This window comes from Strongylocentrotus purpuratus, unplaced genomic scaffold, assembly GCF_000002235.5.
Source record: "Strongylocentrotus purpuratus isolate Spur 01 unplaced genomic scaffold, Spur_5.0 spur5_scaffold_20, whole genome shotgun sequence".
NCBI lineage: Eukaryota > Metazoa > Echinodermata > Echinoidea > Camarodonta > Strongylocentrotidae > Strongylocentrotus > Strongylocentrotus purpuratus.
This window is the reverse complement of record NW_022145606.1, coordinates 49805737-49876332: the sequence shown is the minus strand read 5'-3', so window position 1 is coordinate 49876332 and position 70596 is coordinate 49805737. Positions and strand designations below refer to the sequence as shown.

Below are 70596 nucleotides of genomic sequence, written 5' to 3'. Positions count from 1 at the left end.
AAGTAAGCAGATGACACTAATATAACTGAATTCCTTCAAGGAGATACCTGCCCATATTCTAGAGAAGTTGATCAATTCGTAAACTGGTGCGATCAGCACCATCTGGTCCTTAAAGAGAAGGTTCTTTGATTTTAAAAACTAACTTTATTGTCATTATTGCAAAGTTGAAACTTTGAGTGGACAAGATAATCAAAATTCAATGCTTGGAAACATTCGAAGTAATTATTATTATCAATTACAAAACGCCTAAATACATTCTTTGCATAGCACCTGAAAAGCTCTCCGATCGCTGCTGAGATGTGTGACGTCACATGTTGAACATGATTTGCACAAGCAGACGATGTCCCATGACATCTTACACATTTTCAGTGCCTGTTTTATGATCTTCCCTTCAGTTATTTCTCTTACTTCACCACCCTCAGGACTAATGTTTAATCTATGGTCTCACTCTAAACCCCGCGCATGGTATTATTTTAATGAAAAATGCAAGGATAAAAAAAAAAGGAATCCGTCGCTTGTAAACAAAATAAGACGGGATTGTATCAAAGAGATACCACAAGCTGGTATATCTTTGATTGTATTGTCAGCTGCATATACACCGCCGTATGTTCAGCGTTTCAAGAGGGAACAAATGCCGTCCATGCTATCATTCCGGGGGTTTTCAATTTGAAAATTTGGTTTCTTTGATTGTTCATTAACCTCTATCCTGGCTATTTAAAATTCCATCACATTTATATACACTAAACTCATTATATTTTGAAAAATAAAAGCATTGCAGTTATGTTTATTCTTTATGGGATGTCGTCTGCTTGGGCAGGATTGGTTCATATCGCGACGGCATTGAAACATCGTTAATTTTCTGGCGAATCTCTAGCATATCCTGGATGCTATGGAAGTAGTTTTATTTGTATTTTTATAAATTACCCGATATGTACTTAACCTAAAGCTTGTATGATGGCCATCTGTTAGCTTACCAGTTTCCAGTGATACGTTATTTGCCATATTTGTGATTTTCTTTGAACAGGCACTTTAACGTTAACAAGATTAAGGAAATGGTATTAGATTTTCGTCGTTCCTCTCAGCCTCGTGACCCGTTGGTTATCCATGATCAAAACATTGAGCGATTTTCCGAATATAAGTACTTGGGAACAAATGTTGATAATAAACACCCAAATTATAGCAGGCAAAGTGAGTCGACGGTTACACTTTTGAAGGAAACGTAAGGAGTTTCATGTCGATAATATGATCCTGGTTCTCTTCTACCAATCTCTTATACAGAGTATCCTGACATTCAATTTCTTGTGCACCTTTGGTAATCTCACAAAACAAAATCAGAGAAAGTTAGATAGACCCAGGCAAATTGCTCAGCGGTTGATTTATTCAGAACTCCCCCCTATCAGTACGCTGTATACAATAATGAATGACTAATCACATTCATTACATCATTTCTCTGGATATCACCGCTCAAGTATTCGCCTACGCGTACCCAAAAGCAACCGCTGCCGTTACAGACAATCATATGTTTAATGCTAATGGTAGACGATAAATATGACCCTATTGTTGACGAATCGATCCTTTGACAGTCTCTTGCCAGCCGGCTAGTAACTCCATGGTAAATCTAACACTTGCCAATTAACCTCCTGTTGAATCTTTCCTTGCCTCGGCTCTGTTACGTATAATCAGGATCATAAAGCCGGTTTTTTAAATGTGCCACATATTAATGTGTTCGGGTAGGGTGCGTGGGTCTTGTCGGGGTGCCTGGATGCGGGTGGCTCCATTCACCTGTTCAATTCAATTCAATTTTATTTCGCAATATAAAAATCAAAATATACAAAGTAACAGTAAATTTGAACTATGTTTACAAAGGTTATATGCGGGGCTTTCCATGAAGGTTGCGAAAACCTGTGAAGTTGGTTCGCCCATTAAATAATGAAAAACAATACAAAAAGAAATATCAAATATTATAAGCACACAACAATAAATTGAGTAAAATAAGCAAAGTACAAACACTTCAACTATGTATGAGACAAGAGAAAGTAAAATAGAAAGAAAAACAAAATATATAAAGGGGGAAAAGAAAGAAAAAGAAAACAAAATAACAATGAAAGAGGGTTCAGCTATACAAAATCAAAACAAAATCAACAACTGTGCTGATTAATAATTATTTAGTAGTAAGATTTTATATTGTTTTCTAAAGGAAGATATGAATTGTGATTTCGTTATTACTTGGGGAATCATATTCCACTGTTTAGGACCTAGATAACTCATTGATTTAGCTTCATAATTAGACTTATCAGACCATAAATGAAATTTGTTGGAAAATCGTGTATTATAATTATGAATTTGACTATTATATTGAAAGAGGTCTCAAAAGGGGTAGGTAACAACTTGCTTTTATATTTGTACATGAGCGTTGCGATTTCTTGCTTATTTATATCATATATATTTAATAACGATAGTTTCTTAAACAAAGGTGCGGATGGTGCTAGATAATGAGAATTGGTAGCTATTCTTAAACATTTCTTTTGAACTTTAAATAGTGAGTTTAATTCAGTTTGTGTTGCATTGGTAGCCCATACAATATTACAATATTTCAAATAAGGTAAAATAATGGAATAATATAAAGTTATCACATTTTCGGGTAACAAACTATATTTTAGCTTATTTATCAAGCCAGCATTTCTGGCGATCTTATGTAAAAAAAAATGGTAATATGGTCCTTAAATCCCAATCAATTATCTAATACGACACCCTAGAAGTTAACGGAATTACTTAGTTGAATAAGTTTATTATTAATATAAATGGGAATATTATCGTTATCATTTAAAGGACCGTTATTGCTAGCTATATCGGAAATTTTAGATCCTATATTATATTTAGTTTTTCGAAAATAAACACATTTAGTTTTGTCAACATTCAGGGACAATTTATTTGCTTCTAAAGGTAAAGAACAGTATTGGAAACGCTCCAATTTCAAAAAATGAAATGGAAGCTCTTATTACCAATCATGTGAAAGAATATGTTTTGACTATATACATGATGATAACAAATTTGCCGGGAAACCGCCTATTAATTGATATATTTGGTAAATTTGTTTATCTATTGGACTGTGAGAGATAAACGCACGTGTGCGTAGTTCCATATACATCTTTCTGTGTACAGTGCTCGTACCTTTACGAAGACTGGGCCAAATTTCTTATCATGTTGATGATTCCAGAGCCTTGCACTACACACCAATACTTATTATGCTAGATGGTGAACCTTTTCTGATCGATTCCACAACGTTTCTTTCACAATGCAATCGCATGACCATAACAGGTCTTTATCTTTAATCAGTCAGATATATTATTGAGCTCATTATTTAGAGCGCGGACAGTATTATTCAAATCTTTAGATGAAAAAACATACTAGTGTCATCAGCAAATTGATAGAAGGTTAATAAATTAGATGATTTACAAAGATCATTTATGTATAAAAGAAATAGCAGGGGGCCCAGTATTGATCCCTGAGGTATCCCAATATAGACATTTAACGAAGAAGACAAAACACCGTGGACTAAAGTATGTTGAACTCTGTTTGAAAGATAGTCCCTAAACCAGTTTAATGCAATCCCTCGTATTCCACATTGTTGTAGTTTAAATAAAAGTATCGAGTGATCCATATAATCAAATGCCTTAGATAAGTCTAAGAAAATCCCTTATATATGCTCGTTAGCTTGAAATGAATCTAATATTTTTTTGTTGGACTTTTAAAAGAACATGTTCACAGGAATAGCTGGGTCTAAATCCATATTGAGATTCACTAAAAATATTGTTGATATTTAAACATTCATAAAACCGATTATAGATTAGTCGTTCAAGAAATTTAGAAAAACATGGTAAGAGGGATATGGGTCTATAGTTTACAAATTGTCCGGGATCGTCTTTCTTTCCAGGCGCTATCTATCAATACATTGTAAAGGATCATTCTCAAGATACTGATTCAGCATACCGCTTTGTGTTTGTGTATTATGGTTTGAAGATTCATTTGCATTTAAATCTTATTGTTTAATCCGAATGGTGTTTGAACATAATCTCATGATTGAAGGTTAAAACATTTATATCAGTCCAAGTGAGATAATAGCGAGGTGGATACAGGGAAATTCTAAATAAATATGCTCTCAGTTGCTTTAAATTAGGAGGGCATTATGTGACGGAGGCTATCATCAATAAGTTGTTGTAGGGAGAGGAAGATAAAAACAACATTTCGTCTCTTTTCATCGCGATTGACATATCAATACGAACACTATCAATACGGAAGAAAGGGCCACTTGTCAGAATTAAAAGGGGACCTTCGTATGAAGCAGCATTTATAAGGTAATGCATCACGAAAATAAAACCATCATTACAACAACTTACTGAGCACATCCAGGATAAAGGACTTGCTGAGCCTATGCAATCGGCATACAAAGAACACCATAGCACTGAAACAGCACTACTTAAGATTCAGACGGATTTACTTCAAGCCATTGACAGTCAGAAAGGAGTAATGATGGTGCTGCTTGACTTGTCTGCTGCGTTTGACACAGTGGACCATACGATTCTGCTGAATCGTCTTGAAGACCATTTTGGTATTACAGGTCTCGCTCTCAAGCTTATCCATTCATACCTTGAAGACCGGAACAGCCATGTTCTGATCTCTGGTCAGCTTTCGAAAGCTTGTAGATTGCCACATGGAATTCCACAAGGTTCTGTCATCGGACTCTTGTTTTTCACCCTTTACATTCGTCCCATTGGTGATATTCCTCGGGCTCATGGAGTATTCGTTCACATGTATGCAGACGACATTCAGATGTTATGTGATGTTTGACCCAACTGATCCAGTTGCAATTGATGCTGCGCTTGGCAGACTCAGTAGTTGTATCACTGAAATTCAGCGTTGGATGAATGCGAACAAGCTCAAACTCAACGATGGCAAGACTGAATTCTTTGTCTCTGCTTCACCGCATCATCGGTCATCCTATCTAATGAACGATGTCAAACTGATGATTGGTGAGAAATCCTTCCCACCATGTAAGTCCATCCGGAATCTGGGATTAACACTTGAACCATCTGTAAACTTAAGTCTTCATGTCAACCTTCTCAGCAGAAGCATCAAGTACCACCTACGTAACCTGTGGAGGGTGAGGCGGTTTATTGATCAGTCAACATGCCACGCTGCGGCGAGGGCTCTTGTCCTGTCCAGACTAGACTACTGCAACAGTCTCTTCGTTGTTCTCAGCCAGAGGGACCTTGATCGCCTTCAGAGACTCCAAAACTCAGCGGAAAGGCTTGTCTTTTCTGCTCCTCTTCGGACTCACATAACACCTTTTCGACTTGAACTCCGTTGGCTGCCTGTACGACAGAGAATAGCTTTTAAGATCCTACTACTGGTCTATAAGTCTCTCAACCACCGATGTCCCCCGTACATAGCTGACTGCTTGGTTCGTCGTCCTCGAGTCCGAAATACCCGCTCATCATCATCCATCTGGCTCACTTAGTGTCTCTCTAAGAAACGTGCTGGTGAATTGTCTTTTCCATCGGTTGCTGCAAAACTGTGAAACCAACTACCTACTGCTGTGCAGACGGCCTCATCTGTTGACCAGTTCAAGAAACTACTCAAGTCACATCTATTCTGCTAGAAATTATTTTATTACCAGCCTACATATACTTTACTGATCTCTGAGAAGTGTCTAACTTTTGTTTTTAAGTGGCCCAAACATTGTCGAGCATGTGTGCAGCGCTTTGTAACTGCAAGAAAAAGGCGCTATATCAAATATCTTTTGGATTGGATTGGATTACGTGAAAGACAGCAACTAGGTTTATAGGCCATTACCGGGACCGTTTTCGAATTCATGAAATGTCTTTTTTGCTTTGTTTATTTAAATTCTTTTTTATTAAAATTTGTATTCCCCCCCCCCCTCTAAATTACCTAGGTTTCGATTGTCAAGATCATACTTCTCTGCTTAAACACGACAAAAACACTCCAACTATTTCGCAGCCCCAGTCCCCGCACCCGCTGAAAAATCCGAGGATTACCATGATGACCTGCTGAATTAACTGATGAATGTTTATAATAAGTTTCTTACTCTTATTTTAATTGTGTGTATTATCCCTATAGTTATGGCGGCACATGGAGGTATTGCCGATGTTCTTCTCTTCAAGCTGGCTGAAGACATCGAGACGGGTGAGCAGATGGAGGCCTTGGGACAAACACTTGGATTCAAGGTCGCAGAAATCAATAGATACACAGAGACCAACAGGATAGAAGGACGGGTGACTTGTAAGGGGACACGTGAGATGCTGTTTGACTGGAGACAGACCGTGAAGCCTTGCGACCAGCATCATAGACTGAAACAAGCTCTCATTGACGCTAAACTGATCATGCTTGCTGATACACATCTGAAAGGGACACAAATTATTCCAGGTGGGTCTATCGGTGGTAGAGTGCCTAAAATCACATTTAAATCTTATACCTATAAATTGTTTTGAGAACATGAAATTTGAACATTTCCTTTACCTAATTAATGATAAAGAGCAACTGTTTCTGTCCAATGATACCCTATTCATAATATTTCTGCCACGGATGATTGAGCACCAGGGTCTTTAAAAAGTGTTGTCAAAATCACCTTGTACCAATGTTTGGGCTGATAGATCGAATGTAGGTCCTGCCATATTGCGGTTCTAGGACACCTACCGCCTGGATTTTCACCCCCGGATAACATCCCTAGTCAACTACCCCCTAGGACTAGGGCAACCACCCTCTAGGACGACTACCCCCCCCAGACAACTGCCCCTTAAACAACTACCCCCGTACAACTACCCCTAGGACACCTACCCCCCCCCCCCCCAGACAACTACCCCCTACGACAACTACGGTACCTCCGGACAACTACCCCCGAACAACTACGCCCCAGACAACTACCCCCTACGACAACCATCTTCTAGGACAACTATCCTAGGGGGTTGTTGTCCGGGGGTAGTTATCCGGGGGTCCATGTCCGGGGATAGTTGTCGGGGGTAGTTGTCATAGGGAGTAGTTGTCTGGGGGGAAGGTAGTTGTCCGAGGGAAGTTGTCACGGGGATAGTCTTCCAAGAGGGTGGTTACCCTAGAGAGTAGTTGACCTAGGGGGTAGTTGATTCGGGGTGGTTATCCGGGGGTAGATGTCCAGGGGGTAGGTGTCCGGATACGCATATTGCATGCGCTTCTTCAGTCTACTATCTTCATGTCTCATGATATCTTAGTTATAACTGGCCATTTGTTCGCTACGTCATTTCACACATGTAAAGAACAAAAGCTGTTTATCTCGAATAGCAAATTAATGAAAGGTTACTACACCGCGGCGGAGCGACTTTCAAAGTAGGGGGGGGGGCACCAACAACAAGGGCACTTTCTGGAAAAAAGGGGCACCTACAAAGGGAAATCTCAAAGCGAAAATATACAATTTTTTTGACATCGGTGTATACCCCTATAATTTGATTACATTATCAGAGATGATTTCAATATTTGTTTCCCTTTATACATCGTATACAATATTGCTTAAGCATCATACCTTGCAGTTGGGTGTGTTGGTCGAAACATGATAGTAACATATTATACCATCTATAAATGTAAGCGAGCTTTGGGAGATATTGCTCTAAGTCGCTTGAAATTAGGGGCACGTTTAGTGATGAGAGGAAAAGGGAACACTTATCGAAGGGATAAGACACTTATTACAAAATAAAAGGAGCACGTGTGAAAGTACAAAGGCTAAATTATCAGAGGTGAAAATGGGGTACTCACAAGGGATGAAAAAGGCACTAATGAGAATGGAAAATGGGCATTTGTCCACGGAAAAAAGGCAACCATCACATTTTGATAGGGGCATTTATAAGAAAGGGATAGGTTCCTTATAAGAAAGGGAATGGGGCACGTATCATTGTTAAACAGGATAATTTATTAGGAAGGAAAAGGGGCACGTGTCAAAATAAAAGGGGCTGTTATTAGAGATGAAAAGAGCACTTATCAGGAGGAAATCGAGTATCTTTCAGAAATGAATAGAGTCATTTACCAGACATAATAGTATGAGAATGAAAAAGGACTATTTTGATAGGAGAAAAGGGGCATTTATGAGAAGGGGAAGGGCTCTTTATTAAATTGGGACACTTATCATAAGGAAAAGGGGAACTTATTAGAAAGGAAAGGGGCACATGTGAAGATATAAGGTGGGCTTATCCGAGTTAAAAAGGGGTAGCTATTACAAAGGAAAAGGAACAATTGTCAAATTAAAAGGGGCAACTCTAGGATTTGAATAGGGCAATTACCAGAGGTGCAGGGGGAGCTTAACACAGATAAAAAGGGGCGCTTCTCGTACCCGAAAAGGGGCACTTACTAGAGATTAAAAAGAGCACTTATGGGAATGGAAAATGGACACTTATTGCAAAGTAAACTGGGAACTTGTCAGGGAAAAGAGGTACCTGTCAAAATAAAAGGGGCACATATCAGAGGTGAAAAGGGGAGGGGCACTCTTAATAATTGATAGGGGCACTTATCAAAGTAATAGGGGCACTTTTATAGTAAAAAGGGGCGCTTCTTACAAAGTTAGAGGGGCACTTTTCCTATGTAAAAATGGGCACTTTTGGGGTACTTGAAAAAGTGTGATTTTCTCTTTGAAATTCAGATAGCGTCCGCCAAATGACTTTTATTTTCCTCTCTTCAAATTCATTTTAATCATCATATGAGTTGCATCAAATGAAAGAGGAGGATCTAAGCTTTCCAAATATGTGTAATTTATTAATATAAATGTGACTAAGTTATGATAAAACATCGATACTTTTCGGTTTGATTTGCGAAGCTCATATTGGCAATTTGGTCAGTTGATTGTGACGTAGTTACGGACAACTCTCCCGTTTTTTGTGTACAAAAATATCATTATTCTGTTTTTCTTTTCATAAGCACCTTCTCCCTTTGAGGCACTACTCAAAATATATTATGGATAGCATAAATATTATATGTCCTTTTAAAATGGAAGGTCCTCCTGAGAGTAACACATTTCGACAAATTGACATTTGAGTAATTCCGTGTGTTGGACAAATTGGGAGAGATGTCTGCCACTATCATGGGTGTCGATCCCGGGGGGGGGGGGGATGGGGGGATATATCCCCCCAATATTTCAGGTGGGGGGGGGGGGGGAGGGGTGGCCTGTACAATCACCGTTCCCCCCCCCCCCCCAAAAAAAAAATAAAAAATAATAATAATAATAATAATAATAATAATTACCATCACAACAAAAATGAAGAGAAAAATTAATGATGAGAGCCCGATGAGAGTAGTTAATGGTTATTACTCTCAAGATGACCATCAATATACACATTTTGCTATCTCATTTTCATAATACATACATAATATAGAAAACGAAGTAAATGAGACAACCGTATATGAGACAAGAATAAATTGAATTATTGCTCATACGGCTTCATCAGGAATTTATGAATTTATTAAATTTATTCAATCAACAGCATTGTAGAAATGCAGTGCGCCAAATGCAAAGCCGCAGCGTTAAAAAGCAACAAGCTAAATGTTAAGCGCGAAGCGCAAAAGTGCAAAAAAGAAGTAGAGAGTGGGAGAGAGAGATAATGAGAGACAGAGAGGATAATAACCCAGGTAGCAAGCCCATGTGGGACCCATATGGGTCCCATATTCTCTGAAACATGGGCCCCATATGGAAAACCATCTGGTGCCCTAAGGCATCTGCACCCAAGAAGCATATAGGACCCATATGGATAAACCCATATAAGACAGATGGGACCCAGATGGGACCCATACCAAACTGGGCCCAAATGGGTATACCCAGCTTAATCCCATCTGGTACCCATATTGGTTAACCCAGATATATCCCATGTGGGTTAACCCAGATTTTCCCCATGTGTTACCCATATGGACATATTCATATTCTACCCATATATGTACGCCCAGCTCATTCCCATCTGGGACCCATAAGGGCTGGCTGAGATAGATCCCATATGGGTTACTAAATATTGGCCCCATGTGGGATACATATATGGGTTCCATTTAGCCCAGATGGCACAAGTGACCCAGATCATCCCCATATGGGCCCCATATGGGCTTGCTACATGGGGAAAAGGGAAAAGGGGAAGAAACGGGCAGAAGAAAAAAAGGAAGAGGAAAGAGAAAAGGAAGACAGACAAGAGAAAGACGGTTTTTGTCAAAATGGCAGCATGTAGGAGACGAAACTTTCAGTTTGTTCCCTGATTCATACTCAGTATCTTTTTTGTTTTACTGATTTCATCCATTTCTTTGTTTATTCATATCTCTACATGTAAAACATTTGAAGAGCTATTTTCCGAAAGGAGCAACATCTTTTTTTAGCAGTTGGAGATAATGATATACATTTCCCTCTATTTACCTTGAACAAAATTATTAACCTAAATTACGAGAGAAATAAAGAACACATGCACCTTTTAATAACAATTTTCCATAGACACCTGAACAAAATCGGGTAAACAAAGAGTTCTTTCTTAATTTACACACATGGATCTAGTGCCTCTTGAAAATAAGCTCTTTGTATGTACATAAATAAGCAATACAACAGAATACTCCAGTTCGATATTTTGGAGAAAGATTATTATCTCACAACTTATTTTTGTTGTATTGAAAAGCTGATGTAGGCCTATGTATTGTATTCAAACGTAACAGGCATAATATAGTTAATCGGGGATCCACAGCAAATATGTGGTCACCTGTGGCTTTCTTGGTATTGCGTCTTGTCTCGCTAACAGAGACATATGTGTTTTTGTTTTGTAGTTTCGTTTGTGCTAGACATCACTGTAATAATAATAATAATTATTATATTTGCTTATATAGCGCCTAACACTTACTTTATCAGAAGTCTCTAAGCGCTCTACAATAATATGCATCATAATTACCCTGGCTTTAGCAGTGCAGCTGTTAAGCGCGGCGTTTCAAGGAATAATTCCTACCAGGTACCCATTTGTTATAGGTAATTGTCATAGGTGTTGCAGTATAAGTTGTTTCTGTGGACTAGCGCATAGTGTAGTCAGTGTTATTTGTTTGATGTTACAAAATACAAACTCCACAGGATTTGATTTTCATAGTACCGCGGTAAAGTTGATATTCAATGGCTAGTTTCAATATCATTTCTTTGAACTGTCGAGGTTTGGGAAATCGCGAAAAAAGAAATGGTGTTTTAGAATTTGTTAAGTTAAAAAAGTTCCAAATATGTTGCTTGCAAGATACACATTTTGTAGCTGAAGAAGAAGCTTCTATAAAACGATTTTGGGGAGATAATTGTTCTTTCAGCCATAAAGCGTCAAATGCCAGAGGTGTTGCTATTTTGTTTGGGGAAGGGGTGCAATTGAATGTAAATAAGATTGAGGATCAAAAGAAGGGAATTTTGTTGCGTTAGACCTGCAGATATATAGCTATGACATAACATTAATGTCCTTGTATGGTCCTAATCACGATAGTGTTAGTTTTTATGCAGATATTGAAAGACTTGCTTTGGATTTTGATAATCCATTAACAATTTTATGCGGAGATTGGAACTTGGTTCAAGATTTTGATAAAGATACATATAATTATGCCAAGAAAAAAGTTGATCAAATGAAGAATGATTTAGATTTGATAGACCCGTGGAGAGAATTACATGTCCTGGGAAAAGAAATTACATGGCGCCAACCTCCTCCCTTTAAGGCGGCTAGATTGGATTACTTTTTGGTCTCCACTGAACTACTGTCACTCGTTAATAAAATAGAGATTTTACCTGGTTACAGATCCGATCATTCCCTGGTCAAGCTATCTTTGAATTTAAATCATTGTAGCGTAGGTCGAGGTTACTGGACATTCAATGATTCGTTGTTAAGGAATGATAGTTATGTAGAAAACGATTGAGACCTATTCAGTCCCATATAATAACAATTCAAGTAGATTTCAGGTAGAAGGACAAGATACACTATATGAATTTACTGTAAATGATCAGTTATTTTTTGATACGTTGTTGACCATAATTAGAGGTGAAACAATTTTATACGCAGCCAGAGAGAAAAAAAGATTGGTAAATTTAGAATATGATTTAGAGAAATAAATTATAGATTTAGAGAAGGCATTGATATAAAAAACGGACAAAAATAGAGCTTTAGTTATATTAAATGAAAAGAAAGTTCAGTTAGAATCATTAAGAAAAGACAAAAATGGAAGGAATAGAGTTGAGGTCTAAAATTAAATTGATGGAATATGGCGATAAACCATCCAAATATTTTTTGAATTTAGAAAAAAGAAATGCTGTGAATAAACGTATTTGCAAATTGGTCACTACTGAAAACAAGGAGATAACATCGCAAGATGATATTATATCAGAAATTGTATTATTCTACTCTAAATTGTATAAAAATAATCCTGTTGTTGATCTAGACTTAAAAACAATATTAAATAATCCAGATATAAGTAAATTAACCGCTTCAATGTCACAGAAGCTCGAAGGAGAACTCTCTATTGATGAAATTCATCAAGCACTTATAAATATGAAAAATAATAAATCACCTGGTCTAGATGGATACACCGTCGAATTTTTCAAACATTTTTGGAAAGAATTACACATATTTTTAGTGAGATATTTGAAATCTGCATATTCATCCGGAATGTCCTATACACAGAAATTTGGAGTCATCTCTTTAATTCCCAAAGGAAAAAAAGATAGACATTATTTGAAACATTGGAGACCCATATCTTTATTGAACGAGGTGTATACATTAGGTTCCGCTTGTATAGCAAACAGATTAAAGAACGTACTTCCTTTTCTTATACATGAAAATCAGAAAGGCTTTATGTCAGGGCGCTTCATTGGAGAGAATATCCGTTTGTTATATGATTTATTATTGTATACTGATATCAATGACATTCCTGGTTTATTGCTGCTTATAGATTTTGATAAAAGCATTTGATTCTATTTCTCATGATTTTATTACAAAAGTATTGCACATTTTTAGGTTTGGTCCCTCTATTGTAAAATGGGTTAATGTATTCTATTTAAATGCTCAATCCTGTGTATTAATCAATGGACACCTGTCTCCAAGATTTTCAATAGAGCGAGGTTGTCGTCAAGGAGATCCCATGTCAGTTCTTATCTTTCTATTATGTGCCAAAATACTAGGTCTTTTGTTTAGAAATTCCGATTCCATTGTTGGTTTGAGCTTACCTGATAGACAACTTAAAATAATTCAATATGCAGGTGATACTCTTCTAACATTGAACGGGTCAGTAATGGAATTAAACGGTGCATTAAACATTTTAGATAAATATAATGCAATGTCTGGTTAAAAAGTTAATATACAGAAGACACATGCGATTTGGATTGGAGGATTTAAAAACAAGAAAGATGGTGTTCTTTTGAATAGAAATCTAAATTGGGTGTTTGATGATTATTTCAGATATTTAGGTATAGACTTTTGTACGGATTTGCCCAAATTGATATTTCACAATCATAATGAAAAATGTAAAGAAATCAAAAGTCAAATGACATCGTGGTTAAGACGATACTTAACTGTTCTTGGAATAATCACTGTCGTCAAGTCATTGTTAGTATCCAAATTAAACTCCCCTTTTTTGTCCCTCCCCAATCCTGGTGAGAATCTTTTGAAAGATATAAATGCTATTTTTTATAGATTCATATGGGGGGGGGGAGAAACCTGATAAAATAAGTAGAAATCAAATGTCACAAAGTTACGCAGACGGAGGGGTTAAAATGATAGATATATACACACATTGTCAATCATTAAAAATGTCCTGGATTAAGAGATTAGTAATTGGCTCAATAGATAGCAATATCCTCTGTCGTTTGCAATCTTTCTTGCCTGAACTGCAAGATTTAAAATTATATATGGGAAACAATTATTTTCGGGAACTGGCAGGTAAAACAAAGAACCTTTTTTTGGAAAGAAATGTTCATGGCTTATAGTACGCTCTTGTCCATGCATTATGATAAGATTTCTTGCCAACCCTTATGGAATAATGATTACATTGAATTAGGCAATAGCTCAATATATAATAAAAAAATTGTGTCAAAAGGGAGTTTGTTTTGTCAATGATATTTTAGACACAAATGGTGATTTGTTCTCTCTGGAACACTTCCAAGAAAAGTATAATATTCAAATACATTTTCTTTTTTATCGTGGATTCTGCGATGCAATTAGACAAGGGTTTAACAATTGTACTATTTTTAACAAGGTGCCACAACCTCTTTTTCCAGATACAATGGCATTTGTTATGAAACGTATTAAAGGAAGTTCACATATCTAGGCAATTTTATTAAAGAGAAGAAAAGGACTATGTAAAAAGTTTTCTTAAATGGATATGCATTTTCGACCTAAATGGTAAGAGTTGGGAAACATATTGTTCTATTGGATTTAATTGTACTATTGATGTGGGCTTACGATGGTTTCAGTTAAAAATTTTGCAACGCATATTATATACGAACGATCTACTGTTTAAAATGAATTTAGTTCCAAGAAAAGAATGTACATTTTGTAATGAACAGATTCAAACTGTTATACATCTGCTATGTGATCGTACGCATGTTAAAAATATTTGGGGTAGGTTAGAGCACTGGATTAATAATGGAACCGGAAATAAATTAACATTTTCATTACAAGATACATTATTTGGTTTAAAAGGTTCAAATAATTATGCATTGAATTGTATAGTGATTGTGGTGCGACAGATGGTGTATACTTACAAAATAAAGAAACAATTGCCCGACTTTGATAATATTAGAGTTTCGATTATAAATTACTTCAAAAACGAAAAGTATATTGCAAATTCGAATTGTAGAAATGATAAATTCACAAGAAAATGGTTTCAATTCAGGAATTTGTTTACTTAAAATGATATTTTTTCTGTATTTGTTTTTCTTTCCATGAGTGTCAGAAATGAATTATTGATTTGTTAGTTTTCTGTTAACTCAACAGTTCAACAATACTTGTATCTTGAAAAGCCAATTTTATTTTATGTTATAAATGTAAATTACCTTGAATATATATTTGTTAATTTGTTTCAAATGAAAGTCAATAAAATCCCTGTGGAGGGAAAAATATGGAGAAAAAAATAATAATATAGTTAAGATGTTTTTGAAGTTTAAATGTTATTAAGCTTGAAGTTTTGTTTATAACATCCTTCCAATATTAATGCACCTTCTAAGACTGGTTATAGTTTCTGAAGAAAAAAATAGTGCTCTGGTCAGGGGAATATTATGTTTATATTTTAGAGTGTATCTGGTATGATAAGTATATCTGGGTGAAGAAGGAGATAATGGAAGTTTGTTGTTTGGTAGTTGGAACGTAAGTTTGATATTATGTTTTTAAGAAACAGACAGTTTGTATGAGATCAGGAGAGGACATTTTCTGTTGTTTTGCGAAACAGATTTTGCATCAGTGATATTCTGTTTCATATATCAGTCTGGTAGGCCTACATTGCAGGCAAGAGTCAGGATTAACATTAATCATGTTATTAATGTTATTACCTTATATTCTCTGAAATGTTATCTTTATGATCCATTGCCGAAAATATTTTGGCACCTATCACCCCCCCCCCTCCACCCCCCCCTCCCCCCCCCCCCCAACCACGGATACAAATCGACACCCCTGGCTACTATACATCGTGCAGTACCGATTCGGCCAATTTGAAATTCCCGTGCGTCATTTATACGTATAGCGATTCCAACGTAAAACAAACTCAAAACGCTATTGTTTGTCATATTTCGTTTAAACTTTCGCCCGACTGGTTCTCTATTTGTTTTCTGCTTCATGTCAGAGCAGTTTGCTGTTAATGTTGGATTCTTTCATGCGGAAGAGGAAACTCGTCGCAACAATGAAAGTTGATTTATTAGAACAAGAAACAATTACTTACGGAATCCTAGTGGGTCAGCAAGGGAAGGGGCTGAGATTGCGGGAGTGCAGTAAAACATGTTGTATTATATGCTTGTATCGTTTCAGATATCAACAGTGAGAAGATCTCGGAATCCTTGACTGTTCAGCAATGCCGCGAGAAGTTAGAGAACAAGTACCTGCATGAATTGTGCAAAATTCAAATGAAGCCATGGGATCACAGTGACTATGCTGAGTTCAAGGATATGCACACGGTGGTCACAATGGTGAAGAAGGACGCTAGTGGAACAGACACGAAAAAGAAGGAAATACTCCAGGGTTCTGTTGCCGAAATATTTTCAACGAAAGTAAACGACAAACTGCCAGCTCGAATCCTCATTTCGGCCCCGGCTGGACGAGGGAAGACCACGGCTGTTGCTAAAATGGCTTACGACTGGGTTCATAGAGAAAGGGGGTCAGCATTAGAACATCTGCCACTTCTGTTTGTTGTGAAATTCCGAAACACAAATGAGCTTACATCGATCGGAGAAGCCATCAAATCCCAGCTTTTGAGTGATGTTGATGATCTCACACCAGAGGGTCTGGAGAGTTTTATCAGAAAGAATCAGGGAATCTGCCACATCATACTAGACGGACTAGATGAATATGCGGGTATTTCTTCTTCACAGCAAAGCTCAGGGAGCAATATTGTCAAGGTCATCCGTTTTGAGGAATTTCCACAGTGTCGAGTCCTTGTAACAACTCGCCCTCATCTAGAGTACTTCTTTAATCAAGAGGAACTTCCAAGGGTATACACAAAGATGTGGATAGAAGGATTCTCACAAGAGAGCTCACGAGAGTACATCGACAAATTCTTCGTTTTAGACTCCAATCCTTATAGCGAACAAGCCGGACATGATCTTAAGGTTTACCTTGATGACCAACCACTGATTAATGAACTTGTTAAAACACCTTTATTTTGTCTCATGGTCTGTCACTTATGGAGCAATGGCCTACTGGACAGACGTACTACTACTCAGACAGAATTACTGGACAGCGTGAATGTTTTTTTAACGCACCATGCGAACGCCCGATCAAAGTCAAAAGTAAAAATCACAACCGATGAGTTAAGAAAAATAATTTATCAAGTAGGCCAAGTTGCCCTAACCGGTCTGCTCGACGATGCTAAAAAACTAGTCTTCACGCCTCATGATTTCCGTAGAGTTCCCGCAATCCTGGATAGGGCATGTGAGCTTGGGATAGTATCCAAGACGACTGTTTTAATCACCGGCCTTCCTCAGCCCAACGAGACAACTTTCAATACCATTGAATTTTATCACAAACTCGCTCAGGAACACTCGGCTGGGAAATACCTCGCTGCTAAAACGAAGAAATATATGTTACGACTGAAGATTTCCAAGTTGGACAGACTGCTGCACAAAATAAAAGCAAACATCGGTGACTATGAGAATCTCATCCGATTCGCTGCCGGCACGGATAATAAACTTTGCATACGAATAATGGAGGCGCTCCTGTCAAACCGCTTTTTGGATGAGAGCGAGCGATATCGCATTCTTCTTGACTGTTCATCAGAGACCAAGGGTACTGTAGGAAACGTGTCTTCGTTGGTTCAAAGATGTGTAACTGCACAGAGTATTGTTCTTAAGTCACCGACTGTCTACACCGTCGTTGGGATGCTAAATCTTCCAATGGAACTAAAAAAACAGGTATGCACATTTTCATTTCACAAAATATGTTTATAATAATAATTTCATAAAGATTGAGTAAGTTTCCATCCCCCTCTATAACTATAAGTCAAAGGATTTAAATTGTTTTAATAGACAATTATTGATTGAAATTGAGGGCATCTTGATAAATAATAATGCAAGATAAAATGATGAATACGTATGATTCATCACCATAATTTGTGCATGTTTGACCGAATATGGCCTTAATCACGGTACTGCATTCCAGAGACGAGACAAATAGTGCGAACAAAAAATACTAGGTCCTAGGGCCTATTCCTATAGGAAAAATGATGAGACTGAGTCAATAAGAGCAAGTAGCCTATGCAAAACAAAGCAGGAGCGGAGCCAGGATTTGTCTAAGGGGGGGGGGGGGGGGGGGGGGCGGGGGCGTGGAATGTACGAAGTTGCGAGCGCAAAACCTGTACGAAGTGGGGGCCTCCCTAAGGGCCCTGGAAAATGTTGAACCTTAAGATGCTCTATGGTACATTCTGAGGCATTCTAAATAAGTTAACTGAACATTAATGTCAATATTTTTTTGTGAAAGGTAAAAAGGGGTGGCATGCGCCGCCCACACCCCTCCTGGATCCGCCCCTGCATAGAATCTGTAGATTTGAGTTTTATTCGTAAATATCTTAACCGTAGTGCCACTGAGAAAACTACTCATGCTTTAATTTCATCTCGCTTGGATTTTGGTAATGGCCCTTTGTTTGGTTCGCCTAACAACCTACTCGCAAAATTACAAAAATTACAGAAAGCTGCTGCTCGTGTCGTGACCCTGTCCAACAAGTACAGTCACATCACACCAGTCCTAAAATCACTCTATTGGTTGCCCGTAGAAGAACGTGTTGTTTTCAAGATTATTTTGCTATTATTTCACTGTATACATGGCTCTGCTCCGCAGATCAACATCGGCTTGTTTAAGCATTACTTTCCTTCTAGACAGCTACGTTCTCAAAACTCTGGCTTACTTGTTACTCCTAGGGTTAAAACAAAGTGTGTGTGGGGGGGGGGGGGAGGGGGACGACGAACCTTCGCTCATGCTGGACCTTCATTACGCAATACTCCCCCTCAATGGATTAAGAATAGCAATCTTTTTAATTTAGCTTATAATTGATTACCATAACCTTTGATGTCTGTACCTTTCCTATTGTACTTTGTATAAATGTATTATGTATTTATTCTTTTGCACAAACTTCGCCTTGAGCATTTGACTGTGGATTTGGCGCCTTACAAATATTATGTATTATTATTATTATTAACATGGAATAAAATACATCTATAACTTATGCATGTAAAGGAGTAGGGAAGGGAGCTTCCAGTACTTTATCGAATTACATTCTCAGATAAGATCAAGCCGCAGTTTCGTTTGCTTTAATGACTACCAGCAAAACAGGATATTAGATAGTTCATAATCTGGCCGATTTAATTGAAAACAATCTCCACAATCGCGACCTCTCTGTCTACGTGCTGCAAGTCAAATATGACTTGTATTTGGATTTCTACCCCAGGCGAAAAGGGCAGGTGTATTAGTTCATTGATACCGCCATCTTGGGCGGCTCGAAGAAAGTGTAGATAATATTATAGAGATGGGATATAAGAACCGGCCAGATTATGGACTAGAGCTGAAATAAAAATCTTCATCAACTTATCGATGTTCTGACTATTAAATTGTGTATATCTCTTTTTCTCTTCACCCCCCTCTCCTTCTCTCTCTCTCTCTCTCTCTGTCTCTCTGTCTGAACACCAGGTTAGGACAGTAAAGTTCGAGGGGTCTACTCTAACTACCGACGTGACGAGTGGACTATGGACCTGCCTCAAAGCCTTTCCGATGCTACGTACTCTCATCATCTCAGACTCGTCTCTCAGTTTCCCTCCATCTCCTCCGGAGCTTCCATACGTCACAAAGCTATCAGCCGAGAGAGTGACGTCACAAAGCTACAAAGGAGTGCTCTCATCGATACCTGGAGTAAGAGATATCGATGTCTCTATCGATGTTGCAGAGACGAGCAATACTTTTCAGATCACCACCGCATCCAACCCTATGAATCAGACTAGGAGTAGGGCTAGGGATGAACAGTTTTTGGTTCATATCAGACTACACGATTGGCCAGTATTCACAACAGGCAGGAAGATTGAATCAGGAGAGACAATTGGAAGGCTTAGTCTTTTAATTGGAAACCAAACCAAAAACCAACAACGGCTGCATGTGTCCGGGGTGAGGGGCAGAGACGAAGAAGCCTTGGTGTACCTGTTTGTAAAGACTAAACAACTTACGTCGTTAAATTCGGGGTAGGTAGATCTAGATCTAGGTCTTTATTCATGTATGGTGGTGTGACCATAGTTCGCTATCTCAACAAATCAGTAAGATTTCGAAAATTTGATATCACTAGATTTATAGGTCTAAATGAAAAGAGAAACCTAAAATTACCGAGAGAAGAAATTTTCTATGGAATTGGAGGTGAAATCGGTAAAATATTGACAAAAGATCGGCAAATTTTGCAGTCTTTTGCGTCCGTTCTGACAAAAATATGAACTTGCCGACAAGGGTCTGTAAATCTTTTTTTTAAAGAGCAAATGTCATCAAAACTGTAAATAAAAAGTGGTACCAACCAGGGGCGGCGATTTTTTTTTCATGACCGGGGCGACACAATGCGAGGGACAACGGAGCAAAGTGAACAAGAAGGGCGAAGGTGACTGAATTTGTGTGTGGAATTTTTCAAATTTTCGGGGGAAGGGGGGGGGGGGGAAGTGTCTCGTTTTGTATGACTTTTTCGTGAATTGCAGCGCGCACACCAATCCGACATCGAATTTTAGATCGTGATATTTCCGGAATCCTTTGACGATACATTTTCTAGTTGCACCAATTTGGATTTAAAAACTTTGCCGTCCATTCGCTAATAATAGAAATAAACAAATATTTGTATAATATGAGAAATCATGGATCAAATATCACATTTTCAAATATGTTCAAAAATATCCAAGAAGTCTGGTGACTACAGATGTTTGTGTTCATGTCGCTTTTAAATTTTAAGACGGCATGAACAACATATAATGTATTAAAATGGTGCTTTATGGATTATTATTGATATCATTATTATGATTTTATTTGTTATTATTATTATCATTATTTAAATATTGTTATTATCATTATTGTTATTGCAAGTATTGTTGCTTTCATTTACCTCTGTAAAGAGGGGGTGCACAATTCACTTGTACTCTCGTTTGACAAGCTTTGCTTGAATCACATTCTTTCCCTCATTCCTTTTCAAATGTTCTTTGTAGGAGTGAAGGTGGTTCTCTAAACAAAAAGAACACCGTCCAGGTGAGTGACTTTTGCTTTACGGGTGCATGCATTTCGCTTTGAAATATTCAACAAAGGGATATCCTCTGAATTAAAATATTAAAGGGAATTGCAAAACAGTTGCAATTTTCGTTGTTGAAGGAACTCAATTAATTATCGGAATATGAATTTAATTCTTGTATTTTCACCTTTACTGAAGTGGGATTCTTAGTCTCAATCAGAATTTGATTGATGTATATAAAAGTGACAAGTTTGTCTATTTGCATTTCATTGCAGAATACTAGGCTTGAGATAAAGCAATGCCAGCTATCTACTGAGATGACCGAAAAATTGTGGTCCCGTCTCAGATCCTTCACCTCACTGAACCATCTCACCATCTCAGACTCCTCTCTCAGTTTCCCTTCATCTCCTCCTGAGCTTCCATCCGTCACAGAGCTATCAGCTAAGAGAGTGACGTCACAAAACTATGAAGGTCTGCTCTCATCGCTTCCTGGCTTGAGAGATATCGATATCACTATCGATGATGTAGAGAGAGACATACCTCAGATCACGGCTTGTCTTCATCGGACCGGAGGACAGCAGCTCACACGCATCAACCTTACAGCACCGCCATCACTCCCATCAGAGAAGAAGAGTGTATCGAGAGAGACGATGAGAGGACTGGGTCTTCTGATCAGAGAACAAACAAAGAACCTACAGTGGCTTTGGCTGCATGGAGTGAAGTGCACATACGAGGGAGACTTGGTTTACCTCATCGAGTGTTGCAGACATGTGAAGGCGATGTCAAAGCTGTGGTAGGTTCTTGTTCAAATCTTGTTTTAAATAGATTAAAATCCTACTAGACGATCCTGTTTAGTTAGTCTGCCGTGGGAAAGCATAATGATACGAATGCGTGAAAGGATGCAAAGGTTAAAAAGTGGGTGTAACCTCCAAGTTAGGACGTTTTCTTTTTTTATATTATTGCTCTCAATTGTAATTTTAGAATGTTCAATGTAGGCCTACAGTCGCAATGAATAGAATTTGAATACCTGCATTGAAAATACAAAATTGTAATATACAGTTGCATGTATTATTATGAACCATTTTTAATTAAAACAAAAAAATCAAATCCTGATGAAATTAATTATCATTATCATACATTGTCATTATTATTATTATTAGTCTATTACTATTAATATTATCCCCCCCCCCCCACTACTAATATAATTATCATAATTTAGTATTATTGCGTTTACTAGTGTTAATATCATCATCATGTTATTATTGTCACTATCTTATTAATTATCATCAATATCAGAATTTGTGAATTTTCGAAGATTATAAACAATGCAAAAATTGGGGAAATTACTACTTTTCTCGGTCTTTTCCCCCTGAAAGGTGTTTCATCATCTAATTTCTAAACTTTATTTTAATTTTAAAAATCAATTTTCAAGGCCAAATCACTTTTGACTTAAAACTGATGCTCGTGTGCTGTTTCATCGAATCTTTTAAGCTAGAATTGATTTTGATAAATTTTAGGTTAATGTAAATGGGCTCTGTAATCAAGGCTAGAAATCTAGTCGATTTTGGGTCAATCAACCACAAAATTGCGTCGCTAAACTACTGTAAGAGATGGAGGTCCTAAAAAGTAAGTAAATTCCGTTTTCCTTCAAAAATATTCATTCTGTTGATATTAAACAAAATTGTTATTTTTGGTAGAAGGAGAGTATTCCTCTCATTTTTAACCGAACGAAATTTGAATTAATATCATCTAGACTCTAGGCCTAATAGATACAACTGAACTAAACTTTCAAGTTAAGAATACGATGGACGAATTGCAACAGTTCATGCATTTCCGTCCCATTCATATAGATCAACATTCATGCATGTCCAACTGTAGCCTACTTGTCTAACGACGTCACCATTTTGGTAAGAACAGGTCCAAATTCATTAAGAAATATAGTTTATTCTTGCATTTGATAACAAAATAGGTCTAAGTCCACCACGGCTTTAGGAATAATCGCGTTGTATGGTTGCCGATAAGTCTAGACTTTTAGAGCTTATATTTGTATAAGTGTAGATTTAGGCTTAGAAAGAATACTGAATAGATTCCAAGTCTAGTTAGATTTTCTAGACCTATCTAGGCTACTTTGTTTTTTGCCAGTAGTACATGCAAGCAGTGCATGTGCGGGCGCCCTTGTTTCATGTTGAAATAACAATCAACGGGATTCTTGTTTCAACGTTAACACTTTATGAAAGAAAATGGGACTCCACAGTGTGAGACCCAATTCAGATCTTGATTAAGATCTTAATGTAGATTTAGTCTACATGATACTAGATCTAGGGTAGATGTAGACCCCGGCCCCCCACTCCGGGGACGGAATGACCGCATGCGTGTTAACAAAATGTCCAGTAAAGGGGTACTTTTCGTGCGACAAAGTCTGGCCCGAGAATTGTATTAAAAAAAAAGGGTGTATTTGACTTTTCACCCGGAGATTTCTTTAAAAAGGGGGTGTTTTTTCGTTTTTCTGTCATCTCTTTGGACTCATTTTTCCGTATTTAGGGGGGGGGGGTCTCCAAGGCAGGAAAAGCCCGCGAAAAGCCCGCGAAAGGGGGGTTCGAAATGTTGGCAGTCCTCAGATAGGGGGTGCTTTCAAAAAGAGGGAACAAGCATACGCGTACCCTAAATAACACTGAGTGGGGGGGGGGGTGTAGACCTAGTCTCTACACTGCACCGTTTGTGCAGGACTATCTTAGATAAGTTAGAAGTTAGAGTTAGTCCTTTAGTCCTAGATCTAGACTTCTCGTATTGTTGTGAGGTCTAAAAATAACAGGAGTTAGATCTAGTCTACATCTAACAGTAACAAGTTAGATTTTATACTAGATTTAGAATGTTAGGTATAGGTCTAGTACTAGTAGGCTCATGTATCAAGCTCTATATTTTGTTTTTCTTTAAGAGTCAGAGATGGAGTGGACCTGGACATTTGAATCATATCCAATAAATAGACCTCTACTCTAAGACTTCTCTCCTAACGTCTTGGACTAACTTCTCATTCTACCTCTGCCCCGAGGAAAAGGTTTGGATCTGCATAATGTAATCCAGTTCAAGGTGTACTACAAGATCCTACCGTGCTAAGTGGCCTTTTGATGAGATTTTCTTAGCAAAGTTTGAACATCGACATTAAAATTAAGGGTGAGGTTTTTTTCTTCTTCTTCTAGACCTACACTCTACATAGAAATAAATTACTAACTTGTTGTTGAGTTTGTAGTCTTGATATTCATTTATGATAAAGGGTTAATATAACGGATATAAGATGCTACAATCACAAACTAAACATTCTGTGTTCTTAATTTAAGAGGAAGCCAACCATGACAGGTCAAAAACATAGATAAATTACTAGATCAGCCAGATTTGGGTCAATAGTGTACATAGCATATTAGGGCAGCTGTAAGCTTCAGCCTGTTTGTTATATACCAGTTAAGGTATCTCTTTCTCTTCTATTCTCCCGAGGGTATTTTTTTTATCAATTCTCAGTACAATAGGGTTTGGTTCAAGATCAGATTATCTAAGATTAAGATTAGACTGCTTTAGAGTCAGATTACAAATGAAAGCTAAAGTTTAAGATCAACACATTCAAGATCAACATTTTAAAGAAATGTTTGGGATCAAAATCAAACTCAAGATGAGTCCAAAATGTGTATTATAAAAAATAACTCCCACGTTCCATAGTCAAATTGATACAGTTATCACATTTTCTAAAACTGTCAATGTGGTTAGTGACACCATGGTTTGACCCAAATACATTTAAATTACAATTAGATTCACTGATGAAAATGTACTTTTGTTCAGTTGAACACATTAGATTAGGTAAAGTGACAACTATTTTTCTAAGAAATATATTTGCTCTCTTTATGGTATATGTATATCTCTGTTTGATTCTTACCAAATGGTTATGACGAGATAATTCTATTCCAAAGCCTAAATATCAATTATGTATTATTTTTGTAACTAAAACTGCTTTTAATATTTTTCATCCTTCTACTTTATTTATTTTCCAATCAAAGAAATTGACATGACCAGAAATACAAACGTTGAAAAATGACACTAGTATTATTCATTTTTGTATTACATAACTTTCAATTCCAAATTCTAGACTGCAAAGCCTGAATCCCCTGCAACATTATGCTTCATATGGAACATCAGCCAGCCTACAGATACAAGCTCACTTTTCCAGCTCTAAGCAAGAGGGACCACAATGCTAAACAGATCGTGGACTCGTCGCTTTCTCATTTAACTACGACTTCCAGTGAAACAGATTTTCAACTGAATTCATCTGAATATATTAAAAGTGCTCCAGTCTGTGTACTAAAATTTGCCATCGAGTATGAGATTATTGGTTTAATAATAAGATTTCATCAAGAAAGGTCTTAAAGGAAGTAAACACAAATTAATGATACATCCAAGAATTCTATTCTTTTACATAGAATTGTAGAATCTTGCAGAAGAAAAAAGAAAACAACTAATGACAGTTGAAAGATAATATTAAAGTAATGACCGGGGTAATAATATGTGCTGCGCCTAGAAACACAGTATTAGGCGCTTTATAAATGTGAGCTATTATTATTATTATTATTATTAAGTTAAATAGCTCTGCAATTTAAGCCTGCATTTTCCAGAAATATCTTGCTAATTCTTGTTGCTGATCTAAAAAGCTATGATTCTGTCATGAAGGTTATTGTTTCTAAACTTACATTACATAGATAATCCGTTCATGGTGATAAATCTTAAAATATCAAATTGGAAATGTTAAAGTAGTAATTCATCTGAACAGCAGTGGACCAATTTGAGGGCCTTTTTAGCAGGCACGTAGCCAAGGGGGGGGGGGGCACGTCCCCCCTAAATTTCCAAGATCGGTTGAACTTTTTTAGACCCATTTTTTTTACCTCGATCGATTACATGTATGTGCCCCCCCCCCCAAACATCAAGCTCTGGCTACGTGCCTGCTGTTTAGAACTCTTAATTAGTAGAGTTTCTGTTGGCATGAATTTGTGTCGATAATTACCTGTTTATACCTGAATTGGATATTCTTAGCAATTGCACAAGAACAAAATAATACAAAAGAAATAACCGAACATTGTAATTGCAGTGAAAACAGATGTGTCTGGCAAGAAATGATATATCAACTCGGATTCATGTTGTCCTTAAAAAATTCTCAAAGCTGATAGAAAAAGAAAACAAACTTTGTATAGACAAACTGTTGTATCAAGAACAACCCATTTCATCAACTGCATGACCTTACATGACAATGTGTATTACCTTTATATTAACAACCATATTGGTTACAGCAATCATTACGACAAATCTTACTCTTTTAATCTCCACCAATGTACCTCGACTACACAGTGGCAGATATTAGCTGCAATAGTTTTAACAACCGGTTGTCACTTAAAGAGCAGTACTTTCATTTGTGTCATTGAGAATGTTCTTATTGTATCCCTTGAAATTAATTGCTATTGCTCATCATTTATAAAATGTAGATTTTCATTAAAGCATAAGAATAGCGATAAGACTTTAAAGCTTGAAAATGTATTTAAATGTTATTTTGTATTTGAGTAATGTATTGTTCGTCATTTAATAACAAAAAGGGGGTTATGCAAACAATGAATGGATGAGATTGTGCGCTAACGCATAATTAGTAATTATGAAATGATGATAAAGGGCAATGATATGTGATTCAATGATGGTGTGTTTGTTTGGGTGATCAGATAACCTAGCAATGCTTTTGTTAGAAGGCAGAGGTTATTATTTTTGTTTTTTACTTTATTTATTTATTGTTATTATTATTATTATTATTATAACAGTTTTGTTGTTGGGGGGATTTGAAAGAACAAAACAATCACTTTGACAGGGACAAAAAGCAAACAGTTGTGATAGCAGTGTGGTTGTGTGTTAATAAGAGAGAGAGAGAGAGAGAGAGAGAGAGAGTAAAGGGCACACATTTATAAACAAATAGATAATTAATGGCCCAAAATTTGCCTTTAATTTTGTACAAAATTCTCCATTCTCCGATACATTAACAAATTGTTAGCCTTCATTCTCGCCTTTTAGTCAAATCAATGCTTGAACATATCGGATTAATAATGGGATGATTTGTTGGTTTTAATTCGTTTTATTTAAAGAAGGTTACTCTCTCAGTATTAACACTGTTTTCCTGGGAAATCCTGTACAAATACACTGAGAGGAAATTGAACAAAGTTAAAATACATTCCATATATATCATATCATGGATTCTTGTTTATGTTTTTATTTGTTATACACCAGAATATAAACACGATTTGTTTATAGATATTTGACCAGCTTATAAAATATAATATACCTCCTTTCAAATCGAAAATTAAAGCAGGAAAGCTAAATTACTCGTTTGATTATTTTATTACCGAAATAAACAGTCTCTGGGATTAAAAAAAGAAAGAATTAAAATTGATCTAATAATGTATATGGATCACTTCCTAAGTTAAAATTATTAATACTTTTTTTGTTTGGGGGAGGGGGGGGGGGATGAAACTGCCTAAAATGTAAATTAATTGTAGACCCTTAACATTTATCTGATCACTTTTAATATCAAGTGTAATGCTTAAGGAAACACCCCTTATCACCCCCCTTCGCGGAATTTGTAACTTTTGTCGCTAAGCAAATTAAATGAGGCCTACAAAATCAAATCGTTCATTGGAACAAAAATCTGATATATAAATCCCAACATGAAAATACTAAGAGTATCATATTTTACGCATACTCTGTCTGTTTCTCTTTCTTAATTTCTCTGTTCTTTGTATAAAGTCTTTCTACTATATGTATTCCTCTCTCTTGTTCGTTATATCCCCCCCCCTCTCTTATCGTGATCTCTATCTCTCTCTCTCTTTCACCCTCTGCTTCTTTCTCTTTACTCTAACATCCAACGCACCTTACCTCCATCACTCTGTATTCTGAACATAGGTTACACTACTGTGGAACTGGAGAGGGCGGCAGACTGGAATCTCATCTCGAAGGTCTTGAAGCATCATCACGCGGCGACCTCTCTGTGGAGCTTGTTCATGTAAGTATCGCTCCACGTTATGTGCACTGTACACTTTCACTATTTCTTATTTTCATCTGTATAATGACCGCTATGATGCAAATATTGTTCTGTACTATCGTTTTTAATATTCAATATCTAAACATTCTTTCCATTTTTGGCCCATTTTCTTCGTTAACGTTTCCTTAGTGTTATTTTTTTTCTTGAAAAATCATCCCCTTCTATGCTTCGTAATTTTTTCAAACTGTTTTATATTTTGAGTTTCCTGGCTTGGGAGATATCGATATCACTCTCGATGATGCAGAGAGAGACATAGCTCAGATCACGGCTGGTCTTCGTCGGACCGGAACTCTTTTGTCTCTGTCCCGGGTCTCTGTCTTTAGTGTTTGTCACAATGTGACTGGGATTTCTTTTTTAGACAGAGAATGTAATGGACAGGTGTTAGATGAATAGATGTTGTTGGTAGCAATTTACTAGGTCAACTAACTTGGATTTACTAGGTCAACTAACTTGGGTCTCTAGTAGAGCAGGTGTCTGTCTTTGTCTGTGTGTGGGGAAAGGATGAGGAGAATGTTAATAGGAAAGTTTTGTATAGAGGATTCAGTAAAAGGAATTTGGATGGACAGTTTTGGCATGAGAGGAATACAAAGAATGTTAAGGAGGTTACTATTGAGAGAGCCAACGTGGATTAGAGATTTAGGGTAGTTTAATCAGATTGCACATGAGATCTCGAGAGGAGCAGACCTTTCAGAATTTGGTCTGACTTTGGGGAGTGAATGAGGGGTGTTGGCCACGAAGGTAAAAGTTACAGCCACAGGCTATAAGCATGCTGTTGCTGGCATAGACTTTCCCTATACTATGGGACCAGGCAAGAACCAGGCAGCACAGGCCGACGTGGTAGAAGCCTCATCAGCCCTCGCCTCAACTTGAATCATCATTTGAACATCTGAACTGTAAGTTACAGAAATAAATGTATTACCTTATTTGTAATTATCTGGAAGGAAGGTTAATTTCATACATTTCATAAAGAGAAAGATATTTTCTATGTACTACGAGATAATGGATTTTTGTGTTGTATCTTGCTTGTTGAATAAGGAAGACTTAACCTTGATTATTGTGTTTGCTTAGAATATATGAGGTTTAAGAAATTGTATTGCACTGAAAAGTTATACATGTATAACTATATGTAAAGACATAGGTGTTATTCTATAATTTCTAGGTGAAAGATACCGTACATGGTCATTTCTAAATGTCGCCTATTTTAGTGGTTTATGTCAGTGAAGCTAAGCTCTAGAGATTGTAAATGATTGTTGTAAATTGTTAGGATTTACATCGCTATAGCTATCGTGTTTATTTTTGTAGATGGTTGGCTATTTGGTTTCCATTTAATTCTAGGGACAAGCTGGGCTCGTAGCCATAACCCTAGGCACCATCAGTGAATGGACATGTGTTCGTATTCGACACGCTCAGGCAACCTACTCGCGTCAAGTCGTTGAGTCAACGCACGTTGCAGTCGTACACCGGTCAGGCTTAGCAAGTCATGCATCATCGCACCGGGTTACACCATACACCAGAGTATTTCGTTCCGCCTATTCAGAAACAGGAAGAGGTGGTATTTACGAACTCTAAATCGGGACTCTCTAACCCACAACAGTATACTTTTTATATAAAGACCGGGCTAGAGTCGGTGGGTGATTAATTGTACGTTATACAATCGAAGGATGACCTGGTCATCAGGTAATCAATTTTCCTTTGGAAATGTGAAGTACTTTGTGACATAATTGAGTACCGATAAGACGACATAAACAGTGATAGGATATACTCCTATCTCAGTTCATAGAGATTCTGAATCATTTTATATTTGTCAATTATTTGCATGTTTAATTATATTGAGCCGATGGCTCTTAAATAAACTGTTTGTACCCTATATTTTTACTCTTGAAATTGCTTGATTTTCTTGTGATACATACTCATTTCATCAGAACCTAATTTATCGTCAGACCATAATAATTTTCAGTATTTAAATCTGACATATTGGCGACCACGAAGGGACTATTTTTGTCTATTTGATAGGTTAGGTTATAATGATTAGATTGTTATCATTGGTTAATGTCTTGTGATTGTTTTTGTGTAATAATGAAAACTTGATCTTCTCTCCAGTTTACAGTGTTTGTAGGTTCAAGACTGTTCGGACGGTGGTGCAAGTGCAGGTCGGGGCAGGGAGGCTTCTCTACGTGCCTGTGCCAGAGCTGAGGGCGTGGTGACGTTTGCGCTGCATAAATTGTCTGCATTTGGCAGGTTTGTAAATTTACCTTGGTGTGGCCTGCAGTATGGAGAGAGATAAGTTTATTACACAAGGGAAAGAGTTTAATTTGGAGGGGAAGGAATTGAGAACGTATGTTGATGAGTGTGTGCGTGAAGCTAGAGATGAACGAGCGGCAGCAAGGAGTGCTGAGACTGAAGTAATAGCTCAACAGATTAGACTAGAGGAACTAAGGAAAACTAATGGGACGGGACCTAGTTCACAGTCGGGGCACCCACGTAGTAGGCCCAGTATTCCTCCTCTTCCAGTTTTCCAAGAAGGAAAGGATGATATTGACAGTTATTTGTCTAGGTTTGAGAGACATGCCGTCATTGTAGGGTGGGATAAGTCGGATTGGGCACTCGCAATTTGTGCTTTGATGTCGGGTAAGGCTTTGGATATTATTTCAAGACTTACAGTTTCCCAGGTTAAGGATTATGACATAGTTAAATCCTCACTTCTAAAAGGATATGATCTTACGGAAGAAGGGTATAGGACTAAGTTTAGGTATGCTAAACTCCATCAGGGGGAAACCTATGTTCAATATGCCCATATAATTGAGAAATACTTAGATCGATGGATTGATCTTAGCTCTTATGATGACAATGTTGAAGGTCTGAAGAGCCTGCTCATCCAGGAACAGATATTTAATACAAGCAGTAAGGAATGCCTGATGTTCGTTAAGGAACGTCATCCGGGAAAGCTTACAGAAGTATTAACTCTAGCTGATCAATATCATGATGCTCATACAGATTTGAGGGTAAGAAGGGTGAAAGCCCAGCAGTCCAGTTCTAACAGTTCAAATAATACTAAGAGTCCAAACAGTTCTACTAGTTCAAGTAGTGATAAAAGATCAAGTAGGTCTGAGAATCCAACCAACTCTAATCTTTCGAACAAGAAATGTTACACTTGTAATAAGTTTGGACATCTTTCTTTCAATTGCCCAAGTGGAAAGAAAGGTCGACGTGAGATGGGATCAAGTCTCGTCAAAGGCAGGTCAGCAGATGATACATCAGCCAGACATGATGCTGCAGCAGGACCTACTGACTCAAGAGAGACAGCTCATCCGAATGACTCGAAGGGTTTGAGTCTCATCGTGAGAGAAAACCTCACCGAAGATGGAACCGGAGTGAAGCTAGCATCTGGCGACACCCTCCCGGTACTATCAGCAGCAGCGAGTGGTTCACCAGTGGAGATGCCAGTCAGCAAGGGAATGGTGAACGGAAAGCTCGTGGATGTTCTACGTGACAGCGGTTGTACGACTGTCATTGTTCGGCAAGACTTGGTGTTGGAAGAGCAGTTCACTGGAGAACAGCGGACTTGCTTGCTCATTGATCGGACGATCAGAACCTTCCAAGTTGCAACGATCGAGCTAGATACTCCTTTCTTCACAGGTAAGGCAGAAGCTTTGTGTGTGCTAACACCCGTGTATGATATTGTACTAGGGAACATTTATGGAGCCCGGCAACCAGCTGACCCAGACCAAGACTGGAAGCCAAAAGATCATCAGGCCAATGCAGTAGAGACAAGAGGACAGAAGCGGAAGGCAGGACGTACAAGGCCTCCCCTTCAAGTACCTGATTCACTGAATGACATTGTGTCTGTGGATGATCTAATCCAGGCCCAGAAGGAGGACAAGGCACTGGATGCTTCCAGGAAACTCGCTGAGAGTGGAGAAAAGAAGATAAGTAAGAGTGGAAATTCGTCTTACTTTCTCGTTAAGAAGGATGTACTCTATAGAGAATATATTGATGCAACCCCAGGGTCAGATGTACTCGTGCAAGTTGTGGTACCCACTAAATTCAGGAATCAAGTCTTGAAGCTTGCTCACGAATCTATTCTTGGTGGTCATTTTGGAACTAAAAAGACCCGTGATAAGATTTTGACTCACTTTTTCTGGCCAGGTATGCATGCAGATATAGTGCGGTATTGTCGGTCATGTGGACCATGTCAGCGTACTTCGCCTAAGGGGAAGGTTACGAAGGTGCCTCTGGGATCAACCCCTCTCATCGATGAACCTTTTAGACGGGTGGCGATGGACCTGGTTGGACCGATAGAACCTGCTACTAGCAAAGGTAATCGGTACATTCTTACCGTTGTAGACTATGCTACACGTTACCCAGAAGCTGTAGCACTTCGCAGGATTGATGCACAGACAGTTGCAGAGGCACTGATGGACATATACTCCAGGGTGGGGATACCACGAGAGGTGTTGACAGACCGGGGCAGCCAATTCACATCAGAGCTGATGAAGGAAGTCAGTCGTCTATTCTCCATCCGTCAGATGACGACTACACCCTATCATCCTGCTTGCAATGGGTTGGTTGAACGTTTCAACGGTACCTTGAAGTCTATGCTCCGCAAGATGTGTGAAGAACGACCCAAGGATTGGGGTAGGTATTTGAACCCCCTCTTGTTTGCTTACAGAGAGTCAGTGCAGGAGAGCACGGGATTCTCACCCTTTGAACTCCTGTTTGGGAGAGCAGTTAGAGGCCCTCTTGCTATCCTACGGGAGCTGTGGACTGGAGAGGTTGATGAACCGGATACCAAGACTACATATCAGTATGTATTGGATCTGAAAGACAGGCTGCAATTGACTTGTGAAGTTGCCCAACAGAATCTCAGCAAATCAGCAGAGAGGTACAGGAGACAGTACAATAAGAAAGCAAAGGAGAGAAAGTTTGAAGTTGATGATGAAGTCCTTCTTCTACTTCCGAGTGACAACAACAAACTGTTGATGCACTGGAAAGGACCCTTTAAGGTGGTAAAGAAGATAGGACAAATGGACTACAGAATTGATAAGGATGGAAAGATAAAAACCTTCCATGCAAATCTTCTGAAGAAGTACTACAGGAGAGAGGAGAGTGCAGGTGGGTTTGATGTTGCTGGTGTTTCTGTTGTGGATGATGGCTTGTCTGAGGAATGTAGCGAAGGAGAGAATGAAGATGTAAACCATTCTTCGAGAAAGGATATTCTTCATCTCCCCAATCTTACCCCAACAGAATCTCTCAAAGATGTGCAGATCAGTCCACATCTAGATGATAAGCAGCGTGAGGAGGTCAACTCTCTTTTACGGGAGTATGAAGAAGTTTTGACTGATATGCCGGGATTGACAAACTTAGGTAAGCATGACATTAAACTTGTCCATAAGGAACCCATTAAGAGTAAACCGTACCCATTACCACATGCTTTGCGAGGTAAGGTGAAGGAGGAGGTTCAGAAGATGATAGATGTTGGCATAGTTGAATCCTCGTCTTCTCCTTATGCATCCCCGGTAGTGATGGTAAAGAAGAAAGATGGGACGATCAGGTTTTGTTGTGATTATCGTAAGTTAAATCAAGTTACCGTAACTGATGCAGAACCGATACCTGATCAGGAAGAAATATTTGCAAAACTTTCTAGGGCCAAGTATTTCACAAAGATTGATCTAACCAAAGGGTATTGGCAAGTACCCTTAACAGAGGAAGCCAAGGAACTGACAGCATTTGTGACACCAGATGGTTTGTATCAATTTCGAAGCATGCCATTTGGGCTAGTTAATGCTCCGGCAAGCTTTAGTCGTATCATGAGGGTTTTACTCCGTGGCTTGCATGGTGTAGACAATTTCATTGATGATATTTTGATCCATACAGTAAGTTTTGAGGAGCATTTAGATACCCTCCGTGAGGTGTTCGAGAGACTGAGGAGAGCAAACTTGACAGCGAGGCCTACCAAGTGCACTGTAGGATGTGTAAGTATCGAATTTCTTGGTCATCGAATAGGTCAAGGAGAGCTTCGACCAGTGCAAGACAAAGTCGATGCAGTTCAAGGAGCTGCGAGACCTAAGACCAAAAAGCAACTTCGATCCTTTCTAGGTCTTGTGGGTTATTACAGACGGTTTGTTCCCAACTTCGCAGCATTAGCAGTACCACTGACTGACCGAACAAAGAAAGGAGAGCCACTTCTAGTGAAATGGGGAGATGCGGAAGAGGCAGCTTTCACTACCTTGAAAAAGAAACTTGCTAGTGAACCCATCCTCCATCTTCCGGACTTAGATCTTCCTTTCATCCTGAGGACTGATGCCTCAGATCATGGTCTCGGTGCAATTCTGCTACAAGAGACAGAAGGGAAGAAGTTCCCTATCGCCTACGCTAGTAGGAAACTTCTCCCAAGAGAGCAGCGCTACTGTGTTATGGAACGTGAATGCTTAGCAGTAGTCTGGGGTGTTCAGAAGTTCGAACCATACCTCTACGGCAAGCATTTTGAACTAGAAACTGATCACCAGCCACTGCAGTGTATCGCGAAATCAAAAGTCGCGAACTCAAGGATTCTGAGATGGGCTCTGGCGCTTCAACCGTACCAGTTTAGCATCACAGCTATCAAGGGCAGTGAAAACGTCGGTGCAGACTACTTAAGTAGGATACCAGATACCAGTAGTTGATTTCAAGTAAAGCAGGAACAGAAGGGTTTTTTTTAATAATTATTATTGATCTTTATATTTTCCTTTAAACAAATTTTCCTTGTATAGAATGAGAAAACCACTCTGAAATTTTCCTCGTATAGAATGAGAAAACCACTCTGAAAAAATTTCTGAAATTATATAAATTTCTTGAAGGAAGGGGAGATATGTCACAATGTGACTGGGATTTCTTTTTTAGACAGAGAATGTAATGGACAGGTGTTAGATGAATAGATGTTGTTGGTAGCAATTTACTAGGTCAACTAACTTGGATTTACTAGGTCAACTAACTTGGGTCTCTAGTAGAGCAGGTGTCTGTCTTTGTCTGTGTGTGGGGAAAGGATGAGGAGAATGTTAATAGGAAAGTTTTGTATAGAGGATTCAGTAAAAGGAATTTGGATGGACAGTTTTGGCATGAGAGGAATACAAAGAATGTTAAGGAGGTTACTATTGAGAGAGCCAACGTGGATTAGAGATTTAGGGTAGTTTAATCAGATTGCACATGAGATCTCGAGAGGAGCAGACCTTTCAGAATTTGGTCTGACTTTGGGGAGTGAATGAGGGGTGTTGGCCACGAAGGTAAAAGTTACAGCCACAGGCTATAAGCATGCTGTTGCTGGCATAGACTTTCCCTATACTATGGGACCAGGCAAGAACCAGGCAGCACAGGCCGACGTGGTAGAAGCCTCATCAGCCCTCGCCTCAACTTGAATCATCATTTGAACATCTGAACTGTAAGTTACAGAAATAAATGTATTACCTTATTTGTAATTATCTGGAAGGAAGGTTAATTTCATACATTTCATAAAGAGAAAGATATTTTCTATGTACTACGAGATAATGGATTTTTGTGTTGTATCTTGCTTGTTGAATAAGGAAGACTTAACCTTGATTATTGTGTTTGCTTAGAATATATGAGGTTTAAGAAATTGTATTGCACTGAAAAGTTATACATGTATAACTATATGTAAAGACATAGGTGTTATTCTATAATTTCTAGGTGAAAGATACCGTACATGGTCATTTCTAAATGTCGCCTATTTTAGTGGTTTATGTCAGTGAAGCTAAGCTCTAGAGATTGTAAATGATTGTTGTAAATTGTTAGGATTTACATCGCTATAGCTATCGTGTTTATTTTTGTAGATGGTTGGCTATTTGGTTTCCATTTAATTCTTTTAGGGACAAGCTGGGCTCGTAGCCATAACCCTAGGCACCATCAGTGAATGGACATGTGTTCGTATTCGACACGCTCAGGCAACCTACTCGCGTCAAGTCGTTGAGTCAACGCACGTTGCAGTCGTACACCGGTCAGGCTTAGCAAGTCATGCATCATCGCACCGGGTTACACCATACACCAGAGTATTTCGTTCCGCCTATTCAGAAACAGGAAGAGGTGGTATTTACGAACTCTAAATCGGGACTCTCTAACCCACAACAGTATACTTTTTATATAAAGACCGGGCTAGAGTCGGTGGGTGATTAATTGTACGTTATACAATCGAAGGATGACCTGGTCATCAGGTAATCAATTTTCCTTTGGAAATGTGAAGTACTTTGTGACATAATTGAGTACCGATAAGACGACATAAACAGTGATAGGATATACTCCTATCTCAGTTCATAGAGATTCTGAATCATTTTATATTTGTCAATTATTTGCATGTTTAATTATATTGAGCCGATGGCTCTTAAATAAACTGTTTGTACCCTATATTTTTACTCTTGAAATTGCTTGATTTTCTTGTGATACATACTCATTTCATCAGAACCTAATTTATCGTCAGACCATAATAATTTTCAGTATTTAAATCTGACAGTGTTGTTGATGATTGTTATCCCATTTTCTAGACTCCAAATGATCAAAAGAATATCGGAACTTTGCTAAATGAAATAATTTATATTTCCTCTCTCCTATGTGTTCATATTACGTTTTTACACGTAATTTACTTTGTTTCCTCTGTCTGGATTAGCACTTCAACATTTTATCAGATATTTAATCAAATATATATTTGTTTTCGGTGTTGTTTCGATGGTACGATTTTTAGTATGATTTATTATCTGTATTCCTTGCATGAAACTGAGAAGTTTATTTCTTCAATTACTTTATTGTTGGCTCTTTTTTTTTGGGGGGGGGGGGTGCTGCAGCAGCTGCTACTAACGTTATAACTGGAGCTCATTCACTTGATCTTGCTGTGTTTCGGTTCATTTAACTTTTCATATTTTTTCCATTAAATTGTTATTTTCAGTTATGCTACCACTCTTAAGCCATTTTTTAATTGTACCATTGATTATGTATGTGTTTAATGTTGTATGCTTTTTAATACTGCCCCCATGTTGCTCTCCGGTTGTCTCTTTATCTCTATTTGGGGCGTTCTTTATCTGCATCAGAGTCGGCGCTCACGGGGAGGGGGCACAATGCGCCCCTTTTTTTCTAAGTACACCAGAAGCGCTTCCTTTTACGGAAGAAAAGTGTTCATTTTGTATTGTGCCGCTGTTCTTTTTTCAATAAGTGTTCCTTCCCCTTTTTTATGTCCCCCTCATCAAATTTGCAAGGTGCCTTTTACTTTGACAAATGACCTTTTCCTTTTTTTATGAATTCCCTTTTCCCGTTTTTCTAACTGCCCATTTTCATCTCTGATGTATGCCTTTTTTTTAAACTGAATGATTGACTAATAGGTTTATTTAGAACATTCCATGTTCTTAATCATACAACAAAATTGACATGAATAACAATAACAATCATGCACGTGTTAAAAAAAATATATATGCAAATTGTCAAAACGATTATATAGACCGTGTCAATTTTTCAGCATTAATGAGAAAGAGCGGAAGCAAAAGGCAGAGAAGAGAATATAGAACAATGAAGGAGTAGAGAACAAAGCTAAGCAGACCGACCGAGGACAAATAAAGATTGGAGAGCCAGAGAGGTAGAAGAGGGTGGATAGGAGATGGAATGTACACCATAGGTTTAATACATTAGCCGTAGCTCTTATAAATCACATATCTGCCTTTATTTACACGGAATAGATATACATGTATATAACAAAAAAATGAGGTACTGCAACTCTTCTTAAATACTAAATAGGAATGAAATTAACATGATCGGGTGAAGTAAGAACAGGAATGATAGAAGCGGAAAGAGGGAAACTGGCAAAGGAATAGAATGAGACCAAGAAGAAGGCGACGAGGGAGATAAATCTAGACCGAGAGAGAGAGAAAAAAAGAAGTTGTAGGTAAGAAGTATTGGTATATCATAGCAATGAATAGTTCGCTATGTTATTAATCATTCATAATTTTGTTAACTTCCTTGCCAAGTAATATAATAGTATAGTCTAATGGAGGTATCTTGTTCTGATGTTTATAGGCCATTTGTACCTTGCGAGGGGATGCTACGCTCTGCGTTGACTTGTTTATTTTGCGACCATGACAGTACAAACGGATCATCGAAGTTCACGAATCTTCCATGCAGAGAGAGTGAGGGAGAGAGACGAGAGGTGTAGCTAGCAATCTAGTGTATACGGCAACGGACTTTGGATCACATGGTTCGCGGTTCGAGTCCCGAAGTAATCTACATTGTTCACTCTCCACCTATGTGTTAAATGGGTTACCCGGGCAAGCCCGTATACAGCGAATGTGAATATAGTTGAAGCTAATGTTAGCTTGTAAAATGGCGCCTGAGCTGGAATTCTCCCCATGCGCCCATGGAGCAGAGCGTGTGCACTTTCACAGTTTCATGGGCGGATTAGCAATTGAATACAATGCTGGGCTAATAATAATTACAGTGTAAATTATTATCCCCTCGCCGACGAAGTCGGAGGGGATATAGAAACGCTGCTGTCCGTCCGTGCGTCCGTCCGTAACAAATTTGGTTTCCGATCGATTACTTCAGTAATATTTGACGGATTTTAATGAATTTTGATATGAAGGTACATGATATCAAAATACAGGATTAGTTCGAGTTTGGAGTACGTAGGTCAAATGTCAAAGGTCATAGCCTAATAAATATGCGAATCTGGTTTCCGATCCATAACTTTAGTATTGTTTTACGGATTTTAATGAAATTTGATATGAAGGTTCATGGTGCCAAAACACAGCCTAAGTTCAATTTCCGAGTATGTAGGTCAAAGGTCATAGCTCATTAAATATGCGAATCTAGTTTTCATTCGATAACTTGAGTAATGTTTGACATATTGCTCCGTTTAGTCTCATTTCACAACGCCCCCTATCGTCAGAGTCAGCAGCCTAACATGTTAGCCTATGGAATGTTACAAACAAAATCGTTAAAAATTCAATTTTTGTTTAAACGAAAAGCACATCCACCCCGACGTACGTTATCACTAGCTCTTTAATCAGTAATTGGAACCCTCATGTCCCATTGACTTTTGAAAGTTCACCCACCGTACTTTGATCAAAATAGGTTGCAAGCTCGTCATTGCCTATAATACACATGTGAAACGAGTCGAGCTTTGGACTCAGTTTGCCAAGCAAACGAAGGATAAGAAGCATGAATTATCAACGATCACTTCTGCTTGGTTCATTTAGACCATTTCATCCAACCCCCACCGTCATTTGTCCATTTAGTAAAACCAAACATTTTGCCGAGGTAAGCAAAAACATGAATATTCATGAACGGTCAGACAATACAGCCTTTTAGTACGTAACGTAGAGTGAATGGGAATGGGAGATGATCCGTCCAGGAGGTAGAGGTCAGTGGTTTGTGCTGACAATGTTCCAGCGAGCGAAAATGAGACAACCGGAGCCATATGCGAATTTTAATGAAATTTGATATGAAGGTACATGGTATCAAAACACAGCCTGAATTCAATTTCCGAGTATGTAGGTCAAAGGTCATAGCTCATTAAATATGCGAATCTGGTTTCCGATCCATAACTTCAGTATTGTTTGACGGATTTTAATGAAATTTAATATGAAGGTACATGGTATCAAAAACATGTACAGCCTACGTTTGATTTCTGAGCGTGTAGGTCAAAGGTGAAAGGTCATAGCTCATTAACTATGCAAAAACACCTAATTATATATGTGAAAATGTGGTTAACTTCCTTGCCTACTAATATAATAGTATAGTCCAATGGAGGTAACTAGTTCTGACGTATATATAATAATAATAGGCCATTTGTACCATGCGAGGGTATGCTACGCTTTGCGTTGACTTAAATGTTTATTGATGTGATTATAAATGGTATATTATATCATTATTATTATTATTATTATTATTATTTCTATTATTATTATCATTGTTATTACAAAAACAGAGGGTGCGATATAGATAGATGGTAACATAAGTATATGTATTAATTATAATCGTATCCATTTATATCGCAATTAAATGAGATTTGTTTCACAGGGTATATGTAAATGCTACTAACAATAATTGTTACATCAATTACGATATATCGATCTCACCAGATACGGTAGGACACTACTACTGAATCTTTCATTTCTACACTTAGACTCTCTTAGCATATTGTTGTGTGGGAGCAGGCGCGGATCCAGCGGGGGGGGGGGGGGGGGAGCGGGCCTTGGCCAATCTCCCCTCCCCCTGGCAAAAAATAAAAGTGAAATAAAAAATGGTGACCACAAATTTACCTTTTTGGGGGTGCTCAAGGGGGGGGGGGTGTGTTTTTCATATTTCCTGGGGAAAAAAAGAAAACAAATTGTTAGTGCTCACTACCCATATTATAGGAATGCCTACATCTTGTATTGTATCGCTTTAATGCAAGTTGTGTAGGCGCCCCTCCTTACCCTAAAGTGACCTTTTATGTAAGTGCCCCAGCTCCATCGCCCCTGCTTTGCCTCGTACCCATTTTTGGCTTTAATTCTGTTCTTTAGATCGCATTGCAATAATTTGGTCCGTCTTATGCCTCTCCTTTTTTAGTCTTTATGTCGTATGGGTGTCCTCGATTATGGCACAACTCAATAAGTTATAAATTATTATATTTAATCATTGTTAAATAAAGCTTTTTCTTTGGTCCTCGATTTTTTTTCCATTATCATTCGTTATGTAAAGCAGTGGCGTAGCTATTGAGGGCACTGGGGCACGAACATGCCACCATCGCATGGTGAACAATTAGAAAGAGAGAGAGAGAGAGAGAGAAAGAGAGAGAGAGAAAGAAAGAGATATAAGGCGATATAAAGAAATAAGAGTGTACAGGAGGAGGAAGAGGATAACGACGAAGAAGATGATGATGAAAAAGAAGAACATTCCATATCCTGCCCTTTTCAAAATTGTCTGTGTTAGTTTGCATTTCATCCACCTAGTGAGAGTGGTGTGAGCCCCCCCCCCCCCCAATAATGCCCCTATCAGTGCCTAGACCCATGCTACGTCATTGGAGTGAGGCCCTGTGTTTTCATATAATGCTAACTAATACTAAACCTATAGATCTATCTTTATTAACAATTATTATTATGAAATAAGGGACTTGAAATAGTAAATTTGCTATTTTGTTGATGTGATGATGTCTGGGAATTGCTTTCTTTCTTTTCAGAATGATGCTCCTAAGGTTTATTAGTTAAGCTTCATGTTGATGCTGATAACAAAATTAGGGTTCCACATAGCTAATAAGTCATTTTCTGCTTTCTGTAACAGGTCTCCTACTATCGACCCATTATGATTCAGGTCTAGCAAATGAAAAAATCATGATACCTGGAAAGGAGGTTACCCATTGTACTCTTTTCCGTTTCATCTTTATTTCAACAGTCCCCAGCTAGAGGATAATTGAATTCGATGATGCATTTGGGAAAGATTTTACAATAATATACACCATTACCTATAGACACGAATAGGAAACAGAATCAAGACTTCTTTATTAAAACTGACATTTATCAGGGCGGTCAGTGGAACAACCATCGGTATAAAGACACTTAAACTCTTGGTCTTATCATAACCCTGAGGTAAAAAGAATATTTCATTATATATATATATATATATATATATATATATACTTAGATTTGGTCTATTCCTCCGTACAGTGCTCAATGCTTATGGGCAGAGCAAAATATAAGGCAGACTAATGGAACATGGTTGCAACTCCGAGTTTCACGCCTTGAAATGCCGCCATGAAAACAAATTCTACCTCTGCAACTTCAAAAGAGACTATACTTAATTAAATATATATATATTTATGTACTAGCACCTTGGTGGAGACTATTTTGCGATACCCCCTCCCATGTTTAAAATTCCATCGCAGTACCTAAGCAACTACAATAGCCCCTTCACCCATGAGTAAATCTTATTTTGAACGTATTGTAGATTGTAGGGTAATCATGTACTTTTTAAAATGCTACCAGTTGCCTGATGATCGCTCGCAAGGCGTGAAACTCGGAGTTGCAACCATGTTCCATTAGTCTGCCTTATCCAATATATATATATATATATATATATATATATGTGAAATCCAGTGAATACGTAAACAATGCATGACTTCTATGTCGTTGAATATTCTTCTTTTTTATCGGAATTCCATTAATCGTAATTCCATTATGTTTTCTCGTTCAGGGTGATGGTCAGCTTCATACCTACCTCATTACCCACACTGATTGAGCCACAGTGCAGCTGCAGCTGACAGAGTTCATTACCTTGTACCTGACATCATTGTTTTTCTCACATTGGGTGAGTTCCAGTGATGACTACACACTACCAAGTTGACATGCAGCATTGTCTCATATCTGATATAATATACCTGATCTACTTCCTGGTATGTATTAACCCATTTCCTACTGGAACCGGGTTATTGTGTATTAAAGCTATGGGACTATGTTGTATCAGTAGTCAACATGTTAACTTCCAGGAGAAATGAAGTTACATTTGTTTCATCTTCATAGATAAAGTAGGCCCCTGCTAACCACCTTTTTGCATTTTCATTGGTAATTATGGTATTGAATGTAACTCTTGCCTCATTTCCATCATCGTACTTGGAATAATTTCACTCCTTATTACAGTCTTTCAAATTATCTAAGCAGCATGTTGTTTTGCATTTAGATATAGAAACACTTATGTACAAAATACTACAAATGTGTTGTTTGCACATTTTATGAATCAAGTGTAAAGATGATCGACGATGTAGATTCATAAAAAACCGGCTGTTTAGGAAATGTTGTGAGAATTTTTCGAAACATACACATTTGGGTTGTTTCCAAAGTTAAATATGGGTTTAGGTACACGTTTCATTCGTTAATTTTGTTTAAATTTGTTTTGCCTTTTCAAAAAATTTGGAAAGCCATTTGAATTTTGAAAATAACTTAAATCTGCAATTGGACTATTTCCCTAATCTTTGTACAAACATGATACTTGTATATGGGATGATTTTGTTGGCGACATACTGCAGAAAATGCATGCTTATAGATATTGTGGATCTTTCAACATATGTTATTTTACACGCCCTCAACGCTGAGTACCCCCCCCCCCCCCACTCCCATTCGATTGGGGCAGAGATGAAGGAAAGGAAACAGAACGTGAAATAATACATGTAGTATATTTTCGGGCAACAGGCCCTCCCGGTTTTATCTCATTTTACTCGGTTTTGTTCGATTAGGATAATATCAATTAAATACAACGATCTATTTGTTAATGGCCTTGTACTACGTTTGGTATTATTCATTATATTCTCGGAGCATTTATATCAAAATAATGCAATTCATGTCAGTACTTCACATCACCATTTAAATTTGAGACATATACCCAATGAGTCCTATGGAATGCATGTAGCTTATTAATGAACTTGTTGTGAAAATGTACATATCTTTATTATGAACCAACTTTTGTATTACATGTTATTTATATGTATAAATGTATATACGTACACACATTATATCATTCATTATTTCGACAACTACACCTTGAATCGCTACTAAAATAGCACTATTTATTGTATTGTAAATAGGTTTGTGTGACGAAAGAATTCACGAAGTTCTTTTTACAAAAGATGCATATATGTGTTGGAAGATTAAGTAATTGCGTGTAATAGTAATTGTTTTTGTAAGTGATAATTCCATTATGTAAATCTTTACAGGTGCATACGAAACTCAAGTAACTTTATTACTTTTCATTATTTCATTCTTTATTATTATGCATTTACTCAAAATATGTGGTTGATAATTTAAGGAGTGTATACGAGTTGTTTCTATCATATATTTATGATGGCACTTGTATCATGTATGAGGATTGCCCTATAGATGACGTAGAATGCTTCATTTGTTATTCACACAGATAAAGTACACATCTTACTTATTTAATGATTTAAATATGATAAGTAGTTGATTTGTATGCGGCGTAACAACAATACAACAAAAAGGAATACAATAAGGTGATGCTAGAAAGAAATGGTTCTTTAATAGTGGTGGTTTAAAGGAAAAATTGTTATGAATACTAATGTGTATGTGTTCTAAAAAAGGGAAATAGAAAACAAAAATAGCAAAGACATAAAGATACAATGCATATAGTAATCATTGGTTTTATTACAACTCTACGACAGTTAAAACTTACATGTATGATATCTGTACAAGAAGATGTATACAAACATTGAGTCATCAGGTTGTGGCAAGTAAACCATCTGGATCTTGATTCCCGAAATTGTTGTAAACGCAAAAATAAATGTTATCACAGATGTCCAAGCAATTGATGGCTCTTTCAATATGAAGGGATGCGTTGTTCTAGCGCCACCTTGTGACTGCTTTAGTAATAAACCACATGAAAAACTGTGCAGTCGATATCCAGGACACAACGTGTAACTTGTTCATTTCTTACCGTCCCTTAGGTATCACAGCTATTACATTTTGAGAGTTGTAATCACTACACTTGAGGGAATTTTAAATTGGCCACACCGGTAATGTCACTGTGATGTAGTGGTGAACAATTTTCCCATTTGTTCCAACATTTAAAAAATACGACCATTTCGTTTATTTTTGAAATGGATGACTCGAAGAAAATCGTTTGTACTTGTAATAATAGGCTATCTACGATGTATTTTTAGGAGTGCCCCAAGGGAGAGAGCATATGGGAGAAAAATGGAAGAACTAATATTTTGTACACGACACACAGAATAGGTGTCCTTAACTATGTCACAATCCACTGGTAAAAGTGCCGACTTGAGAAACGCATATATTATATTTCATTATTATTATAATTTCATTATAGATTAGATTTATTTCAAACTTTCGCCATTCATATTGGTTTATTTGTCTACTGTCATACAAATGAGGATTGGATTGACCCCCTCCCTTTGCCTATAGTGGAGGGATGACGTAATAAATACAGTTTATCCAGAGTGTGATGGGAGGGGGAGGCATTTCCAGTCCGTAGATACTATCTGCGCATGAGTAGAACAATGTTATTAATACCAAACGCGTAGAGATGACAACTGTTATGTGGTCATGAAAGTTATGTAATCATTATTCATAGAGGTCGAGTGGATCTAGAAGAATACATATATTGGGACGGGGACGGGGGGGGGGGAGAGTTGAAGAAACTGATTATTATTCGGAAGTGCACAAAGGGGACTTCTCAATGTTTAAACAATCATTTGAAAGGATCAAAACCATCTTTACACAGAGTTTGGCCAACTTGGTTTTAGTAGGTCACGACATGGCGTATATTATTTTGTTTTGTGCTACGCCGGCCGGCCAGCAAAACAGTATTCGTCATATTCGGCCCAACTCAATTCGGGTTGGCCAAACTGTCCTATAATCAACGGCACTAACAAGGGATTGTTGTCAAGCGCCCTCTTACTATGTTCCCCCGCTATAGAAAGATATGGTTATATACGATTAGGTTTTCGAAAAGAAAAGACATGTGACCAGGCACCACATAACCCTGAAAATGACACATGGTGAGATTTTAAGGTAAAGGTATGTGTTGTTAGCGTGGTCATGTTTAAGTTTTTGGCTCTTCCTGAAACGGTATACTTTTAATCTGACAGCTAAGAAAGCACGTGTGTTCTTGCACGTACACAACCATGGGATTGACAGGGGATCTCCGAGGGACTTTGCCAAGTAAAGAGGATTAATGCTTACCGTTGGGGACTAGCGTGTGGACTTGGATTTGAACCCTAGACCTCCTGGTTACTAGACCACTGCTTTACTATAGCATTGTTATTATCGGCTTTTACTGAACAGTCAGGAGAACAAGAACTCGGAAAGGAACATTGTATGTGAGATGTTAAATCGACATCTTTCCAATTCGTCGCAACGTTAAGACTTCATACAATAATTTTCTTGCTTTAAATCTATATTTGAGGAACTTCAAAAGGGAATATGATTTTTCTCAAGCGTTCCCGTGATGGAAATGCTTAGGACTTTTGATAGATGAAGAATTGAAATGGTCCAAACAAATCGAAAACGTAAGTAAACTTACCCAGAAAAACATTAGTATGATAAAGAGAGCAAAGAGTTTTTTGCCTCAAAAATCCTTAAAGTTACTTTATAACAGTCTAGTGTTGCCACGATTAGATTACTGCTCTGTTATATGGTCGAACAGATTTCATTCTCATACAACTAAGCTGCAAAAAATTCAAAAGAGGGCCGCAAGAATAATATTTAACAAGACATATGACACACCGTCGGCTGATTTGTTCACAAGTCTTAAATGGATGACACTAGACAAGCGGTTTGAGTTAAGTCGCGTTATGATGATATATAAATGAGTTCATAACTTAGCACCTTCTTACCTTCAGATAGGCTTAATCAATCCTAATGATGTACATGAGCATCATACATGGCAAATAGACAGTGAATGTATACGTGTGCCTAGATTTCACACTGATTGTTATAAGTGTAGCCTAATTGTTTCTTCCATATTTGAATGGAATAAGCTAGATAATTCGTTGAGAACGGCTTCCTCTGTCAATTCATTTAAGAGATTGTTTAAACAAAGGTGTAATTTGTGAATGGCTCAGCCGAACATACACTACGTGCATGTTCTGTAATATTAACATGACTTATTCACATAATTGCGACTTAATTAATATTTTCCTATTAACATTACTGTTTACTAGGTTAATGATATATGTTTATTTTGCAAACGAGTATCATTTGTGTAACTGTTCTGTATATATGTTATAAGCGATGTAAATATGTTCATTCAGGGCCCCATGGAAGACCACTACTTGTTGGTGAATGGGCTACCCTGTCAAAAGATTAGAAATAAAATAAATAAATAAATAACTTATTGAAGACACCATACAAAAACACGCGCATATTTCGGTCAATGAACTCTACACTACGCAGTGCGTAAAGGCCCGGTCACACAGCCCTCCACGGGCGTATCGCGGCCGAATCACGGCCAAAAATTTCTGCCCGTGAAGCAGACGCTGTTGGACGCTTTGAGGTCGCGATAAAGACGCGATACAGCCGTACTTTACCCGTCGTTACACGCGGTAAGAAATTCACACGCGGTTGGCCGCGCGAAAATTTTTTGGGCTGCCCAAAAATTTAGACCGCGGGTAATCGCGGGCGGTACACGTGGTACACGTGGTACACACGCGGTAAAGACGCGGTACAGACGCGGAACGAACGTGCTAGGACGTGCTACGGCCGCGGTTAAGACGTGGTTACACGCGGTAGGACGCGAAATTTTAGCGGGTAATCGCGGGTGGAGCACGGTCATAGCACGTTTGTTCCGCGTCTGTACCGCGTTGTTATCACGTGCATTAGCGTGTGTACCGCGTGTAAGCACGGAGCGGTTATGATTTCTACAGCCCGGTTCGGCTGCTTTATTATACCCGTGGCAGGCCGCGGTACCGCCGCGCTTCACCCGCGATAAGGACGCGGAACAGTCGCCGGCGTCTGTTCCGCGGGCATACCACGGGTAAACCGCGGGTAAGCCAATTTTGCACATTTTCCACCACGGGCAACCGCGGGCAAAAAAAAATCGCGAAATTTTACCCGCGATACAGACGCGAAAGGCTGTGTGACCGGGCCTTAAAGTTCAGTGATTTCGGCTCACGAGATGCGAACTTAAAGGAGCCCTCACCCCAAGAAATATTCAGAGAGATTCATTGCATTATTACCCTTTAATCTACAAGTTCCCCCACCAAAGTGTATGAGAGAGATATAAAGCAAGTTATTCTTAGCATAATGAACAGTTAACCAACACGACATGGGCATCGCCATTTTCATGATTACGTGACGTACTAATACGAACTCGTTTAATAAGTAAATGTGTTGACATTTATGGATGCTTCTTTCCTACGTGTGTGTGGCGATGGAGCATTTCATTAACCTGTTATTATATTTTGAACTAAAATTGGACAAATTGCATGAATACATTGATGCTCTTCTTCGGTGAAAATTTTGCATAAAAAATAGATTTGTCAAGTGCTATAATTTTTATTTTTTAAATTAATTATTCCGTGTTATTTAAGCCATGATTTTCCCTTATTGAAGAGTAAATGGTTTGCAATTGAGTTGAAAAGTCTTTTCCATTAGAGCTTTGTACAAGTTCGCCTGTTATGTTACATTATCAAGAATATGGCTGCGCCCAAGTTATGCTATGTTTTGTTGGTGTAAAGTGTTATTTTGATCCCCGGTAAGTGATGTTTTCCTGGCATCTACATGTACTAACACAATGGAGACTATAACAAGCAGTGCATGATAAAGTCTTTTTAAATCAAGTAACAGTTTAACACACAGTTATCATTGTGTTTGGTTAAGTTAATGGGGGAGATTCGACCCACTGACGATACGAATACTAAGTGGATCTGGACACATGATGGCGTTTTTCTATGCACATCATATTTTCACTTGGCCTAGCCCCCCCCCCCCCCCGTAGATTCGCCACTGTAATGTTTCTTGAAATACACCATCTTATTGTCAAAGTGTCAGGTGCAAGTTACCACTAATTTCTAAAAAAAAGCTACAGCAAATCTACAAAAACTCGCGTCTCGACACGACTATTTCTAATACGGGATACATATCACAAGAGTTCGTAAAGAGGCCAGCGATCGACACCTCGTTATTGTCTGATTGTGTGGATGGACATGTTTTCACGAATGTACGTGCAACCTTTGAGAGAGAGAGAAAGAGAGAGAGAGCGCGTGCGAATATGAGGCATGTTTTCACTCAACATCGTGTAACCTTTGAGAGACAGAGACAGAGACAGAGAGAGAGAGAGAGAGAGAGAGAAAGAGAAAGAGTGCGTGTGAGAGACAGGTTTGATTTCCAACGATATAAGGCCATAGGGGTAGTGAACAATTTAAGGGATGAATTCGAGTTTCTCAAGACAGCTATCTTGACAATTATGAATTGCTCAAATGCGGGGGGTCCTACCCTGGACCCTGGACCCTTACAATGTAACATTAAAACCCGTCGGGAATACATATCTATTTAATGTTAAGCCATACGAGCGAGGCATTGTTAAATTATTTTAATATTTTGTCCTCAATTTGATCGCATTCAAATATACTTGTCGACGCTGTAGGTTATTACTTCTTCGTAGGATGGTGGCTGTCGGTCTCTTCAGAACAAGGAATCGAATTTTGAGAACTTTAATTCTTTCTTACCTCAAGCGAGTTACATGGCATTCGGCGAATGAGGATATTCAAATGGAAGCGAAATCCGGACACACCACGATAAGGCTGTAATTGTGATTCGAAAGACTCTTGTTTAAGTTGTCTTAATTCTCACAGTTTACACAAGTTTGAGCCGTTTATAGAACGTCGTACGTGTTGAGCGGGGATTTAGTACAAGGAATATTATTATGGACAACATCCTTAGAAGTCCTGACCAGTTGTTCATTTTTTACTCAGGTATCTTTAGATCGAACAAGTCATCGTGCACCTAAACTAAAGGCGGTGAATGACGTCATTGATCTGCACTCCAAAGGCCTACTGATTGATTATACAAATAATATGAGTAGTTAATACTGTTTCATATTACATATGTTTACGTATGAGAAGTGCAGATTTTCACCTCTGAATAGAGCCCCTTTTATTTTTGACAATTGTCCCTTTTCGTTATCCCTTTTGCCCGTTACCCATTTTTCTTAGATTATGAAGTGTGCCTTTTTCGCACTAATCGATGCCCCTTTTAAACTAAGATCACATAATCTATCCAACTGCTAAAATAGGCATCTTGCAACCTCTCAACGTTTAAACCCATGCCCTTTTAACTGTCATAGAGTAGCAAGGTAACTAATTGCCATTCGTTCAAGAATATATAGATTTAACCAATATGAAGGGGTTTTAAAACTCAAGGCATCTGCATTATCAATATCAATGTCATATATAATTGCCAAACGTGCTTTGACAAAATGTTTTATCACCCCTCATCTCACCCGAAACAATAGATTTATCAGTCTTAGCCAACTTAACATATGCCATTAATGTCAAGCGGCTGAGAGCATTTTTTTCTCACCAAATTCCTCGAAACTAGCTCATAAAAACGCGTTAGCTTATTATGAGCCTATCTCATTAAAAAAAAAAGTCTTATTTATTCTTTCATTATAATAACGTGCTTAAAACCTCATCAGGATTGTGAACTTTATCGGAAGATTTTCTGCATGGTTTTTAATCGTCAGACAATCACAAACATCAAATCCAGCACTCCGAGGGGGGGGGGGGGAAGGGACTAAAAAGATACCCCAGAGGGCATACATTTTTACTTAGGACAAATTTCCCCTTTTAGTTCAGATAAGTGTCCCATTTTTCCTTCTAGTATTATGTGCACCTTCCACATTCCTATAAATGCCACTTACCATCTCTGATAAATGCCGTTTTTACCTCTGATAATTGCCTCTATTCAATTCTTAGAGTTTCCCCTTTTATTTGTAAGAGGTACACCATCCTCTTGTATTACGTGCCCCTTTTCACCTCTGATAAGTGCCCCTTTTTAATACACGTACCCTCTTTTCCTTTCCAATAAGTGCCTCTTTTTCGTGTGATTAGTGCCCTCATTTTTTCTTTCCTCTTCTCATAAATGCCCCGTTTAACCTCTGATAAAATAATGCCCTCATTGGAATCTAGTAGTAGCACGATTATTAATAATAGCTAGAATTACAACTACGACTCCGTATAATCGCTTTTTTCTGGTGGTTGAATTCTTGTGGTATGCACTCGATGAAAGGAAAGCAAATCACAACAACAAGAATCTGATCTATTTGTTATAGGCTATGTAAAATCGAATACTTGTTTCTTGTCCGTTTTTTTGGTCGAAAATGAGGCGTGGGTGTTTTCATATTTTGTTCATACTTGATATTTTGATAAGGGGGCCGTACATACAATTGCTATTAGGCATGGCTCCATATTAACTTGTGCTTATAGTCGTCTACGGCAAAATATTTGAGGTAAAAACAATAAAGAAGAAAACCAAAGTTTATTAAATATTTGTTGAATTAAGTACATCTATATAGCGTACAAACAAATATTTGATTTTTTAAATAATATATGTAGTCGAGTAGTTCATAGATAGTCTTCAAAAAGTAAGCAAATCATAATAACAACACTACAATAGAGTACTTTTTATAAATGAGTAGCTACGATATATACATCAATCTTATTAGTACTATACATGTTTATTTTAAACAATTTAGAATACTTTGTTATTTTTAGTTATTTTGAGTGTCTGTTTGTACATGTGGTTTTGGAGGCAGTTACGTTTTAGTGAATGTGAACAAATCAAGGCCTCCTCGAAGTTCAGTCTGTAATGCCCTCTTGCGCACACCCTACAGCTAAAGCAGCTGGTGAGTCGTCGGCAACGCGCTGCACTAACATGTGTGATATTCTATATACCACTTGTTAAGACTATTTATGGAGGAAATTCAGGCTAATTAAGTTCACATACCTAGGTATTACCTAGTTTGTATGTTTGTTGGTTATATAACGACACTCTAGACAAATTTGCCCACCCCCCAGGTCAAATAATAATAAATATATAATAAGAATTATGGACATGGTTCAGTATGGAGATCTAGGAGATCTACTTGACACTACACCATTTAAAACGGATTGGACTGATCTACTTGACACTACACCATTTGACACAGATGGGACTGATCTACTTGACACTACACCATTTGACACAGATGGGACTGATCTACTTGACACTACACCATTTGACACAGATGGGACTGATCTACTTGACAATACACCATTTGACACAGATGGGACTGATCTACTTGACACTACACCATTTGACACAGATGGGACTGATCTACTTGACACTACACCATTTGACACAGATGGGACTGATCTACTTGACAGTACACCATTTGACACAGATGGGACTGATCTACTTGACACTAAACCATTTGACACAAATGGGACTGATCTACTTGACACTCCACCATTTGACACAGATGGGACTGATCACTCATGATACCGTGATAAACTTTCATGCATGTTTAAGACCTTAATGAAGTTTCCCGTTAACTACAAATTTATTTTAATTTAATTTATCTACATCTCAGATATCACCGAATTAAATTTGTATCTGAAGCTAAAAATATCAAATAACCAAAGAAAAGACCAAAAAGGAGGCGGGCGCCGAAAGAATGCTTGCGGAAAAGAGAAACTAGGAATATTTTTTACTTGGCCTTAGTGTGGAAGAATACAAAAGCAGCAATGCATGTACCCTGAAAAGAATATCTCTTTAAATCGTTCACGCATAATTGATTTCCTTGTGCAGTGTAGTGAGGTAGTGATAATATCTTTTTATTGACACTCGTTTGTATAACTATTTGAGATATGGCGTGTTTCAATTTCTTTCGCTTTTGGCATACAAAATACAGTTCACAATGACAATCTCTCTCTCTCTCTCTCTCTTTCTCTCTCTGAACAAATAGCATACATGTTGATGCAGAATATACAGCAGTATCTATTTTTGAAACCAATAACTGCAGTCGAAGTTAGAAGTCAAGTTTTGCTAATCGCTACCGAAAAGGTTTGATGTCATGATGTTTTCCAGTTAAATTCATTAAATTATCCCCCTATATCACATCCACTGACAAATATATTTAACCTGTCATTATAAACTGGCAAGGTACCAGCTGAATGTGAACAACTATCGTTGGCCATTGCTGCTCTTTAATACAACCATGACGAGGCAATTCACTCTTTCAGCTTGAACTCATAATATTTCGTGTCACAGTAGATTCCGCTCTGTTGATTCCATTGTTCGGGGGATTTAGCAGAGAGCGAAAAAAGTATATTCTCACGATACCGACGATGTATTATTATTATTCTTATTTCGTCATCGTCTCATCAATACTTTTGGAATATTTGTAGGACAATAAACGAGATTGTGGTACCTGTGTGTATCGCCACGTGGCAGATATTTTTACCAGTACCAGGTTCAATAATTTGAAAGGAAACTGAATTTGAACCCCAGACCATCCTCCTACTCCCTCCCCCGTCTCTCTATCTCTCTCAATATAATCGGAGAAATGCACACGTCCTTTTTTTGTTTTGTAGTTGAGTCCTCCCCCTAGCTACCCCACCACATTGGGGGCTACGCCACTTATTTACATGATTTTCTACCTTATCCCATATAGTAAGTTTACAGATTCCAGATCTTACAACAACAACAAAAAAATGAAAACAAGGATAATGAAGTTAACTTAGTTAAGGCCTCATGTTTTCAACGTTTTCCCAGGTTTGTAATTAACTGATCTTTTAAAGTGTATGATTTACCATATTGAGTATTAAAACGTGGTATTTACAAGACAGAATGTTTGTATCAATCGTGTACATAATGATGATGAAATAGTTTACACTATCAGGGTCAATAGTGTTAATATCGATCTCCATTTTATAAAGGCGTTTCAGATAATTATTACTATCCCTTGGGTTAATCGTCTTGATTTGTTGTAATTAAATGTCTTGATAATAGGCAAAATGCCATTAATTATTGTTTTCAAATTTATCCTTTTTGCATCTTTCCCAAGTTTTAATGGATCAGTTGATGCTGGAGGAATAACATGAACATCTTGTTTGCATGATCACATTCATGGCTTACACGTTCTATTTCCAATGTTGTCTTTATGACTTTGAGTAGTGCCCCTTTCCCTTCTCATATTAAAGTGCCCATTTTCACCTCTGGAAAGAGCCCTATCCAAATATGATAGGCGCCCCTTTTAATTTGACAATGGTCCCTTCTCCCTCTCATAAATGCCCCTATTTTAATATGATAGATGCCCCTTTTAATTTGACAAGGGTCCCTTCCCCCTCTCATAAATGCCCCTATTTTAATATGATAAGTGCCACTTTTACTTTGACAAGTGCCTCTTTCCTTTGCAATAAATGCCCATTTCCTTTTTTATTAATGCATCTTTCCCCGTTTAATAAGTGCCCCTTTACATCTCTAATGAGTGTCCCTTTTTAGATATGACAAGTGTCCCTTTTCCTTTGTAATACATGTACCTTACCCCTACTAATCAGTGCCCGGGCCCATTTCGGGTGCTAAAAAATGTCCATTTTCACCTCTCTGATAATTGCCCACTTTACTTTGACACGTGCTCCTTTTTTCCTTCTGATTGACTTTTCCCTTCTAAAAAAGTGCTTCATTTCCTTTTCTATTAAGTGTTCCTTTCATCAATGTGAACAAGTTTATCTTCCTACTTTTGATAAATCATCTTTTTCCTTTCTATATAAATCCCATTTAATAAGTGTATTTTTTCTCTATATTTCCCACTGTCGCTTACAAAACGTGTGCTTTGGAGCTCATATGTAAACAGAGCCATATCTAGTTTCAAAGAATTGGAGTAGCTTTGTGTAGTAAAATGTACCTTTTTTCTATCACCACGAAGATAGCCGAGGAGGCAGAAGGCACAACGCCCTTAAAGTACGAACTGAGCCCCTTTGTATAATATAATCGTGCTCGTTTTCAAAGCTATTTAATGTCCTTTCTCTATTTAAGTCGTTTTAATATAGGAAGTGTGTCTTTTTTAACACTAAATGTTTACCCTTTAAAGATAAACTTGAGTTCTGGTGAAAGCAAAGGTGTGGAATGGATCAGAAAAGTTGATCATATAGCATGTAAGTAATGGTGTGTAATGCAAGGTTCTGGAGTCAACAAAATCATAATAAATTTGACCGAGTCTTGGTAAAGTAACAATCACTTACACAGAAAGATGTATATGGGACAACACACATGGTGTCGGGGCTAGTACTACCCAGATTTCCTTATCTCTCTATGCTCATTACTCAGCCAGTATATATTTTCTTCCAAAATTGTTTGGCACATGACATTTATTTGTAATCTTGAACATTCAGTGTAAGTTTCGTTAGATTCTGTGAGAATTTTTTTTTTTCTCCAGAACTCAAGTTTATCTTTAAACTACGCTGAGCATATCCGAACACCTACTCCCGGACAACTACCCCCAGACAAATACATCCTAAGATAGTTGTCCGGGGGTAGTTGTCCTGGAGGATGGTTGTCGAAGGGGGTTGTTACCTGCGGGTAGTTGTTAGGGGGTAGTTGTCCTAGAGGTTGGTTGCCCTAGGGGTAGTTAGCTGGGGGAGGGGGTTATTACCCAGATGGTAATTTTCCCGTGGGTAGTCGTCCTCGAGGGGGGTTGTCCTAGGGGGTAGATGTCCTAAAACCTACGTTGAGATATGTTGAGGTTACCATTTGTATATAGGTTCCCCTCTTCTTCTTTTGGGGGGTTGTTGCACCCCGAATGTGAAAGACTCTCCGCCACCCCTGCAGTGCAACGTCGAAACCCGACACGAATAATTATCTTTATAATGTTTATTCATTCGAGCGCGGTATTGTTAAGATTTCTATTAATTTTCCTCAACCTGATCGCGTTCGACTAGACTTGTTGACGCTGTTTGACATTACTTCCTCGTAGGCTGCTTCATGTCGGTCTCTTCGAAACAGAGAGTCGACTTTTGATACTTTACATACTTTCTCAACTAAAGCAAGTTACATCGCATTTGGCGAATGAGGAGATTTCAATGCAAGCAAAACCGGACACTTCAACATTTGGCTGGAATTGTGATTCGGAAGACTCTTGTTTAAGTTTTCTTCGTTCTCACACGTTAAACCTATTTGAGCCGTTAAAAGAACGTCGCACGCGTTAGGCGGGGCCTTAGTACACGGATGATTATCACGGACACCATTTTTCGAAGTCGTAACCAAATGTGTATAGTTCATTTATTACTCAAGTATCTTTACATCGAAAACAACTCACCTTGTACCTCAACTAAAGGCAGTGAATGACGTCACTGACCTGCTCTTAAAGGCCTACTGATTGATCATACAAATAGAGTGAGTATTTCATACTGTTTTTAATATGATATATTTTTAGGTATAAGAAGTGCCCTTTTCACCTAAATATTATTTAGAGGGCTTTGTTATTGCTATTTAATGTTTGTGTGTTAATGTGAGAGTGGGTTTGTACATGTGGTTTTGGGAGGCGGTTGTGTTTTAATGAATGTGTGGAAATCAAAACATTGCAATTAAGAACCAAACATGCTCGTAATGTCCATATACATGTCAAGTTCTCAAATGTGTCTGTTTGGTGGTGTTATTGTTACAATACAGGTTTTTCGAAAATATGTATTATCGAAAAATTAACACATTATCTTGAATAAATCAACACTCTATGCCATTCAACACCAAACGGTAGGCCTACATATTATACAGTTACTATTCACTTGCCATGTAGTTTCTATACCCTAACAAAAAAGCAAGAGACTTGAATAGTTCTGGCTGCCCTCTTGCGCACGCCCTATACAGCCAAATCAGAGGGCGAGTCGTCGCCAACGCGCGCTGGAAAACACTAGCTAGGGTCACGTCTAGTTAGGCCAATTTTGTTTAATGGTGTCTTCAAATCGGCTTTATAAGGAGGAAAATCTATTGAAGAAGAGATTTGAAATTATCGACATTTTTTAAACACTTTAAATCGTGTCTTCCAATCCTGTACAACGGGGAAATTCACTAATAGAGATTTTAGTTATTAAAGGCATTGGGCCTACCGTAATAAAACAACAGAAAAAAAGAAAGAAAGAAGTTTTAAGCCGAAGTGGAAAAGGAAGATGACCACAAAGTACGATCTTCTCTTTTTATATTTTCCCTCCTATTAAGTTGTTATTCCTCACTTTATTCATATGTCAGTCTTTACAACATTTTCTTCCTACATGTTATTATATCCCTTTATTTCCGTTCTATTTTTTCTATCATGTAATTTTGATTTCTCCACTCTTTTCTTTCTATCTTTATCATTGTTAAAGAGACTTCGTAGCATTGTTCAGATGAGAGAAAGTGGTGTTTATGTAGTGACGTCAATGCTTGATGTACAATTACAGATTATCTGAAAGTTTGAGTGAAAACAGACCATTATTAATGATAACAATTGGGACAAACTGATCTGATCGATTCCTCAATTCTCCCAACTATATTATTACTATTTAATTACATTTTTGGTGAATATAAATCTTCACAAAGCTATGAATTGGCTCCATTTCAGACATTTAAGTGTTGAAAGATTCTGAAAAGACTGTTTTATGTCTTATTTTCATGGAAAAACGGTTGTGAAATTTCAAAAATGGTTGGGAGAATGTACTATTAGAGGTGTCGCAGAGTGACGCTTTCAGAGAAAACCATAAATATCTTTGTGGTTTAATATTTTTTTTCAGGATTTTTTTACATGTTAGAGGGTTAGTACAATAAAAGGAATATAATAGGTAACATTTCATACAACAATAAATTATGCATTTTTTTCATTAACCTTCAGCAATGTTACCAAGTCACTTTAAAGGTTGAAAAATTAATAATTTTCAGAATCATCAAATTTCTAAAAACAAATGATGCATTCTAATACCATCAACATGGATCTCGAAATTAATATAGTTCTAAGTTGTCTTTCATCAACTTGATAAATTTAACTTTGAAATTTACTCTTGGTATCTTAAACGATTTCAAGAAAGGATTTGACACAATTGATCATAATATGCATAAATAGGTAAACTGTCTGATTGGTTCATTTGAGGGTTACCTCTTAAATGGTTTACGGACTATCTTAGTAACCGATTTATGTTTGTTCAATGTGGTTAAACGTTTTCTGAAAGGAAGAAGATAAGATGTGGTTTTCTATATTAGGGCAAACCCTGATTGTATCCATATAAATGGTCTGCCATCACTTACTAAATATTTTCGTTTTTGGCTCTCTGCCGATGATTCCAACCTATTTTCATACTTTTCCAGATGACTATGTTAAATTGATGTAAATAAAGTGAATAACAACAAAAGATAATACAAAATAGGACATTGGTATCAAACTTGACATTTCAATCGATGAAAGCGAATTTTATGTTAATAAGTAATATGAAGAAATATAAATGGTAAACAGAAAATCGATGACGAGGAAATTAAAGAGGTTGATGTTGCCCTTTTTGTTGAGATTGATGGACACCTTCCTTTAAATTGACATATTCGTTTTGTAAATCAGCGTATGGGAAAGGAAGTTGGAGTACTATTTAGATTTCCAAATTGTGTTCCTAGACATACTTTGATATTATATAAGGCATTTCTACTTCCCACATTTCTTGCGGAATAGAGATGTTGGGAAGCAGTTATAAGACTAGCCTAAGAAGCATATTGTGCAGAGAATGGCATTTTGTGTTATAATATTTAGTGAATGAAGAAGTCATGCAACTCCACAATTGAAACGATTGCGAATCATAAATGTATTCAATTTTCATGATTTATCGATTTTTACTTTTGTATTTGATCTACTTATTAGCAATTTGCCTCATATTTTAATAGAGTGCTCTGAAATTATAGAGCACAGCTATTCGAAAAGACAAAAATAAGGTGTACAATTACGTCTTTCAACATTAAGAACGACACAATGTAAATGTACATGTCTTTTGTGGGCAGTGATTTTGGGATAAATTACCTAGATTTATAAACATTCGATTACATATTAACAGTTTGTTTATTGTAAGACGTGTTCAGAATGTTTAGTTTTTAAGTGCCGATCCTAATATTGTATTCATAAATTGTGCTTTGTTTCGTTTTCTGAACTTATTTGCACCAAAAGACTTTGTTTGACTGTAAGGGGTCAAGCCCAATGTCTCATGGGAATGCTTATAGGGAAAAGCAATATTCGGATTGTTGATGAATTTGAGCAACAATCGTTCGCCAGTGCCGCTCTTTATAACATCCATGACGGTGCAATTCACTCTTTCAGCTGGGACATCTAATAATTCACGTCACAGTTAATTTTAGTCCACTGATTCTACTGTTCTGGGGAATTAGCAGAGAGAGAAAGAAGAATATTCTCACGATTTACTACAATGTATTATTAGTGTTATTTCTTCATCGTCTCTTCAATGCTATTTGGAAAATATTTTTATGACAATAAACGACATTGTGGTACTTTTTCATTTACCGTCACAAGGCAATTGTATGGCAGATAAATGCCTTAGTACCAGGTTGAATAATTTGAAAGGAAACTAAATTTGAACCCAGGGCCATACTACTACCCCCCCCCCCCCTCTCTCTATTTCTCTCTTTCTCTCTCTCTCTATCTCTCACTCTCTCTCTCTCTCTCTCTCTCTCTCTCTCTCAATGTAATGGAAAAATGATGCACGTTCCCCCAACCCTCTTGGAGCTATGCCACTGACTTACATCTTTATCTAGTTTATTCCAAAGATTAAGTCTTACCATTAATGAAGAAAACAAGAATGATACAGGAAATACTTTTTATAGCTACCTCTTCCCAGGTTTTTAATTTGCTGTTCTTTAAAAGTGTACGATTTACCATGGTGATGAAGAAAAGAGATACGTTCAACATGGATGCTAGTATTTGTATTAAAATCTTGACAATAGACAACGTGTCATAATTGTTGTCTGAAAGTTTACCCTTATTTCCATTTTCCCGAGTTTTGCTTATTGATTTGATACCGGAGGATTGACATGAAAAACAATTAACTTATGGACTTGTTTACACGATCATATTCATGTCTTTGACATTCTATTTCCAATATTTTTCGGAATGTTTCCAAAACAATATAATTATTGTCGTTCATAGTTTTATCTAGCTTTAAGTGTCGTGATATGTTGGGGGAAGTAATCTAAGCAGCATTTGTTGCTGCATTTGAGCAACAATCGCTCTCTTTTCCGTTGCTATAAGTCTCCTTTTTACTCTGTCGAGTGCGAGGAGTGACCCATTTTTACCTCTGGTAATTCCCATTTTTACTCTTTTCTATAAATGAGTGTCCTTTTTCCCTTTGGATATTTGCCCCTTTTCCTTTTCCCATAAAATGGGCTTCTAATTTAAAGCGATTAAGAACAAGTTTTTCTTTACTTTCACCCAAAGCTGGCTCGCTACGGTCGTTCGTATAATTATATAATTTTGTTTCTTATTAAAGATCTTTTTAGTCTTTCATGATAAGATTGTGCTTAAAACCCCATCAGGATTTGTTTCCCTCTTTACATGATGTATATAGATGTAATTTCTGGCACTGCGACCTCACGAATCTCAAAATGTTTGCTCGCTCGCTTCGTTCAGTCGCAAAAAAATATTCATACAATCACACCCAACTGCAAAGTACATTTATGATGCTTAAGCAGTATATTAGACCATGTAAAGAGAGAAACAAACATTGAAATCATCTCTGATAATGTAATAACAATGTAGGGGTATATACCATTGTCTTAAATTCATATTTTTTTCGCATTTTGGTTTCCCTATGTAGGTGCCCTTTTTCCGGAGAGTGTCCTTTTTTGTCAGACCAGATATGAAAAGGGGCACTTATGTAAATGAAAAAGGGGCACTTATAATAAAGGAAAATGTGCATTAGTTGAATGAAAATGGGTACCGATCAGATTTGAAAGGGGGCATTTATCGGATGTGAAGGGGGCACTTATCTGAAGTGAAAATAAGTATTTTCTCGTACTTGAAAAGGATCATTTACAAGAGAAGGGGCACTTATGAGAAGGGGAAGGGGCTCTTTTTGATGGGGCACTTATCATTAGAAAAAGGGGCACTTATTAGAAAGGAAAAGAGGCACATATGAAAATATAAGGTACGCTTATCCGAGTTAAAATGGGGGTAATTATTAGAGGGGAAATGGGCACTTCTTACAAAGGAAAAGGGGCTCTTGTCAAAGTAAAAGAGGCACCTCTTAGATTTGAATAGGGCAATTATCAAAGGTGAAGGGGGCACTTATCAAAAGTGAAAAGAGGCACTTATGAGAATGGAAAATGGATATTTATTGCAAGGAAAATGGGAACTTGTCGAAGTAAAAAGGGCACGTGTCCAAATAAAAGGGGCACTTATCAGAGTTGAAAAGGGGAAGGGTCACTTTATAAATTAATAAGGGCACTTGTGAAAGTAAAAGGGGCACTATTCCTATGTTAAAGGGGCACTTTTTGAGTGCTTGAAAAAGTTGGAGGGCACTGTGACCCCCCCCCCCCCCCCCCCCCCCCCCCCCCCGCTTCCGGAAGGGCCGCCTCTGGACTTGATCCTCGAATCCGTAATCATCGATGGTACGCCGGGCGTATAGTTTTGGGGATCACGCAAAACCCAAAATTTTCGGCTTGCCGAAAGTAGAGAAAGATCGATTTATTACCTTGGTTTACATTGTTTGAAAAATGAAATCGGCAAGATTCTGGACTATAGGTTTGTATGTGTTGATGGCCAATGAACCTAACAATGTCGGTCTTGCTGGCTTTCAGAAAGTGTATCTGAGGCTTCATGTGGGCTCAACTGTTGTACACGACTCTTGCCCTGACGACCAGGGGCGGCGATTTCTTTTCATGACCGGGGGGGGGGGACGAAATGCGAGGAACGAGGGAGGAGTGACGTAATGAGCAAAAACGTTTTTTTTTTTTTTTTTTTTTTTTGGGGGGGGGGGAGAAAAAAAAAATCACCGCTCTTACATGTTACATGCAGGCCCCGCGGAACATTTTTCAAAGTGGGGGGGGGGGGGCTAAAGTATTTGCGGTCAGAAAGAGTAAAGCAAGTGGGGCGTAAATTGGCATGGGGTCCAGGGGCAAAGCCCCGGCGGGGGTCAAGGGGCGGAGCCCCAAGAAGCTCAGAGTTTGTAGGCATTTAATAAGGGTCAGATGAGCATATTTTGATACCTTATTTGTGACACTTGCACGCATGACCGGTGGGGGGGGGGGGGGGACGAAATGCGAGGAACGAGGGAGGAGTGACGTAATGAGCAAAAACGTTTTTTTTTTTTTTTTGGGGGGGGGAGAAAAAAAATCATCACCGCTCTTACATGTTACATGCAGGCCCCGCGGAACGTTTTTCAAAGTGTGGGGGGGGGGGGCTAAACGTTCATTTATATTACGATCAGATGAGCATCCAGGGGCCGCCTTAGGGCCCTTGGTGGGGTCTAGGGGCGGAGCCCCCGGAAGCTCAGGGTGTTAGGCTTTTGAATATGGTCAGATGAGCATCCAGTGGCCCGCTTAGGGCCCTGGTGGGGTCCAGGGGGCGGAGCCCCCTGGAAGCTCAGGTGTTTTAGACATTTAATTATGGTCAGCTGAGCAACCAGGGGCCCGCCTTAGGACCCATGGTGGGGTACAGGGGGCAGAGCCCCGGAAGCTCAGGGAAAACCATGCCATTTCAGCAACATTTGTAAATTAGTCACTGGTATCGAATTAGAAATATACCACGTTTGAGTTTTATATGGAGGGTGGGGGGGGGGGGGGACACCCCCAAGCCCGGGTGACTGAGCATAGTGAATGAGAGGGGTGAAGGTGACGAAAGTGACAACCCCCTCAAAGGCTTTGAAGTTGTGTTGTATTACAAAGTTATATTCCTTAGAAAAACTATAGTTTGAAAACAAACAATGTACTTTTTCACACTTGTACATTTTGAAGGATATTATGCGAGGGAGCATAGCTCCCGACCCAGAAGATTTTTGCATTTTTGTTTGTCTAAATGCTGCACTCTTGGGCCCTCCAAAGCCTAATAGTGTATTGCAGTCTTTAGTCAGTATTAATTTGATGTACATTATTTGTTTGCGCTTTTTCAAATTTTCCGGGGGGACGATACCCCCTACAAAAATCGAGGGGGGACGTGTCCCCCCCCCATCCCCCCGGGATCGCCGCCCCTGCTGACGACAATAGAGTACTGAAAAGCTTACGCCATAGTTGGTTATCGTCCAGGTTTAATACTGGTTCTAAACAACATAGCCCCCAGACGAGCTTAAAAAAGGAATGATTCAAGCAACGGGCTGGAGCAAGGCAATTTCAGTGTTTGTGGCTTTTGTGAGCACCACGTAATTGTTAACACGTAATCTGTTTGGAACAAGCAACTTTGACAACTGAGCCAATATGTCGGCACGTACACCGATAGCTATAGTATCTGATATCGACAGTTGTTCCGCTGAGATCGAGTTCTGCTCTACTGATCGCTGTGTATGGGGAAGGTTGACACGTGTCAATTTTATTAAGGACTTCCCCATACCAGACGGTTACTTCTGTCTAGACGTGACTCTCTGGTACTATTTTGTTACACGGTCTTTACCATACTCAAATTCAAAAACTTCAACAATGGAACTTACATGTATTTCAAAGCCCAACCCTATTAAACCCCAAGCTGGGTTCAAGCTTTTGTCCAAAATCTCGCTTAACAAAGGAAGTTAGTCTGACATTTAAAGTCTCTCCTTTACCAACGTTATCATTGATCCAGGGTTGGGGTCAACTGAATGAGTAAAATACAGACTGTTTGCTCCCACAAGAAAGCCCATGGTAATTGCCGCCTAAGCATAACAGAGTATATAGACCCCTTTTTTAATTTTTTTAATTAAAGCCGACCTATGTGGTTGCAGGGCTCCAGCCTCAGGAAGAACGGCATCAATACGGATGAGTCTTCCTATATGCAAACAAGACACTTTTATTAAGATTAATCTTCTTATCATTATTATTAGTATCATTATAATCATCGTCATCATTATCGTTAATATTATTAGCTTTTACCGAACAGTAGGGATAACTTTGCCTTCCATCACAATTGGAACCAAAGAAAATAATTATATAAATCAGTTTCTGAATAAAAAAAATAAAACACCCACACACAAAAACAAAAATTCAAATGAAGAGACAGCGCAACTCTGTAAACCGTCACGAATGCAAATATCTATGATGTTAATCCATGCGAGCGAGGTATCTTTAGATATATTTTATTTACTGAACCTGATCGCGTTCAACTACACTTGCCCAGGCTCTGTCTTAGTACTTCCTCATAGGCTGCTTCATTTTGGTATCTTCGGAACAGGGAGTCGACTCTTGAGAACTTTCATACTTTCTCAACTTCGGCCCTTGCCCTTCTTATAAAAGGCCCTTTTTGTCTAGGCAGTAAATGACGTCATTGACCTGCACTTAAAGGCCTACTGATTGATTACACAAATAAAATGAGTACTTCATAATGTTTTTAATATGAGATATGTTTAGGTTTAAGAAGTGCCCCTTTTCACCTCAATATTATTTAGAGGGCTTTGTTAGTGTTAGTTAATGTGAGTGTGTTAATGTGAGAGTGGGTTTTTACATGTGGTTTTGGGAGGCGGCTGTGTTTTAATGAATGTTTATTCATAACATTACAATTTAGAAAGAATGAAAAAACATGCTCTTTAAGTCCATATACATATACAGTTCTCAAATGTGTCTGTTTGGTGGTGTTATTGTTACAATTCAGGTTGTTTAAAAGTATGTATTATAGAAAAAAGTTAACAATTATCTTTAATAAATCTACAATCTATACCATTCAACAACAAACGGTAGGCCTATATAATACAGTTACTTATCACAAAAGCACTTGCCATGTAGTTTCTATACCCTAACAAAAACAACAAGTGACTTGACAAGGTCTGGAAATAACGCCCTCTTGCGCACGCCATACAGCTAAAGCAGAGGCCGAGTCATCGGCAACGCACTGCACTACAATTTGGGATATCCTACCACTTTTTAAGACAAATAAGTGGGAAATTGAGTCTAATTAAGTTCACATACCTAATGTGTATCTTTTCTTTTTTTGGTTTAAGTAATGACACTCAAGACGGAAATTACCCCCCCCCCCCCCAAGAAAAGAATACATCATTCGACCCGCATGGGACTGACTACTCATGATATCGTGATAAACTTCATGCATGGTTGGAGACTTTAATTAAGTTCCCCGTTAAATGAACTTTATACAAATTGTATTTTAATACAAAAAATAAAATGAGATTTTGTTTTGTCCTACATTATCAGTATACTAGTTATGCCTTTAAAAAAACAAAATTATTTTGATCTACATCTTAGAATTGACTGGATATTTTTTTTCTTAAACAAGAAATATAACATAACAAGAAACCACAAAGAGAAGTAGGCGGGTGCCGAAAAAATGCTTGCTGGGACGAGAAACTACGAATCATTTTTTACTTGGCCTTAGTTTGGAAGAATTCAAAAGCAGCAATGTCTCCTGAAAAGAATAGTTCTTCAAATGGTTCACGCATAATTGATTCCTTGCGGAGTGTAGTGACGTACTGATATTACTTTATATTGACACTCGTTTTCATAGCTATTCGAGGCATGACTTATTTCAATTTATTTCGCTTTTGTCATACATAATAACTGGTACACAATGACAATTAATCTCTCTCTCCCTCCTTCAGCCATCCATTCAGTCCTTCTCTTTCTCTATGTCTATCTCCTGCCCTTCTACCCCCTTCCCTCTCCCATCTCTCTCTCTCACACACACCCTCACCCACCCTCACAAACACACACACACACACACGCACACACACACACACATGGGCGGATCCCGCCGGCGACAAGAGGGGGGGGGGGGGGGGGATTTGTGAGAAAATATTTAGCGTTTTTTGCCTCCGGTAATGTTTTTGCCTGGGGGTGGGGGCGTGCACGTCGCCCCCCTTCCATGGATCCGTGCCTGCGAACACAAACACTTTATACATACATTTCCCTTTCTCTCACTCACATTCACTCAATCACTTAATCACTCTCATTAATTTTCTTTTTCGCTGTCCCACTCGCTCATTCAATTCTATCTCACTCTTTCTCTCCCTCAATTGATCTCCTTCTTTTATTCATTTTTTACTTTTTCAATAAAAATCACTCCCGTTTCCCCCTCGGTTAATCCCTCTCTTCATTCGCCCCTGTCCAGCTTAACGTGCATGGTGCCGACGTACACCCACGCCGCCCAAGCCCCCACCCCCAACCAACAAAAATATATTAATATGAAGTGGAAATGATCTACGAAACTTGCAGTTATGGCAGTTCTTGTTCCAATGTGGGCTGCCCAGAAAAAAAATGAATGCACATTTTAATTACATTTTTGGTGAATGTAAATCGTCACAAAGCAATGAATTGGCTCTATATACCATTCCAGACATTTAAGTGTTGACAGATTCTGAAAAAAACTGTTTTATGTCATGTTTTCATGGAAAAACGGTTGGTAAATTTGAAAAATGTTTGGGAGAATTTACTGTTAGAGGGTGTCGCAGAGTGACGCCTTCAGAGAAAACCATAAATATCATTGTGGTTTAATAATTTTTCAGGATTCCTTGCATGTTAGAGGGTTAGTACAGTAAAAGGAATATAATAAGTAACATTTCATACAACATTAAATTATGCAGTTTTTTTTCATTAACCTTTAACAATGTTACCGAGCCCCTTATTTTTAAGGTTAACAAATTGATAATTTTCAGAATCATCAAATTTCTATAAAAAAATGATGCATTCTAATAACATCAACATAGATTTCGAAAGTAATATAGTTCTAAGTTTTCTTTCTTCAACTTGATAAATTTAACTTTGAAATTTACTCTTGGTATCTTAAACGATTTCAAGAAAGCATTTGACACAATTGATCATAATTATGTATTAATAGGTAAACTGTCTGATTGGTTCATTCGAGGGTTACCTCTTAAATGGTTTACGGACTATCTTAGTAACCGATTTATGTTTGGTCAATGTGGTTAAACGTTATCTGAAAGGAAGAAGATAAGATGTGGTTTTCCACAGTGATCCGTATTAGGGCAAACCCTGATTGAATCCATATAAATGGTCTGCCATCACTTACTAATTATTTTGTTTTTTAGCTTTCTGCTGATGATTCCGACCTATTTTCATACTTTTCCAGATGACTAGGGTAAAATTAATGTAAATAAAGTGAATAACAACAAAAGATAATACAAAATAGGACATTGGTATCAAACTTGACATTTCAATCGATGAAAGCGAATTTCATGTTAATAAGTAATATGAAGAAAACGATAGGTATAAATGGTAAACTGAAAATCGATGAAGAGGGAATTAAAAAGGTTGATGTTGCCCTTTTTGTTGAGATTAAGATTGAAGGTATCTGTCTTTGAATGGACATATTCGTTTTGTAAATCAGCGTATGGGAAAGGGAGTTGGAGTACTATTTAGATTTCCAAATTGTGTTCCTAGACGAACTTTGATATTATATGAGGCATTTCTACATCCCACATTTCTTGTGGAGTAGAGATGTTGGGAAGCAGTTATAAGACTAGCCTAAGAAGCATATTGTGCAGAGAATGACATTTGTGCTATAACATTAAGTGAATGGAGAACCCATGCAACTTCACAATTGAAAAGCTTGCGAATAATTAATGTGTTCAATTTTCTTGATTTATCAATTTCTAATTTTGTATTTGATCTACTTAATAGCAATTTGCCTCATATTCTAATAGAGTGCTCTGAAACAAAAAGAAGGTGTACAATTACGTCTTTCAACATTAATAACGACACAATGTTAATTTACATTGTCTTTTGTGGGCAGTGCATTAGGGACAAATTACCTAGATTTATAAACATTCGATTACATATTAACAGTTTGTTTATTGTAAGACGTGTTCAGAATGTTTAGTTTTTAAGTGTCGATCCTAATATTTTATTCATAATTTTTGCTTTGTTTTGTTTTCTGAACTTATTTGTACCAAAATACTTTGTTTGACTGTAAGGGGTAAATCCCAATGTCTCATAGGAATGATTTTAGGGAAAAGCTATATTCGGATTGTTGATGAATTTGAGCAACAATCGTTCGCCAGTGCCGCTCTTTATAACAACCATGACGTTGCAATTCACTCTTTCAGCTGGGACATCTAATAATTCACGTCACAGTTAATTCTACTCCACTGATTCTACTGTTCCGGGGATTAAGCAGAGAAAGAGAAAGAAAAATATTCATACGATTACCCACAATGTATTATTATTCTTATTTCTTCATCGTCTCTTCAATGCTTTTTGAAAAAATATTTGTATGACAATCAACGACATTGTGGTACTATTTTTCATTTACCGTCCCAAGGCAATCGCATGGCAGATAAATGCCCTAGTACCAGGTTGAATAATTTGAAAGGAAACTGAATTTGAACCCCAGGCCATACCACTACCCCCCCCCCTCTCTCTCTCTCTCTCTCTCACTCTCTCTCTCTCTCTCTCTCTCTCTCTCTCTCTCTCAATATAATGGACACAATGATGCACGTTCCCCAACCCTCTTGGAGCTATGCCACTAACTTACATCTGTTTCTAGTTTATTCCAAAGATTAAGTCTTATCATTCAAAACATCAAGGAAACAAGAATGATGCAGGAAATACTTTTTATAGCTTCCTTTTCCCATGTTTGTAATCTGTTGTTCTTTAAAAGTGTACGATTTACCATGGTGATGAAGAAAACGAGATACGTTCAACATAGATGTTCGTATTTTTATTAAAATCTTGACAATAGACATAATTGTTGTCTACAAGTATACCCTTATTTCCATCTTTCCCGAGTTTTGCTTTCTGATTTGGTACTGTAGGATTAACACGAAAAACAATTAACTTATGGACTTCTTTACACAATCATATTCATGTCTTTGACATTCTATTTCGAATACTTTTCGGAATGTTTCCAAGACAATATAATTCTTGTCGTTCGTAGTTTTATATAGCTTTAAGTGGCGTGATATGTTGGGGGAAGTAGTCTTAGCAGCATTTGTTGCTGCATTTGAGCAACAATCGCTCCTTTTCCCGTTGCTATAAGTCCCCTTTTTACTCTGTTGAGTGCGAGGAGTGCCCCATTTTTACCTCTGGTAGTTCCCCTTTTGTACTTTGACATGTGATCTTTTTCTATTAATGAGTATCCTTTTCCTTTTGGATGTGCATCCCCTTATCCCTTTGGATGTTCGCCCCTTTCCCTTTGGATGTGTGCCCCTTTTCCCTTTGGCTGTGCGCCCCTTTTTCCTTTGGATATTCGCCCCTTTTCCTTTGCCCATAAAATGGGCTTCTAATTTAAAGCTATTAAGAGCAAGTTTTCTTTAATTTCACCCATAGCTGACTCGCTACGCTCGTTCGTATTATTATATAATTATGTTTCTTATTAAAGGTCTGTTCAGTCTTTCATGATAAGATTGTGCTTAAACTCCCATCAGTATTTTTCCCTCTTTATAATGATGTATAGATGTAATTTTTGGCACTGCGACCTCACGAATCTCAAAATGTTAGCTCGCTTGCTTCGTTCACTCGCAAATAAATATTCATTCCATCACACCCAACTTCAAGGTACATCATGTATGATGTTTAAGCAGTATCTTGGACCATGTAAAGAGAGAAACACACATTGAAATCATCCCTGATAATGTTATCACAATGTAGGAGTGTATGCCATTGTCTAAAATTAATATTTTGTTCGCTTTGAGGTTTCCCTATGTAGGTGCCCTTTTTTCTGGAGAGTGCCCTTTTTTGTCAGACCAGATATGAAAAGGGGCACTTATGTAAATGAAAAAAGGGGCACTTATAATAAAGGAAAATGTGCATTAGTTGAATGAAAATGGGTACCGATCAGATTTGAAAGGGGGCATTTATCGGATGTGAAGGGGGCACTTATCTGAAGTGAAAAGAAGTATTTTCTCGTACTTGAAAAGGATCATTTACAAGAGAAGGGGCACTTATGAGAAGGGGAAGGGGCTCTTTTTGATGGGACACTTATCATTAGAAAAAGGGGCACTTATTAGAAAGGAAAAGAGGCACATATGAAAATATAAGGTACGCTTATCCGAGTTAAAATGGGGGTAATTATTAGAGGGGAAATGGGCACTTCTTACAAAGGAAAAGGGGCTCTTGTCAAAGTAACACATATGAAAATATAAGGTACGCTTATCCGAGTTAAAATGGGGGTAATTATTAGAGGGGAAATGGGCACTTCTTACAAAGGAAAAGGGGCTCTTGTCAAAGTAAAAGAGGCACCTCTTAGATTTGAATAGGGCAGTTATCAAAGGTGAAGGGGGCACTTATCAAAAGTGAAAAGAGGCACTACTCGTTCCTGAAAGGGGGCACTTACTAGAGATTAAAAGTGCACTTATGACAATGAAAAATGGACATTTATTGCAAGGAAAATGGGAACTTGTCGAATTAAAAGGGGCACTTATCAGAGTTGAAAAGGGGAAGGGGCACTTGTACAAATTAATAAGGGCACTTGTGAAAGTAAAAGGGGCACTTTTTCTATGTAAAAAGTGGCACATTTTGGGTACTTGAAAAAGTGGGAGGGCACTGTGACCCCCCCCCCCCCTTCGGGCCGCCTCTGGGCATGATCCACGAATCCGTAATCATCGATGGTACGCCGGGCGTAGAGTTTTGGGGATCACGCAAAATCTATAATCTTCGGCTTAGAGAGAAAGATCGATTTATTACCTTGGTTGACATTGTTTGAAAAATAAAATCGGCAAGATTCTGGACTATAGGTTTATGTGTTCATGGCCAGTGAAACTGACAATGTCGGTCTTGCTGGCTTTCAAAAGTGTTTCCTAGGCCTCATATGGGCTCAACTGTTGTATACGATTCGTGCCCTGACGACAATAGAGTACTTTAAAGCTTACGCCATATTTAGTTGTCGTCCAGGTTTAATACTGGTTCAAACAACAGAGCCCCCACAAGAGTTTCAACAAT

The 70596-nt window shown here is 37.9% G+C and overlaps 2 protein-coding genes and 2 long non-coding RNA genes across 4 annotated transcripts; all 4 read left to right on the top strand.

Moving 5' to 3' along the window:
- Nucleotides 1–4711: 4711 nt before the first annotated feature.
- LOC115927774 lies at nucleotides 4712–5518 on the top strand. The gene has a single exon (XM_030994039.1). It carries the CDS (start codon nucleotides 4712–4714, stop codon nucleotides 5516–5518), a length of 807 nt encoding a protein of 268 aa, XP_030849899.1.
- Nucleotides 5519–28386: 22868 nt separating this feature from the next.
- LOC115927525 lies at nucleotides 28387–29923 on the top strand. Its single transcript, XR_004065701.1, has 2 exons — nucleotides 28387–28947; nucleotides 29390–29923. It is a non-coding gene; the product is annotated as an uncharacterized LOC115927525 (long non-coding RNA).
- A 1343-nt stretch (nucleotides 29924–31266) lies between these two features.
- Nucleotides 31267–34716, top strand: LOC115927773. Its single transcript, XM_030994038.1, has one exon. It carries the CDS (start codon nucleotides 31267–31269, stop codon nucleotides 34714–34716), a length of 3450 nt encoding a protein of 1149 aa, XP_030849898.1.
- A 150-nt stretch (nucleotides 34717–34866) lies between these two features.
- On the top strand, nucleotides 34867–36447 carry LOC115927527. Its single transcript, XR_004065702.1, has 2 exons — nucleotides 34867–35468; nucleotides 35914–36447. It is a non-coding gene; the product is annotated as an uncharacterized LOC115927527 (long non-coding RNA).
- Nucleotides 36448–70596: the final 34149 nt, after the last annotated feature.

Coding starts and splice junctions, on each gene's coding strand:
- LOC115927774 (XM_030994039.1), top strand. CDS start 4,712: ATGGAATTCCACAAGGTTCTGTCATCGGACTCTTGTTTTTCACCCTTT.
- LOC115927773 (XM_030994038.1), top strand. CDS start 31,267: ATGGGATCAAGTCTCGTCAAAGGCAGGTCAGCAGATGATACATCAGCC.